This window comes from Erpetoichthys calabaricus, chromosome 14 (genome assembly GCF_900747795.2).
Source record: "Erpetoichthys calabaricus chromosome 14, fErpCal1.3, whole genome shotgun sequence".
NCBI classification, from domain to species: Eukaryota; Metazoa; Chordata; class Cladistia; order Polypteriformes; family Polypteridae; genus Erpetoichthys; species Erpetoichthys calabaricus.
The window spans coordinates 79894453-79962032 of record NC_041407.2 but is presented as its reverse complement, the minus strand read 5'-3'; the positions used below and the strand labels follow the sequence as shown (position 1 = coordinate 79962032).

Below are 67580 nucleotides of genomic sequence, written 5' to 3'. Positions count from 1 at the left end.
TTGGAGTTCGTAATAATAGCTAAAATCCAACCAGAAACTCCCTGTGTACCTCAAATAACAGCTCACATTGTGAAACATAGAAAAACTACAACAAATAGATCTTAATTCATTTTCTTTAATGTCTACATCACAAAGCTTGCATAATCTGCCACTTATTATTTGCACATTTTTACATCAAGAGGTGTTTGAATTGATTGGCTGTTTTGGAGCCTAAAAATCAATGAGTTCCACTCTCATTCACATTCTTGCTAAACGAGTAAGCGACAGAAGGGTGTGTGTGTGTGTGTGAGAATCAATCAATCCATCCATCGAACACGGTATTCAGCAACAGAGACTAGTAGCACAGCACACACTGCCATCAGAAGTGCTGACTCCCCACCATTTTTCTATTACAGGCAAACACGATTTGTTAAGGAAGTGAAAAGAAAAAAATGAAGGAAAATTAGTCACTTACTCCAGTCGGCTGCAAAACTTCCTGAGACTCTATGTGTGCTTGTATAACGTAGTACAGGAGCAAGTGAACTTCAATATGGCCCAGCTCTGTTTCAGCACTCTGGATAGCACCGTCGTGGTGTTTCTGTCAGGAGAGGCTCTCCATCCGCAGCTCCCAGACACTTGTGACGCCTGATGTGTGATGTGACACACGACTTCAACTTGGTTTCAGGTGTCACTTGCTTACACTTACCTGATACTTAATACCCAGTAAGTATTAGATGTTGCACTTTGATTCAGGGAATGAAAAACACATTAGTTACAATAATAAATCAATCTGAGGTGATGAAGGGAGTGAAACTGTACAACAAGGTGGGAACAAAATAAAAAGATATTTAACCTTTATGACTTTGGTGGGTCACTTTGGCATCTTCTCTGTCCAGTATCCAATAACTCTGCATGAGCCTTGGTGAATGGTAAGAAATTACAGTGAGTGTCCATTTTGTCTTGAGCTACATGCCTCTCTAATTTACAGTGAATATCCATATTACTAACCGAGAATGCTAAACCGGATGGACGCAGGGACATCCGGCCATGGGCCGTAGCTGCAAAAAGACGTACTGCGCAGGCGCAAAAAGAGTCCACTGAGGAGCCGAGAAAGGCGGACAAAAGAGGGCGAGAGAGGCGGATGAGGGTCCGCGAGAGGCGCAGGCGCAAAAAGAGTCCGCGAGAGTCGGCTGAGGAGACGAGAAAGGCGGACAAAAGAGGGCGATAAAGGCAGATGAGGGGCTGCGAAAGGCGGACAAGACCACAGAAAAAAGGAGTGAGCACATACAAAAAGGAGTCACAGAAATGAGGCGCAACAAGCACCGAAAAAAGGAAAAGGCACATAAAAAAGTAGTCAAACGCGGGCAAAGCACGAAACACATTGCACACGAAACTAAACACCCCAAAAAAAAAGAACAGACGAGCGCACAACAGCAAGGCACGACCCCCCCCCCCCCACCCTACAGGCACGGGACGGGACACACACCAAGAGGGGGATTCAACAAGCCCATGGAAGACAAAAAAAAAGAACACAAAACCACCCCACAGACCCTACAAGCAAGGGACGGGACACACACAAAGAGGGGGATTCAACAAGACACAGGAACACAAAAAGAAAGAAGACGTTCGCGCAACAACAATCCCCCACCCCCCCACACACACATCCATAAGAAGTGACACCCAAAGCCAAATATTCTAAAGTGAACGTCGACACCTTCACACTAGGCAGCATAGGTGTCAGCATAGGTGGATGTCCTTTCAATAAAGCACTATTAACCGTTCAACTGCAGAAAAGGCTACATATTAACAGTGAGTGCGATCCTCCTTATTACTTATCCTCATTTCGCATGCTGAGAAAGAAACAAGTCATGAATACACGGTCACGGGTACAAAACGATTCGGAAAGGATAACGGGAACAAACACACGCACACGAAAGAAACAAGAAAATAGACGGCGGCGCATAAAACGCGCTTCTGAAACACCGGGAGAAAAAATGTCTCGGATCAAAAAACGCAAAGCACAAGTGACACCGTTACAGAGACGTGCCCAAATGGACAGACACAATGAACGTAGACGCATACGTAGTGCGCGTGTCAAAGTGCTGCATCGAAACAAGAACGATTTCAAACCGAAAGAGCTCGCGTCTCAGACATACAAATAAGGGAGCGAAGAGACAGAATAAATGAACGGAGACGTGTACAACGCGCAAATGAACTGACAGAAAAAAAAAAAGCAAGACGCGAAAAGCAGAAAGCTCAAATGACCGACATACAAAAACGGACAAGGCTCGATACAAACAATGCACGACGTAGACGGAAACGGACTTTGCGCAAAGTGGAGGCGAATAAAATAAAAGAAAAAAATAGCGCGTCACAAATAATGGACATGCAACAAAAAGGCAATCAAACGCAGATTCCTGCATCGACTGTAAAGCCTATGCACTAAACGACATTCGATTAGCACTTATGCTCCTTGGGTATACATTGGATGACTTCCATTTACCAAATGTTCCAGATTCCTTACCGGATATAAATTCCACAACTATTGATCTACAACAAGAAGAACGAATTGCACAAACTATGCTTTCCTCTTTAAATGAATTACAATCTGATGCTTTTCACAAAATTATTCATGCCACGGAAGACAACAGCCCTATACCCAAATGCTTCTTTCTTGACGGCCCTGGAGGAAGCGGAGAAACATACCTTTATGAAACACTTATACATTTCTTTGCTGCAAGACAACAGATGATTATCGCATCTGCTACAACCGGAGTGGCAGCAAATCTGTTAATAAATGGTTGTACATGTCACTCAATATTCAAAATACCGGTCCCAATCACAGAGACATCAGTATCCACTATGAACATTCACAGTAGCAATGCCCGAGACATCCGTCTTGCGAAACTGATAATTATTGATGAATGTACAATGGCATCCAGTCACTTACTCAACACCATTGATAAACTTCTACAAACGTTGATGAATAATAATATTCCCTTTGGAGGAAAAGTACTTTTATTAGGAGGAGATTTTAGACAATGCTTGGCTATTGTTCCAAATGCCATGCGCTCAGCTATTGTTCAGTCCACCTTAAAATACGCAGACAATTGGCATTGCTTTAAAACAATACAGTTGGTACAAAACATGCGATGTCCAGATCCAGAATATAACAGTTGGCTAATACAACTGGGAAATGGTACACTCACCAATACAGATGGACTTCACCCAGATATTATTACAATTCCACAATCCTTTATCTTCGACGACTTAGTAAAAGAGATATTTGGAACAGCAATCACATTAGACCAAATACCCCTTTTAACACAACGCACTATATTATGTCCAAAAAATATTAATGTTAATCACATTAATAACCAGGTCATTTCATTACTTCCTGGAGAGACACAGCTCTTTCTAAGCTCTGACAAAGTTGACTCTGATGACGACAATGAACATCTAAATTTCCCCTTAGAATATTTGAACACTATTAACCCAGCCGGATTACCACAACACAACCTTGCCCTTAAAAACGGAACAATAATCATGCTATTAAGAAACCTTAACACAAAACAGGGTTTATGCAATGGCACACGGTTAGTCGTCAACACCACGATACGCAATGTTATTCAAGCAACAGTTCTTACAGGATCACATGCTAACAATACTGTTCTCATTCCTAGAATTAACCTTACAAGTTCTGACCTAGAATTACCTTTTACATTGAAACGGCGACAGTTCCCCATTACACCTGCATTTGCCATGACCATCAACAAATCACAAGGACAAACCATGGACAAGGTTGGCATCTACCTCTCTGAACCCGTTTTTTGGACATGGACAACTTTATGTTGCCTTCTCACGTGTTCGACGTTCATCTGACGTTAGAGTTAAAATTATAAATGATCCATGCCAAGGAAGACTCATTCAAGGACAAGACACCATCTTTACTACTAATGTTGTATACAAAGAAATATTCCAATAAAACATTAATATATGCCAAACACTCTATTTGTTATTTCTATGCGCATCATCCAAAGCTGCACACTATTCTATATCTAATTCATACATCTCACTCTTTGTCATGCCCCAACGCCAGGGGTTGGCGTGCGAAGCGAGCAGGGGGCGGAGCCCCCTAGTATAATCAGATTTTCAGATGAAACAAAAACCTGCAAAAGTCAGCTTTTGTCAAATTATCTGAAAGTTTTAATGAAAGCTTCCTTGGTGAACTGCTGGTACTCTCTAGGAATTATTTTATTATTTCCTCCTGAACCGCAAAGTCTTGAATGTTTGATTGACTGGGTGTCTTATCTTTATTCTGTCAAGGCATCCAAGCCTGCAGCAACTGGCTTGAACACCTTCTGACCCTGTTCCTGCATCTGTTCGGTTTAATAACATTGGTCAATGAACAATTTGCTTCCTGAACACTTCATGGATATGGACCTGCTGATGAGAAAAAATAACTTTTAAATTTCCTATCACTTATGATTTTATTGTAGTCACCCATTTTTTTTTGATTTCCTCTCATATTATAAGTGTACACTCACTGGCCACTTTATTAGGTACACCTGTTCAACCGCTTGTTAATGCAAATATCTAATCAGCCAATCACATGGCAGCAACTCGATGCATGTAGACATTGTCAAGATGACCTGCTGAAGTTCAAATTGAGCATCAGAATGGGGAAGAAAGGTGATTGAATTGACTTTGAGCGTGGCATGGTTGTTAGTGACAGACGGGCAGGGCTGGTCTCAGCATTTCGGGAACTGCTGATGTACTGGGTTGATCACACACACTACTGCTGATCACACACAACTATTTCTAGGGTTTACAAGGAATGGTTTGAAACAGGGAAAATATCCAGGAGAAAATGCCTTGTTGATTCCAGAGGTCAGATGACAATGGGTAGACTGGTCTGAAAGGCAACAGTAACTGAAATAACTACTTGTTACAACTGAGGTATGGAGAAGAGCATCTCTGAACACAACACGCCAAACTTTGAAGCAGATGGGCCACAGTAGTAGGAGACCACACCAGGTGCCACTCCTGTGAGCTAAGAACAGACAACTGAGCTTACAATTCACAAGAACTCACTAAAACTGGACAACAGAAGATTAGAAAAGTTGCCTGATCTGATGAGTCTCGATTTCTACTGTGACATTCAGATGGTAGGGTCAGAATTTGGAGCCAACAACAGGAAAGCATGGATCCATCCTGCTTTGTATAAATGGTTCAGGCTGGTGGTGTAATGGTGTGGGGGATATTTTCTTGGCACACATTGGGCCCCCTTAGTACCAATTGAGCATCATTTAAATGCCACAGCCCACCTGAATATTGTTGCTGACCACGTCCAACCCTTTATGACCACAATGTACCCATCTTCTGATGGCTCCTTCTGGCAGGATAATGCGCCATGTCACACAGCTCAAATCATCTCAAACTAGTTTCGTGAACGTGACAATGAGTTCATGGTACTCAAATGGCCTCCACAGTCACCAGATCTCAATCCAATAGAGCAACTTTGGGATGTGGTGGAACGGGAGATTTGCATCATGGATGTGCAGTCGGCAAATCTGCAGTGACTGCGTGATGTCATGTCAATATGGACCAAAAACCCTGAGGAATCTTTCCAGCACCTTGATGAATCTGTGCCATGAAGATTTATGGCAGTTCTGAAGGCAAAGGGGGTCCAAACTGGAACTAGCAAGGTGTACCTTATAAAGTGGCCAGTACAGCAACTATACCTTGAACATCTGTGGTGGTCTGTCAGCTCGGAGATATATACGGAGTACTGCAAATGGGCCAACCATGCTAAAGAATCTCATTACATTAAAAAGAACTGGCAGTTCTGAGGGAGGCAGAAAAGTGTGGCATGTAAACCACTCGTCAACCCAACAATGGTGTCTCCTCTTCATATAAAACTTGGGCTGATGGAACTTTTTGTGAAAGTGATGAACAAGGAAGGTAAAGGATTTTGATATTTGATACAGATGTCGAGATTAAGCGAGATATTTTTTTTTTGGTCTACAAATCAGACACGTCATCATTGACAAGTGCTTTGAAGATCTGCTAGTGGGGCAGTAGAGAACATCTCATGGAAGACATTCAAGGATGTTGTTGGCATTTACAGAGCACCAAACTACATTCAGCTGGTGGACAACAAGCTTCAAGTATACAAAACCATAGAGTGCAACATGTCAGTCACTACAGATTAATTTCTGATTCACACTTGAACTTCTTCCCTGCTAATGTGGGTGTAGTCAGTGATGAACATGGTGAAAGGATTCACCAGGAATTTGAAAAGATGGAAAAGCAGCATTTGAGCAAGTGAAATTCACCAGTGCCGGCCAACTGAAATGAGAAGCATCGGGTGCTGAGTATAAAAGAAAGTCTGCAGCAAAACATTTTTAGCTCAACTGAGCAAAGTGCCGGTATCATGAAGCGATTAATAAAACATGCTAAATTCAATAAAAAGTTAATTTCATATTTCTCCAAATTCCTGGGTCAATCTGAAATGATCTGAAATCTGTGCTCAGCCTAAAGTTGTCTATCATAATCAGCAAAAATTTTTCAAGATGCAAAAGTTTGCAAAAAATTTGTTGCCAGTGTTAATGGAAAAATGAATGGAGTCTGATAATGAAAATCATCCATAATGGGAGTGTTTAAAAGAAAATGAAACACAAATCCTCATAATGTAATGCTTAAGTGCAATTAAAAATAATTTGAATGAAATGTACAAAGTCAAAGCTCCTTGTGACTCAATAAAATCTACTGGTATAGAAAATGAAAAGACAGGTGAACTGCAACTTCTTTGAATGAAGAACATTCAGATATAAAAAAATCTGACAAATGATGTGACTCCCTTTGGTCCATGGAGCTCTTTTGCATGGGTAAAGACTAAACTCTCTCAATATCTCATTCACAAAATGAAAAATAGTTAGGTGGGCTGACAAGGTAAAAATCTTGAACAGTTAAAAGCGCCCTCTTGTGGGGAAATGTTATCTATTACAGTTCATTTCTTCAGCTTTATTAGACATTCAAAAACAGCATGATAATTTCTTAAGTGTTTCAATGTATATGTCCATTTTTGCCAAACTTGTAATTAACAGGTTTAAATGTTACAAATTTACAAGTTTTTAAATAAATAGTGGCACTCTTGATGTTTCCCTGAAACCAGAAAAACACTAGAGACAAAATTACTAAAATTTGGTGGTTTATTGTATAAATAATAAAAGTGAGGAGTAAGCAACACAAGGGAGGACTGAAAATAATAAAGTATAGGGACAAAACAATCCTGCAGGCCTTCTGGGGTCAAAGTCTCTAAGTAACTGATGGGAACTTTCCCATCTCAACCTCAACACACACCCTTTTTCTCAACTCCAAAATGTTTCTGACACTTCTTGGCCTATGTAAATGACACCAATTCAACCACCGTCCACCTTTCCTTCCAACTTGAAGTTCAATGGCCTCCTGGATGACGTACCTTTTAAGCCCTAGCCTGTAAGTACTTTCATGGCCTCTAATTCCCTCAGAAATGTTTCTGGATCACAGATTAGCCTGTTCCTTGGTGAGGGTCACACATTAGAATTCCTGCAATTGGAACCTGCTGTTTCAGACTGCCCATAGGAGTCTCACCGCAATATGTAACAGGGTCCCCGGCACCAATGATGCCACCACTTTATATTTTATTGTATATACTGTTATGTTTTAATACACCATGTTTTTATAATCAGTATCATTTTAGACAGACACATTCATGTCTCAGTTCCAGTCACCATACTGGTCTGTGTTGATTGGTATTTGACACTTATATTATACTTTACGGTTTAACATATTTGATGTTCATCAATAATTGATAAGAATTAAGATAATTTACCAAATAAAATTCAAGAGTCAAATTAAAGGTAAGCGCATGAAGACATCATGACTATATATACCTTCAGAAAACATGGATTTTTATCTTGTTAATATGACAGCACTAGAGTCAGTGATGCAACTGCAAACCATCACGCTTATCATTTTCCAAAATGGCTTGTATTAGATGTTTCTGACCAAATGGCATTTTGCCATATGGCCAGAAAGTTTCATTTTCCACTCTCCTCCCCACACCACATTTCTAAAAATGAATTAACTATAAATTTTACATCATACTGGAATATTCTACAAGAAAATTTGATGCCAGCAGTCTAAAAGCTAAAACTTAACTAGAAATGAATCACACAACATCACTGGCACAAAAATACAAAACTCAGGATTTCAAAGGTACAGGTCGATTAAGGAAGTAAATAAACTTCACACATGTGCAATTACAGAAAATGTTACTGGGCATTAAAAAAACTACGTAATATTCTTAGAAACACTTGTTTTGTCAAAAGTTGAATGTGACAGTTGTGATTGTAGTTACTACAGAGATATTCATAAGAAGTAATTTCTTTACCCTAGCTATATATATTTTATTTTATTTACCTGTTGTGATGGATGGCCGGGGACCTTGCCCCACCGGGAGGCCTGGAGAAGCAGGGGACTGGGAGAGGGGCAATTCCCTCTCCAGGTTGTAAGAGGGCGGCCATCCTGGATGATGTGGAAGCTATGAAGCTGGAAGGATCAAGCCTGTGGGGATCCGTGGCCACCACCAGGGGGCACCCGAAGGACTATGGAGCAGTGGACTGCAGCACTTCCGCCACACCAGGAAGTGCTGCAGGAAGGCCATCAGGGAGCACATCTGGGTGCATTATAAAAGGGGCCGCCTCACTCCATTTGGGGAGTTGGGCGGAAGAGGACGGAGCTTGCGAGTGGAGGAGTAGAGGCGGCAGAAGACTTGGGAAAAGAGAAAGGAAGGACTGAGCCATTATTGTGGGTTGGTGCACTGTGTGTATTGTGCTGAAAAAGAAGAATAAAAGCATGTGTTTGGACATCTGGCTGTCTCAGTGTCTGTCTGTGTCCAGGCTTCTTTTACACTGTATAAACTGTTAAGTTATATCACTAATATCTGTATGAATATTTCTGGCTTTGCATGCACATAGGACATTTTTCCTTCCAATTTTGTTGTTGGACAGAATTCTGTCTGTTTTGACCCATACAGTGTTACTATCAAGTTTAGTGAAGCACTAAAATAAAACACGATTAGTAGAAAAACCATCTCAATACATCAATTTAACTCAACTACTTTACAATCTGTTTTATTACAAAATCACCACCTATTAAGAAATTAATTAAAACAGCCGTTTCAACCATTCATAATCTGAAATCGAATAAGTAATGAATAAAATCCCTGTAAGACACTGTGTCTTGGCACAGAATACAGAAAAATAATTAATTTTATGTATTGTTATACCCTTACCAGATCCAAATCTTTGCCACTATCCTTCTTTATATTTTTTCTTTCTCTAGTTGAGATATTTTTTATGATACTTATCTGCATTTTTTCATTTACTAGATGTTTGTCTGGTACTTAACAAGTAAAATACAGCAGGGCAACAGCAGATTATTGTTTCCAAATGAATATTAATTCATTTTCAATCTCTCCAGGAGAGCCTCAAAGTTTCTGCAATAAAAGAGAAAATATGGGACTCTTCCTCGATGACCTTAGCAGTGGGTTTGCCCGCACCATGTCCACTCTTTGTATCAATTCTGATCAGCAGAGGTTTTTTCTGCTCCGGATGATTGCCAACGTAGTGTTGCAAAGTGGCAATGTATTTAAGGGAGTGCAAAGGGACAACACGATCATCATGGTCTGCAGTCAAGAGGAGCATCGCTGGGTATGGGGCATGGGGAGTCTTGGGGATGTTGTGTAATGGAGAGTACCTGCATAAAAACAAATTAAACTGATTATTTATCAGAAAAATGCTGAGTTCAAAGTAGTCCCTGTTAATTAAATACATGGTGGGTGCATCTCTAGCATAGCCTTCAAGCACTTGTCATGATGGAAGAAAAGACAGCCTTGTCTCGGCATACTTTGGCATGTTGACTTGTAAGGCATGACCAGCTTCTTGCATTCAGCATGGAATACGGATTAAGGTGAGCCAACAATGAAACAGGCAAAATGGAGTGTAAAATAGGTGAGCCATGGGAAAAATGCAAGCAAAGGAAAGGTCTAGGTGGGGAGCTCCAGCTGGCTCTTGACAGTCCCTCACTTTACCAAATTAATTTAGCAGAAATATGGCACTGGCTTCAGTGTAAGAACATAAACTGCTAAATACATATTTGGTTTAGTTTGCATTTCAACAAAACAGATATATGAAAACTGTCAGTTTCAGCAGAAAACACACATAGCAATCTGCCTTGCAGTAGGTAAGGCATGGAGGGCACCCAATACAACGTGCCCAGTTGCATGTAATGTAACGTGTTGTTATTGAACGTGCAGCAGTGTGCTGTATAGAACGCACCGAATGTATTAAGTAAAGCATACAGAAATAACTCATCTTCAAGTATAGAAAATTCTTTAACAAGTTTAACAAGAAAAAGTTTAAAGGAGAAACATTTTTTCTTTTTTGCATTTTATTCTGTGTGTGTAACATCTTTTTTTCTCTATTTTTGTGTGAACTGTTTTCTTTGAATTTTCACTAAACCTTTAATAAAACAAACTTTATTGGACTGAGAAGTTTCTTTCATGCTTGATCCTTCTTTGCCAACTTAGCAGATACAGCAATCTTCTACGCATTGAAGAAGCCTTTTTTTGTTAGTTTACAGTTTAATATTGTTCAGTAGAGGATTGTTTTGTGTGCATAAAGTTTTGATTATGTACATTTTAAGTGTTAAGAAGTTTCTCATTTTAGACATGTGCTAATGTCAGTGAGTAACGCCGGCCTTTAAGTGTGACATAGCAGAAAATCACATTTTTAGTAAGTTTAACACTTTTAGTTTCACAAAAAGGGTAAAAAAGGAGAAATGATAGGAAAAAATAGGAAAAGAGAAATATGATAGGTAAAATTACACAAACACAGTGACCTCAGAATTCACTTATGCCTTTAAGTTATAATTCAAGCCTTTCATTTTGTATGTATTAATTTATGTATTTTTATCTAATATCATATAAGAGGAAGACCAAGTACACAGTGTTCTTAATAATAGATCAATTATCAGCTTATATAACTTTGGCTTTGCGAAATTAAACACAGCTTGTGAAATAGGTTATTAGTTCTGCTTAAAAAACCACGTTCATCTGTGTACCTGCTTGATTATAGATTGCACACATGTAGAGAATCTTTCAAGTCAGTTTTCTTGCTTTTTTTTTTTATGGACGATTTTTTTTGTGGCCAGTCAGTCTCTTCACCGCCTCATCTCTGTACAGCTTGGCTCACTGTCACTAATACCTGCCTAATGAGTACACAACTTTGAGGTGATGATCGATGAGCAGCTATCTTCCTCTGACTAAATTTCAACTTTCCCTCATTCACGCAGATTGATTCTGTATAACATCTGCAAAGTCAGACCTTATTTGACCGAGTAAGTAATACAATATCTGGTCCAGGCTTCAGTTTTGTCACATCTGGATCATTGCAACTCACTACAGAAAAAAGCGCATGAGCTATCAAGCCACTGAAGATGGTTAAAAATACAGTGACCTGTCTTGTATTCAGCCACCCAGGATGGGCACATTTAACTCCTCTCTTCAGGTCGCTACATTGGCTCACCGCAGCAGGATGCATTAAGTTCAAATTCTTGATGATTGCCTACAGAGTAGTCAATGCGTCAGTACCTGTGTATATGGAGACGCCGGTGAGCTTCTATGTTGCTTCATGCCCACTCACATCTGCTAGTGTACAGTGTCTGGTGATGCTACATCTGCATGGTATCAGATCTCAATCCAGATTCTTTTCATTTGTAGCTCCTAGGTTAAAAAGTAACTGAAAATCCTACTGTCCTTAGAATTTCTGTCAAATTATTAATGAACGTTTTTGCTATGTGTATATCTGTTATATTGTTTGTTACTTGATATTTTTTTTGTTATGTTAGCTTTATAACTCTTCGCTTGTGTTGAGATATTTCATGTTTTTCAGCCAAAAAATGCCATGCGATTTTTTTAATAATGCCAAATTGCAAGCTAATTCTGTATAATTTTCATATACAAGGTACATTTCTTGTGATGTAAACTAACTAAAAGCCACTAAAGATTAAAGGCCTTCAGTGACAATCACGTTAACTTGAACCACTTAGAAAGCACTCCCTAATAGTTAAGAGCCATTTTGTATTCTATGTTTCCTTACTCTTTGTTAAAAACTTACTTGATTAGCCATTCAAACTGCTCCTCGTCTTCAGAACACCCATAGTCCGTAGTCCAAGCGTGGCCAATAGTGAATTTGTGAAACTTAAGCATGTCCATTACTCCAACTTCTGCTACAGCACAGCCGTAAAGTTCTGGTTTTTGGTTCACACAGGCAGCTTTAATAAAACATGTTAGAATCATTAGTAGTGCATTAGTGTAGTGTAGTTTAATTTTATACACTTCATAATGCAAAGATAGTACAACTACTACTAGACATGTACATACACACAAAGATATATATATATATTATTTTAACAGTAAATTGTTGTCATAGGTTACTCCAAATTTCCTAAAAACAGCAGTCGTTTAAAAGGCACATAATTTATTCTTCCAATGATATCTTTTATTAACTGTCTATTAATGCTAATTTTCTATCAAAAAGTCATTTTTATATTTCACTGGAAGAATATCTTTTAATAACATAAAATGTCAAAATACTGAAATAATAGTGATCATAACAGTAATAGTGAATAATAGTGACAGTAAAATATAGCGTTAGAATTTTAAAGGCTTATACTTCTTACCAACTAGGAGTCCTCCATTTGATGCTCCATTAATGGCAAGCTTACTTGGTGTTGTATAGCCTTGACTGATTAAATACTCGGCAGCACACTGGAAGTCATCAAAACAGTTCTGTTTATTGCCAAGACATCCAGCTATTAAAACAATTTGAAATATTTGTTATGATCAGACACTCAAATACTTCTACTCAAAATGATACATTTGATTCATATGGTTATTAAAGTAGACATGGTTGGATATTCTCTATCTTTTACTTCAACTATTTTTTTAATATAGTTGGAAAATAGAAATTTAGATTTAGGATCCCCTCATTCATCACTGAATCAGCTTAATTTATGTCGGAGATAAGGGAGGGTTTAAAATAACAATTCATTATTAATTTCAAAGAAAGTTAGAAACTATTTATTCACTCATTTACTTCTTTTTTAATATAGTTTATTTTTGAAAAACAGATCATTACAAAGGCATTCTACTCAATAAAACATAATAATTACATAATATATAAAACCATTTACTTCAAAATGAATACAGAGAAAAACAGAAATACAAAGGAAAAAGAAGGAAAGGAAAGAAAGAACAAACATAGAATTCAACCCCCCACCCCACCCAGCATCCATTCAGTTATTTTATAACTTCAGTCAAAAGTTATCCTGGCAACATTCAAGTGTAAAACAAAGGTCAACCCTGACTAGAGAAAAAGAAGCAGAGAAACATAGGGTGTGTGTGTGCGTGAGAGAGAGAGACTTTAGAAAAAACAGCATTTGAACTTCTGTTATATCGAAACAGTAATCACAATCTGACCTGTCAAAAAAGGGAAAATCAAAAACACATTTTTTTAAGCATGGGAAAGGTATAATTCCATTATCTGGCCTGGAATACAAGCAGTAGTTAAAAGATCTAACATTGTTTTATCATCTTGTTTTAATAAAGGTAAAGTACCAGAAACATGGTCAAAAAAAGTACGAGGAGCCATTAGTGGATGCCATGTCCAAAGTGGACTCTCATTACCTAAGGAGACATGCAGAGGGAGTGACTGGATCTCAATAAGGACAGGGTCACTTTTTATGGGGTTGGAATAGAAGCACTTATGTATTAGTATCAATTCAAATCAATTTATTCTTTTTATGTACACTTCATCTTTTAAGTCCAGTGTGATACAGAGTGATTACAAATACAATATACATTTTTAAATTATTAAACAATGGTATTTGGCTGTCTGAAAGTCCCTGGGAATTAGCACACATATACAGTTAGGGCTACTGGGTAACTGCATCATTCATGGCTTTGATTTAAATAATAAAGTTTGCTCTACGAATGCGTTATTGAATCTGGACCCTGTAGAGTAGACAGAAAATGCACACTGGTATAAAGAGATTGGCAAAAGGGTATTTTGAGGCAAGGTATTATATCAAATGGAGTGTTGCAATGGGTTATTAGGGGTTTTATTTTTTTGGAATTATCATGGTTAGGTGATTCCCTCTGCTGCACTCTTCTTGGTTATTTAGACTCATATTTTTGATAGGAAAATAAAATAATAAATGTGGTGACTGTGGCTTTAATTTAAAAATGTGCAGTATACTTGTTACAGTAGATGTCATTAAAAATTATTAAGCATTTAATGTATTTTTTCTGAGACTTCTTTATGCATTTTTGAGGGTTCTGAATATGAAGAAACAATTTGGTATCATTATTTGGTTCATATCAAAACAGCAGAGTTATATATATATTATTACTTTATTATATTTTATTATTTTTGTACTTTCGTTTACTGCAATACCACTTTGTTTTTCTTAAGGGTGATTGCATTTTGAGATTCCATTTGACAAGACAATGAATGCTGGAACTAGCATTATAAGTTGCCAACCTTTACCTGGGATTGCTGATATTAAAACAAGGTTTTACAATTGTATTACTGGGTTTCACACTTTGCAAAACTGGTGATTCCCTTTTTGACTTCAGTTTGGGTTAGTGATTTGGTTTTGGTGACAGATTATTTGGTGCCTGCTTACAGAATTTAATTTGATTTTTTGACAATGCTTCAGTTCCTGGTTCTTCCATACTCCTAACCGCTCATTTTACTGACAGTACACTAGTTCATCAGTTAGGCTGAAACTGTTACACACTAAAGAGCTAAAGATAAGCTGACAAGGTTATTATAGAAAACTTTAAAATAATCTGGGGTAACAGGGTCCTTATAGTAAAATGCAAACTATAATCTTTCTGCAACTCTCATCCAGAGTTCCTCCTATGGGGTTCAAATACATGTTTTATATCTGTTTTTGACTCTTTTATTTATATTAATGGTACTTTTATTGATTATGTGTATGTGCATTCCTTGTTTTTGCTTATGTATGTAAGCTACCCGTGTTAAGTTCCATGTGTTTTTTGGGTGATTCCCCAAGAGGCAGGGCCACCTGTCAATCACCTGCAGGAACTGCCCTCCCTTATAAATTTGAAGGGTATCACACAGTTCCTAGCTGTACATTTTGAATGTGTCTGGTGGTGATGATTTACTTGAGCTTTTCTCTTGTGTTTCAATAATTTATTGGATTTCCTAAATTTCAAAACTGTGCGGTTTTTGACCTTGCTCTAGATTTCTGTATTCTGACCTTGTTTGCCTGGATTGCCTTTTATTTTAGGCAGCTCCATTTTGCCTTTTGTGCTCTATGGAGCACAAAAAGAAGCAGGTATATCTTAATAGAGTGAAGGTTGGGGGGCTGTTAAAGCCCATTACGGCACTACTTGTGTGATTTTGGGCTATACAAAAATAAATTGTATTGTATTGTATTGTATACTCCTCTCTGCGTTAACAACAGCTCCTCACCAGGCACAGTGGAAATGCAACTACAAAGGTGCCAAACAAATGGTTGCATAAAAAATAAGACTTGCTGCATGAATTCCACACAAGCACCAGGGGAACAACCAACAACAAGTACTTCAATACACAATTTTGAGGTAACAGTGCTACACCATGCAACACTTCTTAGAACATAACACATTTTATCTACATTAAAACAGAAAATGCAAAACAGCTGTCTTTCTTTTCTGAGATTTTAATCTCGAGAAAGTGCCTTCAAACAGAAATGTCAGTTATTTTAAATTGTAAATGATTAAGCCATACATTACCTTTGTGCCATGTTTGACCATACTCTCCCCCTCCTCGAATATTAGCTATGGCCAGAATTCCATTGAGATGTCTCACAAACAACAGATTAGCAACACTACAAACCAGAAAAATAAATTAAATTGTCAAAAATTTAACAAAAAAATCTCTTTTTTTCTGTTTGTATCAAAAAACAATGTAATTGTGGTGGATTTTGCAGACACCAGAAAACTTGAACTTCAATATTGTACCATTATTTTGTCTCACACATTTCTCTTTTGTGTAGGAAGATGAATAATAATAGTGTAAATGTACATATTCAGGTCATACTTATGGCTGCTTTGAAGTTTATAATTATTTTAATCAGTACTTGAAGTGTGGCGGGCAAACCATGACATTTCAACAAAAACAGAGAACCTTCCCACAATTATGTTAAGCTCCTATTTAATAGAGATCAGAGCAAAATAATTTCAGCCACTTAATTACAACATCTATCCATCTACTTTCTTACACACTCTGTCAGATTATGATCTGAATGAAAACCCTGTGCTTATTCCAGCAACAGTAGCCACAACCCTACACATTATCCCTGCCCATCTCATGACAAATTCACATACACTGAACCGATACAATTTGAACAATATACTTTTCATGCTCAAACAAGAAAGTACAACTGGTAGTTCTGGGGAAAATTAAGAGAAAGCACTGGAAGAGCTGAAATAAACACATGTAACCATCTAGTGTGTGATGTGGAAAACCTGAATTCAATAAAACGTACACACTCCAAGTATACACACAGACTTAGAACCATGTTGGGTATTATGGCTAAACCAGGGAGTAATGCTTTGTATTTTATACACAAAATATTTAAACCATAAAGCAGGGATATTCGCTCAAGGTCCTGAATGGCCATAGTGGTTGAAATGTTTTGTTCCAACCAGTTTCCAAATTAGAAGACAGTCCTTGCTGATAATGAGACTTAGTATTTAGCTGTATTGCTTTTTAGCGCCTTCAGTCATCCAATACAAATCCTAAATACATTGTAGAGTTTCCTTTTCTGAGAACATTACCTGTATTATCGAGAACTGGAATTCAATAGTTGATCACATATTTCTTGTAGCTTCCAGGTATAAACAGTAATGGTAAAAACTGTTAACATTTGTATGCAATTGGACAATAAAATTGTCAATATCATTTATCCAAATAAAATATAACATTATCATCATAACATCTAAAGTGCTGCTGTAATACTTGCAGTTCAGTGCAGCTTAAGTGTCAAAAGTGCTCATAATTCAGCTAAAACTTGCAGTTGTGTGCTCAATAAAATACATTTAAAACAGGCTATAATAATAAAAAAAGTTACGGAACAGAATTTTGCCAATTAAATTTAATATATAAAGAAGAAAGTATATAAATAAAATGCAAATATTTGTTGTGTAATAATATAAGGGCACTCCAATGATGAGCTCTAAGTACTATCTCTTTATCTATAAGGAATAACTGACAACACAAACTGCATATTACTATTTTTCATGTATATACAGAATTTTATATATCTTCTTTTTCAGATTGTATTAGGTTAACCTGTAATACATTTGTAACTTAAAATTACAACTCACAGATTTTAAAGTGAGGGTGTCTGTAGTGCTTATGTTTTGCAAGCAATTCTTGCCACAAGATGTCAGTGAAGTTACTTCCTACTTTAGAATAAAATGCATGCATTGGACTTATACCATCTCCACCTCGTGGATGAAAAAAATATTACAGAGTTACATCAATAAAAGAAAAAAAAACCTCAGCAACAGAACAAGCACCATGCAGAATGATATTGCTTGCTAAGTCAATTTAAACGCAAATGCATATGAATCCCAGGGCTGATTTTACATGCCTTATCCAATAAAAACCCAGCCACAGGGGATGCACAAACCAGTGTGTTTCTTCGTGCTGGTCCCAAGCCCGGATAAATGGGGATGGTTACGTCAGGAAGGGCATCCAGTGTAAACTTTTACCAAATCAATATGCGGACAACAGTACAAATTTCCATACCGGATCGGTCGAGCCCCGGGTTAACAACGGCCGCCACCAGTACTGTTAGCCAACAGGGTGCTGGCAGAAATTGGGCTACTGTTGGCCGAAGAAGAAGGAGGAGAAGAAGAGGGGGGAGACGTGTCCGGAGGCAGGAGGAGAGGAGGAAAGTAAAGAGAGTGGAACTGAGGGTAGGAACTTTGAAGGTTGGCAGTATGACTGGTAAGGGGAGAGAGTTAGCCGATATGATGGAGAGAAGGAAGGTTGATATATTGTGCATGCACAAGACTAAATGGAAGGGAAGTAAGGCCAGGTGGATTGGAGGGGGATTCAAATTGTTCTATCATGGTGTGGATTGCAGTGGGCATGTTGGTGAAGGGAACAGTGGAGACGAGGAGGTGATGGGTAGGTATGGTGTCAAGGAGAGGAATGAAGAAGGTCAGAGGATACTGGATTTTGCCAAAAGGATGGACATGGCTGTGGTGAATACGTATTTTAAGAAGAGGGAGGAACATAGGGTTACGTACAAGAGTAGAGGAAGATGCACACAGGTAGATTACATCCTATGCAGAGGAGTTGTTCTGAAGGAGATTGAAGACTGCAAAGTGGTGGCAGGGGACAATGTAGTTAAGCAGCAAAGGATGGTGGTCCTGGAGATCAAGAAGAGGAAGAGAGTGAGGACAGTGCCAAGGATCAAATGCTGGAAGTTGAAAAAGGAAGAATGCAAGGTTGAGTTTAGGGAGGAGGTGAGGCACTAGGTAGCAGTGAAGAGTTACCAGACAGCTGGGAAACTACAGCAGATGTAGTAAGGGTGACAGCAAGAAGGGTGAAAGAAAAAGCGTATGACGAGTTGTATGAGAGGTTGGACACTAAGGAGGGAGAAAAGGACCTGTACTGATTGGCTAGACAGAGGGACCGAGCTGGGAAAAATGTGCAGCAGGTTAGGGTGATAAAGGATAAAGATGGAAACGTACTCACAAGTGAGGAGAGTGTGTTCAGCAGATGGAAAGAGTACTTTGAGAAGCTGATGAATGAAGAGAACGAGAGAGAGAGAAGAGGTTGGATGATGTGGAGATAGTGAATCAGGAAGTGCAACGGATTAGCAAGGAGGAAGTAAGGACAGCTATGAAGAGGATGAAAAATAGAAAGGCCGTTGGTCCAAATGACATACCTGTGGAAGCATGGAGGTGTTTAGGAGAGATGGCAGTGGAGTTTTTAACCAGATTGTTTAATGGAATCTTGGAAAGTGAGAGGATGCCTGAGGAGTGGAGAAGAAGTGTACTGGTGCCGATATTTAAGAATAAGGGGGATGTGCAGGGCTGCAGTAACTACAGGGGAAAAAAATTGTGGAGCCACAGCATGAAGTTATGGGAAAGAGTAGTGGAAGCTTGGTTAAGTGAGGTGATGATTAGTGAGCAGCAGTATGGTTTCATGCCAAAAAAGAGCACCACAGATGCAATGTTTGCTCTGAGCATGTTGATGGAGAAGTTTAGAGAAGGCCAGAAGGAGTTGCATTGCGTCTTTGTGGACCTGGAGAAAGCATATGACAGGGTGCCTTGAGAGGAACTGTGGTATTGTATGAGGAAGTCGGGAGTGGCAGAGAAGTACGTAACAGTTGTACAGGATATGTACGAGGGAAGTGTGACAGTGGTGAGGTCTGCGGTAGGAGCAACGGATGCATTCAATGTGGAGGTGGGATTACATCAGGGATCGGCTCTGAGCCCTTTCTTATTTGCAATGGTGATGCACAGGTTGACAGACGAGATTAGACAGGAGTCCCCGTGAACTATGATGTTTGCTGATGACATTGTGATCTGTAGCGATAGTAGGGAGCAGGTTGAGGAGACCCTGGAGAGGTGGAGATATGCTCTAGAGAGGAAAGGAATGAAGGTCAGTAGGAACAAGACAAAATACATGTGCGTAAATAAGAGGGAGGTCAGTGGAATAGTGAAGATGCAGGGAGTAGAGTTGGCGAAGGTGGATGAGTTTAAATACTTGGGATCAACAGTACAGAGTAATGGGGATTGTAGAAGAAAGGTGAAAAAGAGAGTGCAGCAGGGTGGAATGGGTGGAGAAGAGTGTCAGGAGCAATTTGTGACAGACACGTATCAGCAAGAGTGAAAGGGAAGATCTATAGGACGGTATTGAGACCAGCTATGTTATATGGGTTGGAGACGGTGGCACTGACCAGAAAGCAGGAGACAGAGCTGGAGGTAGCAGAGTTAAAGATGCTAAGATTTGCACTGGGTGTGATGAGGATGGATAGGATTAGAAATTAGTAAATTAGGGGGTCAGCTCAAGTTGGACGGTTGGGAGACAAAGTCAGAGAGGTGAGATTGAGTTGTTTTGGACATGTGCAGAGGAGAGATGCTGAGTATATTGAGAGAAGGATGCTAAGGATGGAGCTGCCAGGGAAGAGGAAAACAGGAAGACCTAAGTGAAGGTTTATGGATGTGGTGAGAGAGGACATGCAGGTGATGGGTGTAACAGAACAAGATGCAGAGGACAGAAAGATATGGAAGAAGATGATCCGCTGTGGCTAATGGGAGCAGCCGAAAGAAGTAGATCTTATCCAATGAATGTATGTCCTTTACTCATACATAGGAGAAGAATAGCAAGTCCTAATCTGTATTAACTATGTTAGTGAAGTACTTATGTAGCACTCTCTCCCCTTTCAATATCTTGTTTATGTTCAGAGTTCACAAATCAACAAAACAAGAAGTGCAGCTTCTTCACCTATGCATGTCATTTTTAGTCAGTATAAACGGGTTATATTCAAAACACAGCACTAAGCTCAGAAATGAGCATAGCTAGAAAATGATTCACTAGTGAATGGTTGTTGGAGTGTGAAGTAACTAACATTAGTGTATAAGCTGCTTGACATTAACAGAAAGAGGTTCTCTTTTCAGAGGTAGTTAATCTCCAAAGCACATCATTCATCAAATGCATAAAAATAAACATTTCATTCAACATTTCAATAAACACTTCAATTCAACACCTTATCCCAAATTCTGATGTGCTGTTTATGGAGGTCTTACAAACAATTGACACCATGTCCATGGCTATTTCCTGTCATGCATCTTATGCTTCCAGAATAGACTCCTGCCCTATACAATTCTGAATTAGATTAAGTGGGCTAAAAATGTTATGTTATACTTTGTAAGGATTATTTACTGTTTGTTAATAGTGACACCTTCAGTTTTTGCCTGACATACCATTCATAACAGAAATTGTACTTTTACAATTAAGTCACATTTAGAAGAATTATAGCAGAATATTTTACGAAATACTGACTTGTATGAAGGTTGAATGGAATGGTTAAAGCCTCCATAGCCATACAGAAATACTGGGTGAGATCCATCCATCTTGATTCCTTTGGCATGTACTAAGAACATAGGAATTTTTGTTCCATCTTTGCTTGGATAAAACACCTGGAAAACAAGAATATCAAGAGAGTTACATTAATTCCATGCTGGCCAATTTAGATGGAAACGTACACACTGATAAATATTTCTTGCTGATAACTGCCTATGATTTTTTTTTCTTTAGAGAGTTGTGGCAATATTTTGAGAAACTCTTGGTAAGCAAGTGTTTCAAATACTTGGTTGTTTCTTTCTACTTACACAAAACATAATAGGAACCATGTGACTCATCTGCTCAAAGACAGGGAAGGGTGGTATATTTTCTTTTCAAAGAAAAGGCAGTGCCAAAGTCTTATTTGTATAGTGTATTTATAAAGTAACACTATTATATGGGGATATTTATTAACTCTGATCATTCGCATCTGAGTGAGTTCCACTTTTGTTCACAATGGCATTTTCCAGAATTGTTTTTTTTAACAATAATCCAGTAACAAATACATGTATTTGGGAAATTGTGAACATACAATTGGATTATTTTTCATGCGGCACAATTTATGTGAGATTTTTTATGAATGTTTTGATATTGTTTTATGTTGTTTAACATTGGTCACCATACACTGCATAAAAACATGAAATCACAAAGTTTACTTAGCCACCACTACAAACTACAAGGGGTAAGTAACAAATTAAAATATATTATTTCAGGCTGGTTTATTCCTTTAAGTGTCTTAATTCTATGCTCGTCATTGTACAGAGACAACTTTTCATCTCACTGTGAAATGTCCAACCTCTGTGAATGTTAGTTCGTGCTCAGCACTGCTTTTCCTTAACTTTATTTCGAACTTCAAGTTTGTTAACCACAATACATCAGCACACCTCAAATGCAAGACAAACTAAGCTGTATTTGCTGGAACATGCTACAACTAAATTTCTTGAGTAGTAAATCCAGCAGTCTGTAATGTTTGTTCTATGAGGTGCACTAAAAGTTCAGTGATTGGAATTTTTTCCCCTCAAATGGTACCATTAGCATACTCAGGGATTAAAGGACGGAAAATTTCTGAACTTGAAAATCTATGTAGGAGGTTATTAAAAATACAATACATTAATTACAATAACCAAAAGAAAACAATTTTGTGCAAAGTCTTATCACACATTTCAGGTGGTGAACACATTCAATGACCATACTTCAAATGCTTCCTTTTGCAATGACAGATTTTAGCTGATTATGTACTATAGATTTAAAAAAGATGCCACTTGAACAGTACTGTTGATGAAATCTTAAGAATACTGCTATATATTAGGGTGGCATCCTGGGTGTGAATCATACACCCAGGTACATTTTACATTTAGTTATCACTTCGTCTGTATTGATTTTCCTCTGGGTATTTTGGTTCTCCTCTCACCCATAGCTCTAATTTGTCTGTGTGTGAATGTGCATATGTAGATGAGTGTGACCAGCAATAGACTAGTGCCCTGTCCAAGATTTCTTAATTGTGGCTGAAGCTATTATGACAGGCTCCAGATTTCAGGACCCTGAACTAAATTAAGAGGATTTAAATTAGGTGGCACAATTTTATATTAGTTTATCTCTAGGTATCCTGGCTCTCCTCCGCCACTCCAAAGAAAAACTAGTTAAGCTAAATAGTGACTTTGATCACCTCCAGTGCAAGTGTGTTTGTGTGTGCCCTTTCTAGGTCTAAGTTTTGTCTTTTGTCTGCCATTTCTGGGCTAGGCTCTGGAACTTCACAACCCTGAACTAAACTAAGAGAATTTGAAAAGTGACGGATGGGTGAATTGATTCTATGTATTAAAACTTAATTTTTTATTGATGCTTTGTTTTTTTATTTCCTTGCATTTTTGACTGATATTGTATATTATTGTACTTTGTTTTTTGTATTATTATTGTACTTTTTTTATTAATACTGTATGTACTTTGTAAAGTCTCTGGTGCCCTGTAAAAGGCCCTTAATAAAATACATTTGGTCTGAAATTTTAAAGACATAATCTCTGCTGATGGTAGGCAAAACTACTAAAAGAACTAACTACTGCTTGAACAGATTGAGAAAATCAAAAATTACACCTTTTCTAGTTAAAGCTCAATTTTCTGCCTGGTACTCACCTGCTATAACTTTAAAATGCAAGTTCATTATTATTTGCGCAGAGTGGACAAGCATGTAGCTCAGAAAAGTAAACAAAACAATAAATAGATTATACCTGCAGTCTGATACTATTCTGAAACAGAATGATTTTACTTGAGACAAAACTATTGATAATGTAAAGTTTTCCTTTGTTCCTACACAGAATGAATGTACCTGAATGGTCTGGTAGTCAGCAGGGTTGATTCCCTTAATTGGTACCTCTTTAAACACTGTAGGCTCCAGAATGTCAGATGTCAGATCACAGTGAAAGATAATTCCTAAAAGAAAGAAAAAAGCACAATTACAGGTATCAGTAATAACATACAAATAATTACAAAGCTTTTGGCAAAGGAGGATCGAGTCAGACACTAGTTAAACATTTCAAAATGTTTCTACTTCACTGCTCTGCTCTTGGATTAACAGTTGTACTAAAAATTGCTTTTTAAAGACTTCTCTGGCACCCTAAAAATATTATTGTGTTCATAATCATGTAGGTATTCACTATTGAAGCCAAAATTACTGACTTATTGATGTTTTATAGTAAAACTATTAAGAATTCATTTAGTAAGTAACACCTGGTTTCCTTTCTAATTTAAGATAACTGACACATTTCTGATTTTCATTCTACTATTTGTAGTGACTTTAAAAATCATAACTTTAAGAATCTTTTCAAACTTGGCAAAGCTTTTTTTTGCTAGTTTAGCTAACACTCAATTTCACATGCAGTGCGTGTCTTAGTTAGCTGTTGAGACAAGGCATAATAAAAAATTAATTCAGGTCACCTGTATTACTTTATTGTTGTAACTTTAAAGGGTCCAGCAGGGAAACAGACACATTTAGCTTAGTCTGCTACATTCTTTGACTGCCTTCCCCCACTTTCAGCATGGCATCCACATTGAAATGTGTCAAGACTATCTATCCTCCACCAGCTGTGTAGCTTGTTTTTTGTGTTCTGAGTTGTTTCTAAAATTAGTAATTTCCTAAAAAATCATTCACACTAGATAGATATTAAACATGAGGAGAAGATGCTTAAAGTTCTTTACAATGCAACATTAAGCATATTCAAAAGTTTCACTTGTACAACACAAAAGACTCAAATAACCTCAAGTTATATTCTTTGTAAGAGAGGTTGGTAGGGACATTTTGTTTTATTGCCTCTAGTTGTGAAAGAAATCATAATTGGGGAAAAAGAAAATATATTACTGACTTAATTTAATATGTTCAACCATTAATAAATGATTTTATATGGGTTTCTTGTGTGCATTACAGATGAGACAAGGCAGTGTGAAATGGCCTACTGCAGTTTCTCTTTGATGAACCTGAGGGGACAGGCAATCCCATTTTTGTGAATTTTTTTTTTTTTTTGCATTTCGCAGGCTGATCTGTTCACTTTCAGCTTTACCATTACTACTGTGTAAATTACCTTTGTAAAAGGTCTATTGCTTTTAAAGCTGCCTAACAGATTTTAAGTGTCACATATAATACATATAATCCTACATCCTATGGGATTTCCACATGTTTGAAGCTATGCAGCACAAGGAAGACATGCAAGTAAAGTAATAAGGGTTGTGAAATTTATCTTTAGGGTTGCATAGTCATTGAAAAAAAGCTTACAATTTTGAATACAGAAGCTTAAAAATGAAGACTCCTAGATTTACTATATGATGATCTGGTTTCTGACCAAAGCTTTTACAGGAAACATTACTATTCTGTAATGATATGTTGGGAACTACTAATTTATTGTGTTGTAAATTAATAGCTCATATAGTATTCAGTTAATGAAGATGTGCATTAGAGGTATGCCGTGGCACTTGGATGGATGGATGAATGAATCTATTATCTAACCTGCTATATCCTAACACAGGGTCATGGGGGTCTGCTGGAGCCAACCCCAGCCAACACAGGGCACAAGGCAGGAACAAATCCCGGGCAGGGCGCCAGCCCACCGCAGGACACACACACACTCACACACCAAGCACACACTAGGGACAATTTAGGATCGCCAATGCACCTAACCTGCATGTCTTTAGACTATGGGAGGAAATTGGAGCACCCGATTTAGCAAAATGCAATGCAATAATGTTGTGGATATAGGACCTTTTCACTCTTATGGGAGAAATAGTTGATATTCAGCAATAATAAATGTGGGAAGACAAGCTGCCTATAATGTGCAGTAAAATTCAAATAAACATGATATTAATATGGATATAGGTAGAAATTGTTACATCATAAAATATCTAGTTAAAATATAAAAAAAAATATGAATTATGAGCACAGTTTCTTACAGATAATGTGTGCTGAATTTCTACAAAAAATTATACAATTAAAGTTACATGTTATTTTATGCCCCAAATTACACCATTGATAATAATAAAAAGGGATTTGCAGGATCTCTTTCAGAACTACACTAGATTAGCGTGAGGAGTTTTAGCTTTCTCTTAGAATCTAATTAGGTGGCCACTGGTTTTATTTTTAACATCAGATGTAATACAGATGAATTATTTTTGGTCTCACAGCTGTTTGCTCAAGTAGCTCATATGACTTTGTTGACATATTACTTGTTTAATATTAATAGTTTTACTCCCAGTCTTAACTTTATTAACATAAATTGTTAAGACTTACTCAAATTGCTGGGCTTTAACACAATGTTCCTTGCAACATTCTATGATTTTTTTTTTCTTTTACTATTTAACACTCTCATGTGTTGATTGTTTTAAGTTTACCAAATATACAGGATCTTCTATTTCTTTACTCATATACAAGTTTAGTTAAATTACCTGGAGTGGTAAATGATGTAAATTTGTAGAAGAAATCTGTGTGCTTCTTTTTGCAGCTGATTCCAGAGATAGTACCCACATCCAAAGGCAAGTTCTTCAGAAACTTTCCAGTTTTAAGGTCATATAAATGGAGAACATCCTTAACATCATGCATGTAGTCCACAAGAAGGAAATTGTTATTAACACAAGCTGCAAAATCTGTTAAAATTAAAAAATGACATTTTGGGTCTACAGATTTTTATATGGTCTGCTTCATGCACGTTTTCTCTGAAAAAAATGTCTGTTGTGTTTGTTCAAAAACATGACTCAATATGGGAAAAACACTTTGCCAGGTTTACTGTATATAGTTTATACTTTTAGCAATCCATTCAAGTCCCACAATGTTGCAAATATGAAATAGTTTTGGTATTTTTTAATTTCTAAGTAATTTTTTCATATTTGTGGCATATTGTCCCTTGCACTGGCAACTTGTATTGTTAAGCAAAACATTATTTATAAGCTATAAAGAAAGAAAAGGTGTAAACATCACCAAATACGTAAAACTCAGAAGCAGAAAAGGTTTACATTAAAAAAGAAACGTGGAAGTGTCTCATTTTTATCATAAATTCTTGGCACTATCTTTCCAGAGTTAAGGATACACTTGTGTTCATTTCTCTATTTACATTGACTGTTGTCAGTATCACTCTTACGTAAACAACAGCTAGCATGACAACAACATGGTGCAAAACAGTGATCTAAGTTGAAATGAAAGTGCATAAATGTGGCATGTGCAAAAAAATAAACAAATTAGTATCTATTTTTTCCATCAACCCTTTACAATGATTTTTGAAGCTATGACTTATGGCATTTAGGTTATATATAAACTATACATTGTTTGGGTGTGAGAGACAAATTGGAGAATTTATGAAAATCCCGACACAAATACTGGAGAATATGCCAGTTTTGAGGGATCAGTGGTTAGTAATGTAGTGCTACAGCTAACCTGACCTGATTAATAAAAAAACTTACTCTAAAAAAACAGTCAGATTTCTCCTTCTGGCTTCAATTGCTTCTTCCAGTTTTCCACTTGTGTGTGAAAAAGTGAGCTTAACCCCAAGCATGGGTAAATTTTCCAGTACCAGTAGCAGTAAGTCCTACACTACGCAATAATTTTTTTTGTCCTTGGTAGACATTGTTTCACATTGGTCACAAGTGTAACACCAATCACCAGTTTTTCTGAGACTCTAAGTAGCTACAGGATGTAAATTCCCTTCGCTCTGTTGCTCTAATTCTCTCTGTTCTTTTTTCTCTCACTGATTCCTGCTGGCCCTCACCAGTATATTCTGACTCATACAGATAAGGTTAAACATTTCATCATCTTCCTGAGTTGTATGAGAGCTTATTTGTCTAAATTTTTGTAAAATGAAAACTGACAACTTAAAACAGTACAGCCTGAGTGCTTATATTTTTAATGACAACTGCAACTGCACTATTCACAAAATGAGCTATAAGAAACCACACCCCTCACAGTGAAAGGTTGTTTGAGAGAGAATGAAGTAAAGAGGACAGACAGACTTTAATTTTTTTTATAAATCGTGGAGTTTCACAAAAGTAAATATTTTTTAAATGGGTATAAATATGTATGAATATGTACTTAATATATTAAAATCTCAAGACATGAATCGATAATCAGGAACTTTTTTGGGTTCTTCCCTCAACAACACATGGAACATCTGCACTGATAGACATGTGGAATACTAACTAGATGTATTCAATATGATTAAAAATAAGACCTTCTGACACTCAAATCCCACAAAAAATGTCTCACCCAAAAACATATATAATGAACCACAGGTTACTATAATCCTGCATAAAGTTATTATTTTGTTAGTTGAACACTTTTGATAATCATTTAGCTAGAAACACAAATAAATACATATATGTATACAGTGGACCCTTGACATACGAACTCAATTCGTTTGTGAAGGCTGGTTGTAACTCAAGTTGGTTGTAAGTCAAGACTATTTTTCCCATAAGAAATAATGGAAATACCCATAATGCGTTCCGAACCTCCAACAGCAACACTTAGTTAACCTTTTCATAATAAAAAAGGGTTGTATAATGTGCATAATTTACCAAAACACCAATAATTTTTCTAATGTACTAACCAAAAAGTTATAAAAAGTGCCTAGCCTACCAGAAACAACAATTTCATACTGTACTTACCATTTAATTTGATATCTTTGGGTTGCAGGAAGGGAGGAGAAGGAGAATGAAATGGAAGGTGGTTATTGTTTGGAAGGAGCCTCCTTATACAAATCTTTTCTTTGTAAAATTGTCGAGATGGTGGATTTTGACATGCTGTACATATTAGCGAGATCGGTCACACAAACACCACTCTCATATTTCCGCACAATTTCCTTCTTCACAATTTATATAATAAATTATATAAATCACTGCACTGACTGAAATTACGTCCACAAACACATGTATCTGGGCTCCGACTGACGCTTATGAACGCTCTCGGCTGTTTGTTTACAATCGCACAAGTAGATACATGTGACCGCATTTGGGTCATAACGGAAGACGTTGGTCGTAATTCAAAACAAAAATTTTGGTCATAAAACAAGTTGTTCGCATGTCAGGCCGGTCATATATCAAGGATCGACTGTATATATGTTTGTGACTTTATTGGAATCCCCAAGCAATGCTGGGGCAATCAGAAAACCTTTCGCACTCCCATCTTGTGAAGTACTGTCAGAATAAGCCTTAGATGTTTTCCTCTATGCATTATATATTTGAACAGTGAAGTCAAAATTACCTATTTTGCAAACTCTAGCAGTCAGAGTCAAAGGAAAAATAAAGAATCTCCATTTATTTCTGAGAATTTTGTTATATCTATGTTTTAATATTTTAGAACACCTCTTTTTTGTGGTCCAAAGGAATTAAAGTAATTCAAGGTCTTAATTGACTGTGATATTTTTTCCTCCTCCTGAACCAACTTTGATAAGGACATATTACTTTCCTAAATTTCATTTCAGAGTACAGTATATACAGTAATGAAAACTTTGTTGTGGAGCAGCTCCAGTCCACTTTTTTCCTATTCAAATTGGAAAAAATGCCTTACCCAGCACATCCTTCTCATGTTCTGGTATCAGAGTAATCCAATTTGATGGCTCTGGTTTGTGCACATTAATATTGATGAGTCGATAACGAGGAGACAACAGATTAGTACGGAAAGTAAAAATGTTGTCCTCGTTAGTGATGTAAGAGTACTGAGCATCAAAATTGTCAATCAACTTCACCCATGGAAGAATACCTTCAAAAAAAAAGAGAAAATACTTAAAAGCTAGAAAATGGTTATTTGAGATTTTTTGTAATTTTCTCTTTAGAGGTATCTTATGATTAAAGCAAGTGCAAAAAAAAAAAACATTGACCCTGATAGAACTCTGCAATATTTGGTTTTTAGCAAACAAGAATTGCATGTTACAATATTATACTATACTGAATTTGTTTCAGGGGGTCTTAGAAAAACATTAGCCTCGATTTTAAATATTTTAGCCTATGTGATAAAATTTTACTTTGTTGTGCATTAAGATTATTCTATAAATACTATTCAAAGTGACTTACAAATCATATGTGCATGATGAAAAATTCTGAAGCAACCACATCTTACTGTATACCAATTTGTCTGCATGTTTCACAACTTATTTTAAGTCAGTTTGCATGTTGTACCTTTGTCCACAAAGGTTTTCTGTGGGCACGCTGCTCTTGTTCTATATCAAAAAGATATGCTACCTTAAACTGGCCTAGTATGACTGAATGTGAGTGTATGCATGAATGTGCCAACCAGCACTAGTTCCTGCATTGAAACCGATGCTGTCAAGAATAAGCTATGGCTTCTTATAATCCTGTAGTGGACAATGTGGATTCATAAAACATATGGCAGTGGGATGGACAACAGGAAAGGGACAAGTTTGAAATATGACTCATTCTTATAAGGAGAACCATTCCAGATATATTAGCATTTTTCAAAGACACAGATTCAAACTGTGCTGTGACTTTCCAAATAATTTTCCAAAGACCTCTGCACATACCAGTAATGCCATTTGGCAGCTGCTGCAGATCACAATACCAAAGACGATTGACTGGCTCACAACCCTCTCGAATAGACAAGACAACATACCTTCCATCATCAGATACCTACCAAAAAAATGAACAGGGTCTTTAATATTGAAAATACAAAAAAAATTATTTGAAAAAAGCATAGGTAGGGATGGACAAGGTGATAATGAAACCTCACCTATTATCATTTTGATATTGTTCTGAAAGATAATTGTGATAAGATGATTTTATCATCATTTTACATCTTTAACTCTAAAGTACAAACCTCTATACAATGGTAAATTATTGACAAATAAGAAAGACCATTTAAAGCCAATGTCACTTTATGAGAGTTGTAGTTGTTGAGTACATAAGACATGCCAACTGTAGTTGCTGATCTTGTCATCGGACTATGTCAATTTACATGACTGAAAATCGCCAGCAATGTCACATTTACTAACTGCATGCTGACCTTCCAGCATGGTTGTGCAGTCCCTTTTTGTGATAGCTAATAATGAGCTGCCCGATGGATCCATAATGTCTCCAACAGGCAGACATTACAGCTCCTGATTTTTTTCCCTTATTCTATTCAATTGTGATACGTGAATACACAACATCAGACACACAAGATTATCTTCTGTTTGTGAAATGCAAAACACCCATGCTCCTAATTTTTGTTGTATTATATGAATTATACTATTGAAATGAGCATTCACTGGTTGTCAGCTCTCATGTGCAACAAGCTCCACCCCTACGACTAATGTCAAAATCAAGCCTAGAAATATACTGTGCAGAATTCATCTACTTTTCCACCTGCTTAACCAAGTTCAGGGGTGCAAGGGGACAAAACTCTCAATTGTAAGCTCTTTAAACTACCTTTGCTGAGAGCGAGAGGTAGGTTAACATTGTTGGATGCTGCTTCTCCTTTATTTGTTTTAATTAGACTTTATGTTTATCTATATTTTATAGATTGTATTCTATTCACTCTGTTGGTTTTAGACCTGTTCTACTAGTGATATTCTAAGTGCCACAGAAAGAACCCTAATTTTCAAAGAAGATGTCTAATTTATTAAAGCTACATGCTGATAAAACAAAATGTTTCTTATTGGCACTCCAAGCATTCTTAGGAAAAATCAAAGTGAGGAATATGGAGCTAGACTACACTTTTATTTGAATCCCATATTAAGAATATTAATAAGGCAGCTTTCTTTCATTTAAGTAACTTTTCCAACCGTTGGAAATTTCTAACTGTTACAGTGTGGTTGAAACTCTTATTCATGCTTTTATCATATACCATCTGGACTACTGCAGTGCTGTTCAGCATGGTGCTTCTTCATATAGAATTAAGACACTGCCAGAATTATCTACTAGAGTACTAGACATTGGGAACATTTTGCACCCAACCTCAACAACTCCATTGGCTCCCAATTAAATTTCAGATACAATATAAGATTCTTCTGTTTATTTTTAAGTCTCTCCATTTTCCAGCCCCTGTATATCTCAGTAGTTTCCTTCAGTTACAGTATATAAGCTTTCACATTATCTCTGTTGCTCTGAGTCCCTTCCTCCAAGCTTTGCACAACGAGTGACCAAGCATTTAGTGTAAGTGGTCCAAAAATTCAGCAATGATTTACCTTTTAACTTGCAGTCATCTACAGCTATAACTTCTTTTAAGGTATTGCTAGAAACATATCTTTTCAAGGAAGCTTTTTCATTGCTTTAACTGTTATTTTTATGCTGTTTTCCTGTCTTGTTATATACATATGTTTACTTTTATGGTTTTGTATATTTATGTTTGTAACTATTTATACATATACTGTACATATATATATATATATATATATATATATATATACATACATACATACATACAGTCGACCCTTGATATACGACCAGCCTGACATGCAAACAACTTGATTTACGACCAAAATTTTTGTTTTGATTTACGACCAACATCTTGCATTACGACTTGAATGCGGTCACGTGTATCCGCTTGCGCGATTGTAAACAAACAGCCAAGAGCGTTCTTAATCGTCAGTTGGAGCCCAGATACATGTGTTTGTGGACGTAATTTCGATCAGTGCAGTGATTTATATAATTTTTTTCGATAATTGCTAAGGAACGAAGAGAAGGTAATGAAGGTAAAGAAAGCGATCACAATCAAAACGAAGAAGGAGATTGTGTGGAAATATGAGAGCGGTGTTCGTGTGACCGATCTTGCTAATATGTACAGCATGTCGAAATCCACCATCTCGACAATTTTACAAAGAAAATATTTGTATAAGGAGGCTCCTTCCAAACAATAACCACCTTCCATTTCATTCTCCTCCTCCTCCCTTCCTGCAGCCCAAAAGATGCCAAATTAAATGGTGAGTACACTATGAAATTGTTGTTTCTGGTAGGCTAGGCACTTTTTATAACTTTTTGGTTAGTACATTAGAAAAATTATTGGTGTTTTGGTAAATTATGCACATTATACAACCCTTTTTTATTATGAAAAGGTTAAGTAAGTGTTGCAGTGGGAGGTTCAGAATGCATTATGGGTATTTCCATTATTTCTTATGGGAAAAATAGTCTTGACTTACAACCAACTTGAGTTACAACCAGCCCTCGCGGACAAATTGAGTTTGTAAGTCAAGGGTCCACTGTATGTATGTATATATATATATATATATATATATATATATATATATATATATATATATATATATATATATATATATATATATATATATTGTGGCAAGCGGCTGGAGGTGGCACCCAGCCGGGATGTCCGGAAGGACCGGAGGAGGGATTACGCATCCTCCACACTACGAGGGGGTGACTGCCCTGGTGGCTTTGGGGACCATGGGAACTGAGCTTGGAAGCTCAACCCTATACGGGCCCGTGGTCACCGCCAGGGGACACCCCAATGCCTGGAGAGCCCTGGTTCTCAGCACTTCTGCCACACCCGGAAGTGCTGGGGGGAAGACGACCAGGGACACCCGGAGTGCTTCTGGGTGCGCAGCCGGTACTTCCGCCACACTGGGGAGTGCCGGTGGAAGATTATCGGGAGGCACTTGGGGCACATTTGGGTGATTATAAAAGGGGCCACCTCCCTCCATTCGATGGCTTGAGTCGGGAGTGGAGAAGGACGGAGCTCGGGAGGAGAGGAAAGGAGGCGGCCTGAAGTGAGGAAGAGGCATTGTGAGGCCTGAACTTTGGGGGAGTTTTGGGGTTGTGTGTTCACTTTACTGTTGTAAATATGAATAAACGCGTGTTGGGTGTTGAACCACTGCTGTCCACCTGTCTGTGTATATAGTGTACTAGCAAAATACCCGCGCTTCGCAGCGGAGAAGTAGTGTGTTAAAGAGATTATGAAAAAAAAAGGAAACATTTTAAAAATAACGTAACATGATTGTCAATGTAATTGTGTTGTCATTGTTATGAGTGTTGCTGTGTTTTATATATATAAAATACACACACACACATATAAACATATATATACATATACATATATATATACATATCTACATATATATATATATATATATATATATATATATATATATATATACATATACACATCCACATATCAACATATATATATACACATATATACACACATACACGCTTTATGGGTGATTATTGTTTTACTCTTTTTATTTTTATTTTATTTTATTGTAGAATCAACTCCTATCTGCGAACAGCAGGGCAGCCGTGGGCGGATGCGTATGGTGTATTCACTCCATGTTATCGTGCATTGCGCTGTCAGTGGTATTTTGATAAAAGAATTGGAACAACATATAAGAAGCGTATAAATTATTAAACAGTACAACATTAACATTTAAGAAGTAAAGTTACATTAAGTACTACTGCAGTGCCTTCGGGTATACCTCATTTTTTGTTTGCCCATTACATGCTTAAATGTATACATTTTTTGGTGCACCTACCCGAGAACACGCGACATATAACCGAGCGTGGGAGAAGCATGGATTTTAAACACGCGTTGAGTTCATCTGCTGGTCTCCCTCGTGGAATAACTGGTAATGTTTGACTAAAATCTACAGCGAGTAAAACGACATTACCTCCTATTTTTTTTTTACGATCTCTGAGATCTTGCTTTTTTCGGTTCAAGGCTTCATAAGCTCTTTTATGTTGTATGGTGTACTTATCCCAAACCATCATCTTTGAATGTTGCAAGACTTTCGCCTTGTATGTAGATCGGGGTAATTACATTCATTGCATTCCTAGTTTGAATCGCAATCTGATTGTATGGGTGGTTACCTGGCACTGTAGGGTTGCCACCCGTCCTTTAAAATACGGAATCGTGCCGCGTTTGAGAATGAAATTGCGCGTCCCGTTTTGAATCAATACTGGACGGGATTTATCCCGTATTTTTTTTATCATTTTTTTTTTAAAGCAGCGTCTCATGCAAATCATCCCACACGCATTTTATGAAGATGCCTCCTTTCCTACTTTTGATTGGGTAATACTTGATGTCATCGTTAGTTTGATTGGTGTTTTTAACTGTCCAGTGAGGAGGGCGTGCGTATGGTGTATTCACTCCATGTTATCGTGCATTGCGCTGCCAGTGGTATTTTGATAAAAGAATTTGAACAACATATAAGAAGCGTATAAATGATTAAACAGTAAAACATTAACATTTAAGAAGTAAAGTTACATTAAGTACTACTGCAGTGCCTTCGGGTATACCTCATTTTTTGTTTGCCCATTACATGCTTAAATGTATACATTTTTTGGTGCACCTACCCAAGAACACGCGACATATAACCGAGCGTGGGAGAAGCATGGATTTTAAACACGCGTTGAGTTCATCTGCTGGTCTCCCTCGTGGAATAACTGGTAATGTTTGACTAAAATCTACAGCGAGTAAAACGACATTACCTCCTATTTTTTTTTTACGATCTGTGAGATCTTGCTTTTTTCGGTTCAAGGCTTCATAAGCTCTTTTATGTTGTATGGTGTACTTATCCCAAACCATCATCTTTGAATGTTGCAAGACTTTCGCCTTGTATGTAGATCGGGGTAATTACATTCATTGCATTCCTAGTCTGAATCACAATCTGATTGTATGGGTGGTTACCTGGCACTGTAGGGTTGCCACCCGTCCTTTAAAATACGGAATCGTGCCGCGTTTGAGAATGAAATTGCGCGTCCCGTTTTGAATCAATACTGGACGGGATTTAGCCCGTATTTTTTTTATCATTTTTTTTTTAAAGCAGCGTCTCATGCAAATCATCCCACACGCATTTTATGAAGATGCCTCCTTTCCTACTTTTGATTGGGTAATACTTGATGTCATCGTTAGTTTGATTGGTGTTTTTAACTGTCCAGTGAGGAGGGCGTGTGTTTTAAGTACAGTCTGCAAAGTGTTGGCACTGAGATGTGGCGTCAGCGCCATAGTTGAAGCCCCTAACGTTGCGGTCAGCAAGTCGGCTAACATCCGCCATGTGCCGTCTTTCAGTTGCGAGAAGCAGATCATAGAATGGTTGAAACTGTTGCCCCTAACGTTGCGCCACGGCGTGTGGTTCGTTTATACCTCGTGTCTTCTCATTAAACTTTTATGTCGCGAATATGTTATTGCAATCCGCAGCGGGAGCGTTTCTATAAACTTAATTTAAACTTACGTTTTACACCGTGCTTTGTTTCCCTTATGAACATGCTTGTATGCTTAACTCGCTCCGTTCTCAATTGTTTAATTAATTTTTTGCTCTTCGCTGTTTGCTGCTCTTCCTCCATTTCCCCCTACTTCGTTCTTTTATCTCGCGAATATGTTATTGCAATCCTTAACGGGAGCGTTTCAATAAACTGATTGAAAATAGTTTTGCATTTACCTTTTTAGTAAAAGGCGAGCTTTTAAGGCTGAGAAATGACCCCGTAAATGCACACGTTTAATTGGACATGTGTTAATATGTATGGTTACACAGTATTAAAAGACAGTGAACAACGTCAGTTACCTTTGTTCCCGCGTTTGATAAAAGGTGAGCTTTTAAGCCTGAGAAATCACCCCGTAAATGCACATGTTTAATTGCACATGTGTTAATATGTATGCTTACACAGTATTAAAAGACAGTCAAAAATTAACGTCATTTACCTTCGGTGACTCGTGCTGTAAATGTCTTCCTTGTTTTTAGTTCACGTGATTACGTAGGAGGCGTGATGACGCGATACGTGACTCCGCCTCCTCCATTACAGTGTATGGACAAAAAATATGTTCCAGTTATGACCATTACGCTTTGAATTTCGAAATGAAACCTGCCTAACTTTTGTAAGTAAGCTGTAAGGAATGAGCCTGCCAAATTTCAGCCTTCCACCTACACGGGAAGTTGGGTAATTAGTGATGAGTGAGTCAGTCGGTCAGTGAGTCAGTCAGTCAGTCAGTGAGGGCTTTGCCTTTTATTATTATTATTATATATATATATATATATATATATATATATACACACACACTAGGGGGCTTCGCCCCCTGATCGTTTTGCTTGCCAACCCCCGTGTATGGTTTTCCAGATACACACTTTTAAGTTTTTTTTTTTCTTTGAATTGTTGCTGTTCCAGTAGTTTCACTTTTATTTCAAAACTTTGTTAAAAACAATATTTGGAATCTTTCGAGTCCCAACATACAGAATCTTTTAAATGAGGTCCATGAGACATGTGTTTAATGACTTTGTACCATAAATCAGGATATGTTTCTCTGTTTGGAATTTCAGCACAGACAAAACGATCTACATTATCAGCAGTTAATAATTTTTGTTTAACCAATAAATACATGTGAGGTAAACTCCGTTTTTGAAATTTTCTAACTTAAACTTCAAACCCTTACAATATTTACATACTTCAGACATATCACCTATGTCCATATATTTGATCTCTATTCGCCTTTTCGTTATTTCTCCGAATAATAATTTCTCTTTGTTTGTGCTAATGCGATGTTTACTTTCTTTGTTTTGACACTTTCGTTTTTTTCTGTTTTCATATTCTGTATCTTGCTCTGCATGTGTTTTGGGCCTACGTTTTTTTTTAAGTCCTTCGAATTCCACTGTTTTCATTATCTCTATCCTGCTCTGCATGTGTTTGGCCCCTTTGTTTTTTAACCTCTTTATGATGTTTTACTTTGTTTTCTACTCTTTGTCTTTTATTTCTGACCTCACTTTATCCTGCTTTTTTTTTCAATGACACCTGGTCCGTTGTGATTATTTTCCCTTTTTTCGAGTAATAATTTCCGTTTGTTTGCGCTACTGCGATCTTTACTTTCTTTTTTTTTATACTTTCTAATTTTCCAGCTTTCATATTTTTTAACTTTCTCTGCATTTGTATTGTATCAACTTTTTTTTGAGCCTTTCGAATTCCACTGCTATCATAATCTCTAACCTACTCTGCATGTGTATAGAGCCAATGTTTTTGAACAACTTTATGAAGTTCTACTTTGTCTTTTACTCTTTGTCTTTTAATTCTGAGCCCGATTGGATGTGGTTTTTTTTCCAATTCCACTTGTTCCGGGCTGTTTATTACTTTCCTTATTTTCTGAATTTGCACCTAGATTATTCTTTTTCTTTTTTGCATTTTTTCCTCTCCAACGCTTTTGAACCTCTTTTCTTCGTGCTGCTCTTTCTTCTTCACTTAGTTGTCGACGTTTCATCTATAACGTATTGTCCTTATATGCTTTATATGGGCTGACAGCCCTGGATCTGTGTGTGCTCAAAGCCTTTTCACGACTAAGTGTTTTGCTGCCTGTGGTCTTATTTGATATTGATTGTAAGTAGGGTGTGTCTTGCAAGAATCTCATGTTCTACGTCCCCGTGAGACGGTCCTGGGTCAATCTCTTAGCACAAAGTCTCATGTTTAAGGTCTCTGCGAAACACTCCGTGGCCAATCTCTTTCGTCTCGAGGGTCTTTAAAGTGTTTTTTGTGATCTTCACGTGAAGATCATATCTCGTCTCCCTAGTCTTTCTCTCCCAAGATTTTTTTTTAATATATACAGTATATATATATACTAGCTGATTACCCAGTGGCTTCACTCACTGAGTGTAAGGGAAAAAAACTAAAATGCAGTATTTATAAAATAAGTTTGTTAACTACCAATGTTATTTTTGAACAAATAAAGAGCATTCACAATAACATAGAAATTATATAAATATTAATTAAGTAGTAAAACATTTTGATAAAAGAATTTGAAGAAGATATAAGAAGTGTATAAATTATTAAACAGTCAAACATTAACATTTAAGAAGTAAAGATACATTGAGTACTACTGTAGTGGTTTCGGGCAAAGTACCTGCTTGACAACCTTGCACTATGTGCCTGTGATTTAAGAGAAAAATTATTCTGAGAAATGTGGACGCTGCCTTTCCGTGCTTAACGGGCAGAAGGTCCAAACAATTCCCAAGTTCAATACTTAACATGAAGAGGTCGGTACATCTTTTTTGACGTAAACCCTCCATCTTATTAAAAGAATTCATCACAAAAGCAGCCTTGAATGTTGCGGGGTGTTAGTGACCCGAATTCATCTTAAGGGACAGTTTACCAAGACAGTCCCACTTCGATAGCGCTGATTACACTTAATCGCAAAGATTTCCACTATCCCAGGAGCCGACGGCGCATTTGAAGTGTGACAAACAGTGCGAGAAGAGAGGACGCTGCCCGAAACTGCGAAGCTGTTGACACGGAGGAAAAGCCCGACATTCCGCGCCTCCCAGCGTCCACTTTGTTCTTACGACCCCTCGCCGCTGAAGGCGGTCTCGTCGTCACATTGTTTACAGCTCAGCACAGTTAAAAAGTAGAAAGACGCAAAGCTGTTTTGTTCATCTATTCTACTATCAAGTACTGCAAATTAGAAAAAAGTTACAATGTGGCAGTTTTCTCTGTGAGAACGCGCCTGGCGGCAGACGGGTCAGCGCTGGTGTCCAGAGAGGAGGGCTGGGAGAGGGCGACGTGGGGCGCACTTGTATGGGATAGATTGGCGTGTTTGTGTTTACCACTTTTACGTAATTTTCATATCGCGTGGTCATATGTAATATGTAATGTTCCATATTGCGTGGTCATACGTCATTTCAATTTCAAACGCGAAAAGAATTCTATATATATACAGATATATACGACTTTAGTATTCACAATCTTGTCTATACTTTAGTGTTTTGTTTTATTCTATTCCATTACATGGTGTCCTTGAGTACCTTGGAAGGTGCTTTTGAACAAAATCTATTATTATGTCAATAATAATATGGTCATGAGCTATGGGTAGTGACCGAAAGAACGAGATCGTGAATACAAGCGGCTGAAATGAGCTTCCTCCGCAGGGTGTCTGGGCTTTCCCTTAAAGATAGGGTGAGAAGCACAGTCATCCGTGAGGGGCTCAGAGTAGAGTCACTGCTCCTCCGCATTGAGAGGAGTCAGATGAGGTGGCTCAGGCATCTGATTAGGATGCCTCCTGGACGCCTCCCTGGTGAGGTGTTCCGGGCACGTCTAACTGGGAGGAGGCCCCGGGGAAGACCCAGGATACGCTGGAGGGACTATATCTCTCGGCTGGCCTGGGAATGCCTCGGGATTCCCCCGAAGAGCTAAAAGAAGTGGCCGGGGAGAGGGAAGTCTGGGTATCTCTGCTCAAGCTGCTGCCCCCGTGACACGATCTCAGATAAGTGGAAGAGGATGGAAGGATGGATGGATTATTATAAACTTTATACTTTTAAGATAAAACTAACTAAGATGATTTTTATTTACCTATTATTCAGTAAACACCATAAAAAATTCAGAAATGAAGCATTTAAAGGCCATGCTATATTAGATGGCTTTTTCAGGGATTTTCAGCTGTAGACTTCATTTACATACAGGTAATGCTAGCGATTCGGAGGCACTTGGCACTGTGGCTCAATCCAAGCGGTTCAAACTTGTAAACATTAATTAGCCGGAGAAAAGGGTGAGCACAACTGTGCTGAAAGTCGGCATGCGATCTCTAAATGTGACATGCTCAGGGATTTTAAGGCATTTCAACAGACATGGTCCAGAAATGTAATCAGCAACTGCAGTCAGCAAATCTGACTAGACTATGACTAGAAGTCGCGTAATGTGACATCAGCTTAACCACTGCACCGACTTTGTGTTGCAACAGGGCAGAATACAATGATAAGCCTATTACAATGGTAAAATACAGAACAAAACAGAACATATCGTTTACCTGTGCACTACTACACCATTTGGGATGATCAGGAAATTCTGCAACAAGAATGTCCTCTGACTGGCTGGTACCAATTACATGATAGTAAAGCTTCTGATTAATGTTAGTGGTAGTTTCTGTGCCTGTTCAGAAAAGAAATTGGAAGAGCAAAAATATATAAAAAAAAAGGTACATTAAATAAAATATCTTATTGGTCACATAATCTGGAGACTCTTCTATAAGATATTATTACATCTTTTGTTTACTTTCTTTTCTTTGCATTCCTATAAGCTTCTGGTCTGCTTGGAAATAAATGTATTCTCACAAATACTTCTATTTTCAGATGTTTTGCATTTTGCTGAGTTGCTGGTCATTTGGGCTTATACGTGGCAGTGAGTGTGATAATGATATGAATTCAATAAAGTCTATTTAATTGAAATTAAACAGATTTCAATCATTAAGATAATTTTACCAAAGGAGACAGTGGTTAGCACAGCTCACAAAGGGAAGGGTCAGTTCATACTTTTATTAAAATAAATTTATGAATAAATCTCAAAATTTTCAAGGAACACTAACTAGGACTACTGTATACAGCATAAAAAATGGTATTTGTTTATCAATATTGTGCAACTAATCAACTAAATGTTACAAAATCTAAATCATAAAAGCATCCATAGCATGTTCAGCCTTGCAACAAGGACTTGAACTTAAACTTTATTGCCAAGCAATATAATTCCTAGGAATTGCTCTTGGTGTTATATCCATACAACTAACAAGGTACATAGAATTAAACAACGTAGTATACAGTACATGACACCATGACAACATTACATACACTAAACATAGATATGTAAAATAATATAGGAAAAATAGACTTGCACTCCCACCCACAAATATACAGTACTAGGTAAGTCCTATACAAAATAAACATAGAACAATCATAATTAATATTGAATGGAGGAGAATAGAAATCAGGAAAAGACAGAGACGAATCAGAGATGATGCTTCCACCTTTGTAATTCTAAGCCATACACTTTTTAATTTATTAATGATATAAGATAATGTATAGTAACACAGTGAGCATTGAATAGAACAAAATGTTTCACTGGCTTGATTTGACATATTATGAGAAACATATGTTATTTCTTATTATTTATGAAAGAGCTTTACAGAAATTCTTACTTTCTTACTCTAATCATCTAACCCATATACACTTGTCGTAATTTCTAGGGGATTTGAATCACCTGAATATTACGACATTCGTACTTGAGTATTTCAAATCAGTCTTACCTTAATGCATTAAGATAGTAAAGCCACATGACTCTTCCCTTTGTTCATTCTTTACCTGTTCACATTTTCTTGGGGAAAAGCCAGTATTTAAGCTGAATCTTTATTTAGCCGAGTCTGATGCATGGATTTTGGTTGTGCCTACTGTCTCAAAAGAATGTTAATAATTTTGTAACATGCTTGACAATCGCGTTTTTATTGTACATTTATTTTTAAATGTCCTGAAAGTTCTAATTTTTTATACTGTCCTCCGGATGATAACAGTGTATGTATCTACATTTTGTAGCATCTTCTCTTTGTTGTAACCAATTAACAATAACAACAAGTCACGACTTTAAAGACAAATAAAAATGAATGATTTTTCATTAATACAATCTGTTTCATATAAAATCAATTTATCAGTTTAAATTTGATTGTTAGTCTTCAACATTACACTGGCATTTATAAGAAATAAAACTAAAACTAAGAAAAGAAATAATTTATTTTCATGTAGGAAAATATGGTATGGTAATTTTGTTTGGATATTTCGAAATTATGGTCTTGTTAAGTCTATTCTTGAGGCTTTGCCACCATTCATGTTCAGCTTACACTTTAAAAGAACCTTTTTTGCTTTTACATTTTACTGGCAATTTTTAAGCTGCACTTTTTCAGATCTATATATTTTCCATATTGAACTGTTATCTACTATATGTTATCTTATTACACTGAATTCTATACTTCGTTACTCTGTAAAGTACCTTAGGATCTTGTACTCTAGGAAAGGCGCTATGTAAAGTAATGTTTGATGGATATTAACAGTATCTTTCCAGGTGATATACTGTAAATCAGTGTAATCCTTCTTCCTTATTTGACCACATTATGGGTTAACACTCTTATAATTGCTTATATACATAAAAATACTGTTCCATAACTATTAGTCATGAGTAGTATTCTACATGTGGTGTTAGTACAGCAGTTTCTATTCATTTTGTTCTTATCAAGTCATCAGATCAAGAGTAACATTTCACTTTACCACAAAATTAATGATATATTAGCAAATTTTAAATGTAAGCATTACTAAAACAAAATTAACATTAAAACAAGTTTGAAACTATTCTTTATATTGTCTTTTAACCTACCATCAGCTTTGCTTTCATTCTTGGGGTAACAGTTGTAGAAAATTCCTTTGCTGTCATGGGTCCAGGCCAGACAGCTAAATTTAACCCGTTCTAGTGTCTCTGGGAAATCCTTTTGTTCTTCAACCGTCTTAAAATTGATTGTAACCCAGTCTGAACCACTTTCACTTAGCCCATAGGCAAAGTATGTGCAGTCTTCAGAAACACGTGCCACTGCAAAAGGGTACAAATGACTGCTACTTAAGATCAGGTCATTGAAGAATAGTATATGTACATTTTAAGATAAAAGACATCCCTTTTGTATTAATGCTGTACACAAGATACATAGAGCATCCATAAATATATCATTCTGTTGGGTACTTTAAAATTAAAATGGCATTCTATACAGTAGTAACTATTCCTCAAAAGGCATTACTTTATTCAGTGCTGGCTTAAATATCATCTAAACCTCTGAACCAATACAATACCCACTGAAGGACTGATGATTTGTCACTGAGGGGGTTATTGAAGACATCTATGTGAATTAGGGCTGCCACAATCAATTATTTTGGAAACGTTTAATCAGTCGACTATTTCATCGATTCATTTAATGACTAATTTTGTCCAAATAATTCAAGTAGGCATATGAATGCTGTATGTGAATATTTATTGCATAATTTTATATATGGAATTTTAAAACATCAGGAAATGAAAAAACACAAAATAACTCCAACAAAAAGACAAAGAAAACATTGTTAACAATAAAATATTAAAGTCAAAAAATATATTTGATTAATAATGGACTTAACATAACTTCATATCAGCAGTCCAACTTGAAACAAGACCAAAAAAGTAGGCTTTTAGGTCCTTTTAGACCTCAGTATTACAATGGAGAAATGTTAACAGTTTGCAAAATTTTTAGCAGTATGTCATTCTTCAAGAGGTACAGCCATCAAACTATAGCTGCAAAGTTCCCAATTGTAATTAATGAAATGGCTGGTAATGCCTAGATATTCCTCTGAAGTAATACTTGTCCATGCAACACTGCTGTTGGAAGATGTGAGTGCGATTTTGACTTTCTGGAATGTTCTCATATTTCTTTTCCATCATGCTAGTGAAGCAGGTGCTTTTGGGGAGAACATACTCACGTTGGAAATTTTTAATCATAGTCCAGAATCCCTCATCCTCCACCACTGCCCAGAGCTCTCATGACATTGATTAGCATGTTGAGCACACTGTTTATCACAGCTGCTTCAACCTGTGGTGTGCAAGTATTGTTCTATAGGAGGAAGTCATCTAAGAATCACTGTTTTCTACTAAGAGAGGGGAGATACATTTGTGAAAGCTATATTTAGAACTGTACATGATTTTTCAAGAATAAATGTGTTTTCTTTCCTAGCTTGAATATAATTTAAGTAAATGATCACAAATATTTGTGTATGTAAATCTACTCTAAGACTCATTACACATGTATTTTTAAAAAATCCATCTTAAATTGTGATAGATGTTATTCATAGACATTTTAAATGTAGCTGCTGAGAATATTTGGCATAAAGTAACTTAATAAAGTTTGTAAAAGTATAAATGATACCAGCTGAAATGATATTGCAGGAGATGGGCAACTCTTATCTCTTGAAGAGAAGACTGGGGTAAAATCGATATTTGATACTTTTGTAGCCACAGAGAATTACATAATTACAAGTCAAACTTTTCAATAACAAGTTTTGGACTGACGATTTTGGTATAGTGTTGTGCTGTGTTGCGAATATGCAATGACTACACAACTGGATTTTTTTTATTATTCCCCTGGCTTGTTATTGCCATTATCACATTTAAACATTTGGTTATTACTTTGGCCAATCGTTTACAAGCAAAGTGTTTTTATTGTTTCTTTGCAGAGCTGTTCGGGACTTCTGCTTTTTCTTTTTGCCAATTTGTATCATATGAATTATAAAAACGTTTGTTCATTTTAAATTCTTGGTGTTTGTCAGCAATTTTTCCCTTTTTCAAAAGCAACTTATTAAATCAGTAGGTTACCTTGTAAGTTTAATATGCGCATTAACAATCCATCAAAAATCCTGTGCAAGAGGTTGATGAAATCATTCAGAGTATTTTGTAGCATAAGAACTGTTCCATGTTTCACACATAGGAAGGGAAGTGAAGAAGTGGAAGACAACCTTAACACTGCAGAACACTTCATAAGTGGCTTTCAGTATAAATGTTGCCCTTTCATCAGCCTGTCTGCATCAATATATGAGAGAATGTGGAAAGAGAACAGAACCATTTCACTTTAGACATGCTTATTTTCATACCTTTTTATGTTAAAAACAGGATTTTGCGGAGTTGTACGGTCTGCGCATTTAGCAATCTAAACTGGAGCAAGAACTTTGTTACTTTTCCAAACAGCCAGCTTCCTAGCAGCAACTCCATTGTGGGAGGGACGCCATATGCCACAAACTCTCTTTCAGTTTGGAACAACTGTGTCAACTGCAGTAGATTAAAAAAAAAAAACAACATCTTCCTGAGTCAGCCTAAGCCATGACCGAAGAAAATATAAAAAAAAAAAAACCTTAATAACACTTTTCTTGTTTGTATTGGATGTTTTTGCTCAATTTTTTACTGCCAATAGGTAGTTTACTTTCGGATCCATGAGATAATAGTTAAACAGTAGCCTAGCAAGTGCATTATTGTACTGTAACATTGCTTTACTTCAGTACACTCGTGAGTGATAATTGTGGCAAATGCGTTTAACAGACCATTTATCTGTTCTATCCATAGAAATACTGTGGCTGTAACTTTCCTCCCAACGCTAATCATTACTACTGTAGTATGAATTTCTCAAGTTAATCAGCCTCATAACACTAAAAGAACTATTGTCGAATGGCTAAGCAAGTGTAAGTGGGTTACTTATGGTATTGCTGTCTTGTCCTGTGCTATACTTCCAACATTCTTCCTTTTCAAGTGTTCATGGCGTGAAACATCATCTGTTTTTTGCATAATAAACAATCAACCATTTTCTCAGATTTTCGGGTGAAATACTCCCACACAGAGGAGGATTTTGGCTTTGACCAATGTTTGCAGGAACCTTCTTCTGCTGAATGAGATGCAGGTGCCGCCATTCAACATGGAGGATGTGAGGGTTTGTTTCGGGAAGTACAATTAGTCGATTAAGAAAATATGATTCAATTACTTTTTTTTTCAGTCGATTGCATCAATTAATCATGGCAGCCCTAATGTGAATTATTTTGTTCTTCTAAACAAGCTAAAATCACATACACTGTGGGCTAAAGCACTGTTGTCCTAAAAGAACACCTCTATTAGCAAAGAACAGGTACAGCATCAAAGTATACAATTTAATTACTAAGAAAGGTATAGAAAGGCGACATCCATAAGACATAAAAAACCTTGCAATTAATCAGACTTTGCTGATCATATTCTTTAAAAACACACATGAATTTTATGAAACATATAAATTTAAACAGCACCTTTTCAACAGACTTTTAGACAAATGAAGATAAAGTACAAATATATTCAGAAAGCAGCTTAGGACTGTGGCATGTTACATTTTGGCAAAGTAACAACCTTTTTCTTACATGAGATCTCATACAGTCAGTTTCAGATATGAATTACATCAGTTACTAATACATGTGCTGTTCATACATGGCATAAAAATTATTACTGCCTTGTTATGTAATTTTTCTAGACTGCTGTCAACGTCCGATTGACTGTTGTTTTTACTTTTGTCCTACACAATTTGTTTCTGTTGTAAAATGACATTAAAAAATGAGCTCTGCCTTTTGAAGTAATAAAAAGCAAATTTAACACAATATTTACTGATGTACATTTTAGAGTTAATGTTGGACTCCTTTTTTTTCTTAGTAATGTTTTATTATTTTACACAATACAACTAATGTTATAAGACGATCAATCAGTATGACATGAATGTGGCTCATCCAAATACTAATCAGTATGTTTGGCAATTGCCTATATTATCCTATGCTTAAAAATATAGATGATTAGCAAGATCATGAACATTACTACACTCTAGACAAGAACAGGCCATTCAGCCCAAAAAAGCTTGCCAGTCCTATCCACTTATTTCTTCCAAAAAAACTTCAAGTCGAGTTTTGAAAGTCCCCAACGTCTTACTGTCTACAACACTACTTGGTAGCTTATTCCAAGTGTCTATCGTTCTTTGTGTAAAGAAAAACTTCCTAATGTTTGTGCAAAATTTACCCTTAACAAGTTTCCAACTGTGTCCCCATGTTCTTGATGAACCCATTTTTAAATAACAGTCTCGATCCACTGTACTAATTCCCTTCATAATTTTAAACACTTCAATCATGTCACCTCTTAATCTTCTTTTGCTTAAACTGTAAAGGCTCAGCTCTTTTGATCTTTCCTTATAATTCAACCCCTGTAGCCCTGGAATCAGCCTAGTCGTTCTTCTCTGGACATTTTCTAGTGCTGCTATGTCCTTTTTGTAGCCTGGAGACCAAAACTGCACACAGTACTCAAGATGAGGCATCACCAGTGCATTATAAAGGTTGAGCAGAACCTCCTTGGACTTGTACTCCACACATTGTGCTATATAACCTAACATTCTGTTAGCCTTCTTAATGGCTTCTGAACACTGTCAGGAAGTAGATAGCTTAGAGTCCACTATGACTCCTAAATCCTTCTCATAAGGTGTACTCTCGATTTTCCCACCGCACATTGTGTATTCAAACCTAACGTTTTTACTTCCTATGTGTAATACTTTACATTTACTGACATTAAATTTCTTCTGCCACAAATCTGCCCAAGCCTGCATGCTATCCAAGTCCTTCTGTAATGATATAATGGATTCCAAATTATCTGCTAATCCTCCTATCTTGGTATCATCTGCAAACTTAACCAGCTTGTTACTTATATTCCTATCTAAATCATTTATATATATATACACGGTATATTAAAAATAGCAGCGGCCCTAGCACTGACCCCTGTGGATCACCACTGTTAACATCGGCCAGTTCTGATGAGGTTCTTCGCACCATCACCCTCTGCTTCCTGTGTCTGAGCCAATTCTGCACCCATCTAAAAACATCACCCTGAACTCTCACTTCTTTTAATTTGATTCCCAACCTCTCATGTGGCACCTTATCAAATGCTTTCTGAAAGTCCAGATAAATAATATCATATGCTCCACTTTGATTATATCCTTTTGTTGCCTCTTCATAGAATTCCAGCATATTAGTAAAACACGACCTCCCTCTTCTGAACCCATGCTGACTGTTTAGAATAACTCCTGTCCTTGCCAGGTGTTGCTCAATCATATCTTTAATAATTCCTTCCATTAATTTTCCTGTGATGCATATTAAGCTTACTGGCCTATAGTTGCTTGGATCTGCCCTGTCACCCTTTTTATATAATGGGATGATATTTGCCATTTTCCAGTCCTTTGGAATCTCTCCAGTGCGCAGTGACTTCCTAAAAATATGTGTCAAGGGTTTATATATGTACTCGGTAGCCTCCTTAAGAACTCGAGGGTAAATATTATCTGGTCCTGGTGATTTGTTTGATTTCATCTTATTTAATCTGAGTACCACTTCTCCCTCTACAATTTCCAAATCCCTAAATACCTCCTTAGTAGTCTCGTTTACCTCTGGGAGGTTATCCACTTGCTCACTTGTAAACACCTCAGAAAAATGTAAGTTTAGGGCATCCGCTATTTCACTGTCTGTATCTTTTAATTCCCCTTTACTATTTCTGATGCACTTGATCTCCTCCTTGATTATTCTTTTACTACTAAAATACTGAAAGAATCTCTTAGGGTCGGTCTTTCACCTTATCTGCTATATTCCTCTCCAACTGTCTTTTAGCCTCCCTGATATCCTTTTTAATGGTTGCCCCCATGTTCTCATATGCTCTACGATTCACTTTGCAGTCATTAGTCTTATATGCCTTATAAAGCAGTTTTTTTCCTTTGCAACATCTTTTTTTAAATCTTTATTAATGCACCGTGGAGTTTTTTTTGTTTCCTATTAATTCCAAATTTAGGTATGTATCTGTCCTGCATTACATGTAAAACATTTTTAAACCTGTTCCACTGCTCCTCGACTGTCACCACACTTAAAAGCTTATTCCAGTGTATCCTACTTAGACATTGTCGCATCTGCTCAAAATCAGCCCTACCAAAGTTCAACTCAACAATTTTAGTCTTTGCATCTGTACTCTTACAAAATACTGAGAATTGTATTACATCATGGTCACTTGACCCTAGTGGTTCAATCACCTCTACACCCTCAATTTTATCCTGATTATTATAAAATACTAAATTCAGACAGGATTCACCCCTTGTCGGTGCTTTGACATGCTGTGTTAAAAAACAGTCACTAATTACTTCTAAAAACTCCTGCTCTTGTGCTCCTCCATCTGCATGGTTATCCCAGTTAATATTTGGATAATTAAAGTCCCCCATGACTATAATATCTCCCTGTAAACTTGCCTTTTTGATATTACTGAAAAGATTTGTGTTGAAATTACTGTCTGAATTGGGTGGTCTATAACACACTCCTAAAATAAGACCTCTTTCCCTAATATTTTCCAGGCGAAGCCACATGTCCTCACTAAGATGGGGCTCATCATCCAACCGAAGAGGACTTACATTTAAATCCTCTTTGGCATAAACAGCAACCCCACCTCCTTTTCTGTTCTGTCGATCCTTCCTACAAAATGTGTATCCCTCTACGTTACACTCATCCCCATCTATATATATAATTCACTAAGCCGCCGACAAGTAGCCAGCCACCCATGGAAAGCACGCACCGCCGACAAGTAGCCATCCATGGAAAGCACGCAAGACAGCCACGCTCACCAACTCTAAGACCATTGGATACGACAACTCGCAGAGCCACGCCCATCAATTCGGACGCAGCAACTCACAGAGCAGAGCGTCATTCGCGTTCGTCTCTGCTACACTCCACATGCACCTCTGAAGAAGTATGTTTGTCGCGGATGTGAATCGCTGTATGCGGCGTGTAGAACAGTTTGCGAGGGGTATCCCATGGTCTTACAGTTGGTGGGCGGGTCTCTGTTAGTTTCTCTTGCGAGGTTCAGTCTCTCCCTGTGCATTTCCTGTGCGACACACACACACACACAGAGGTAGCGCCAGAGAGAGGCAGAGGTACACACACAGGCAGCGTGACAGAGAGACAGACGCACACACACAGGCAGCGCCAGAGAGAGAGAGCGGCGCACACACACAGAGGCAGCGCCAGAGAGAGACAAACGCACACACAGAGAGGCAGGGAGAGAGAGAGACATGCATGCACACAGGCAGCGCCAGAAAGAGAGCTGCGCACACACATAGGCAGCGCCAGAGAGAGAGCCGCACACACACACAGGCAGCACGAGAGAGAGACAGAGGCACACACACAGGCAGTGAGAGAGAGAGAGCCGCGCACACACACAGGCAGCGCCAGAGAGAGAGCCGCACACACACAGGCAGCACGAGAGAGACAGAGGCACAGCCACACACACAGGCAGTGAGAGAGAGAGAGCCGCGCACACACACAGGCAGCGCAAGCGAGAGAGAGGGCTGGGCTCATAAAGTAGGAAGGCAGTTAAAGAATGCACTGGGCTTGATTTTGTTTTCACTTCTGTTTACAGCGATCGGTTCGTAGTGTGCATTTTTGAAATGTTACTTTTCTTGGTGGTTTATTAAATTACAGATTTTTTTCAAATGTTAATTTTTTGTTGCTATAGCGCAAACTATTGCAGTGTTAGTTTTCTCTGTTGTTCAAGGTTTTCTCAGTGTTATTCAATGTTTTTACATTTAGTTTACTATTACGCTGTGCATTCTATGGTTTAATTAACTATATTTGTGCTTCAAAACTTACAAAAATATATATTTACATACAGTTCGTATGGTCTGGAACGGATTAATTGTATTTACACACAATCCTATGGGAGAAATTGCTTCGGTTCATGACCAAATCGGTTTACAACCAGAGTTTGGGAACGAATTATGGTCGTGAACCGAGGTTCCACTGCATTCTTTTCGGTTATGACGCATGACCGCGTCCACCATCGCAAACTGTTTTACATGCCATGGTCTTAGAGTTGGTGGGCGGGACTCCGTGAGTTGCTCTTGCGAGCGGGCACATGACCAGGCGGTGTGTATGCTTCGAGAACGAGGGTGGACGCAGCAGGACCATCTAAGAAAAGGCATGTTTGTCGCGGATGTGAATCGCTGTATGCGGCGTGTAAAAGTTTGTTTGTCGCGGATGTGAATCGCTGTATGCAGCGTGTAAAACAGTTTGCGAGGGGTATCCCATGGTCTTAGAGTTGGTGGGCGGGTCTCTGTTAGTTGCGCTTGCGAGCGGGCACATGACCAAGCAGTGTGTATGCTTCGAGAGCAAGGGTGGATGCGACAGCACCATCTAAGAAGAATCATATTTGTCGCGGATGTGAATCGCTGTATGCAGCATGTAAAACAGTTTGCGAGGGGTATCCCATGGTCTTAGCAGTGTCTATGCTTCGATGTGAATCGCTGTATGCAGCGTGTAAAACGCTGTATTGTATGTTGACCTCTCCAGAGTAACATCTTTTCATTCACCTACAGTCGTATCCTCAAAACCAACCCCATTTGGACAACTGTGTCTTTCAGGAAGTGTTCACCCATCAATACATAATTATGCGGCGTATGCTACGCCGCGGGTTGGCTAGTCTTTGTTATTTAGCCAGATGATTGTAAACTACTAATGTGGAAAGCAGAAATCTGGCTCAGTGAAGGAATTTGTTGGTCAATTGCATGAGACAAGACTATTATCAGTATTTTGATGCAACTGAATCCTACCTCTTCTATTTTATGGGGGTATACTGTTATTCTTTTTCACTTTTCAGTCACCACTTATATTTTTGAATTACAATCCTACAGTATATGCCACCTCCTGTTACTTTCTAAATGTATTTATTTTTACTAGAGCTGACACAGCAAAATAAAATAAACATTATTCTAAAGCTTTATTCTCAAATAAACTTACTGCATAAAGCAATAGTTCCATCTTCAGACAGTAAGTTTGGGTCAAAGAAAATTCTGGATTCGCCTTCTAAAGAGTCTTGAATGTACAGCACACTCTGATTCTGCAATCCCTTGTTATGAAAGTAAAAGAACCTGCAAAGATGCAAAGAAAAAAAAAACATATATACATATAAAGATATATACATATACAGTACATATATATATTGTGACAGATAGAGGCTTTGTCCACCTCTTGAACCCTCAGGTACCACTCTGAACACGAGGTAGAAGTACAACAATATTTTATTTTGTTGTCACGTGCACAAAGCACTCTCCACACCACACTCATATAAATAACCAACTCTCTCTCTAAACCAACCAATCCTCCTCGCCCAGACACTTTGCCACCCTACCTCCCAGCTCAGCTCAGTGTACTGGGCTTCCCAGAGTCCTTTTATACACCCTGACCCGGAGGTGTTCCCGTTCAACAGTCCACAGTTCCTTTTCCCTTCCGGGTCAGGGTAAACAGTCCTTTTCTTCAACCCGGGAGCACGTCGTTTCTTCCTGTCACGTGACCGTGACGTACTCCCGGGTTATAGGGCACATGCGAGCCTACGAGCCCCCCTACAGCGACGCCTGGTGGCCCCCAAGGTATCCAGCAGGGCTGTGTATAAAAACTACATAGTCCATGAGGCCCTGCTGGAACTCGGGGCATGTCCACGCTTCTGGGAAGGCTCCTCCTGGCGGCCTGGGGGTGAGGGCCGGAGAAAGAAGCCGGCAATCCACCACAATATATATACACACACACATACATATAATATATATATATATATATATATATATATATATATATATATATATATATATATATATATAGATAGATAGATAGATAGATAGATAGATAGATAGATAGATAGATAGATAGATAGATAGATAGATAGATAGATAGATAGATAGATAGATAGATAGATAGACAGACAGACAGACAGACAGACAGACAGACAGACAGACAGATAGATAGATAGATAGATAGATAGACGTCGACCCAACACAGACTGACAATGGACGCACGCGCAGAAATAAATGAAAAGGTTTTTAATTTTTCTTCACCTGTGGGGCACGTCTACCCCATGATCCCCACAAGCACAACACAGTCCCAAAACAACACACAAAGTAAATCACCCCAAACCACACTCTTCTTCCTCCACTACTCCTCCCAGGCAGCTTCGTTATCCTCCTCCTGACTCTGGCACCCTGAGTAGTGGCCGCAGGCTCTCTTTATAGTTCACCCAGAAGTGCTCCAGGTGGCAATTAACCTAGATTAGGCTGCACTTCCAGGTGTGGCTGCGTTGCCACCCACTCGGGCTCAGGAAGCCTTGCAGCTGCCCCTGGCGGTGGCGAAGGAGCCCAACAGGGATGAGCTCCGGTGTTCCAAGGTATTGGCCCCAATGCAACCCAAGGGGGCTGCCACCAAATGTTCCGGGGGATGTAGTATGCATCCCATGGCTGCTCCCCTGGATCCAGTATCAAAAGGGTGTCCCAGCCGTCCGCCACAATATATATATATATATATATATATATATATATATATATATATATATATATATATAGAAAGAGAGAGAGAGAGAGAGAGAGAGATGCGTGGATAGAACACTGGGCATCAGCAACCTGAGGCAAAGTCTCAGATGTCACACCACGGCGGCTGGTTTGCTTACTTGACAGGGTATAGATCAGAGTATCATATCTATAGGTCTGAATTGCAATCTAATATTTTGGGTGGTCACTGATTGGCTGACCAACCATGAGTGTTACCTGGTAGCTGACTACCCAAATAATCAGAGTACGATTCAGACCTTTGGAGATATATATACGTATGTGTGTGTGTGTGTGTGTATAATCTATTAAATGACTAAAGAAAAGGGATACTTGTTAGCACCACTTACTTGTTTTCTTTCTTGTATGGACAGCTGAATTTAGGATAGTCATACACCTCTGTTAACTTTTGGTGAAATTTCTTGCCAACTGCACATTTTTCCAAGAAGGGCATAGTCAATAGGTTTTGAGCTTCCACAAATGCCTAGATTAAAAATAATTACATCAACAAATGCAATAAATTGAATACTTGTATTTAATAATAGTTTGAACAGATCTTATCAACACATACGATTTATGTAAATAATAATAACACAGGGCTATGCACACTAAGTTTAAAAAACAACATATTCAACAACACAATCAATGCATTCTATTTGTCACTTTTAAAACAACTTATAGTATGTGGGATGCTAATAATAGCACTACCAAGTCATAAAATACTGTATTGTATATAAATGAATACATTTTTATTTGATGCACAAAAATGTTATTGTTGCAAGAGGTCAGTGCAACATATTTTAATTTATACTTTAAAGTCTGTCTGGCTACTATGATGAAAAGGTGCCATTTACACCTATTATAATGTATGTTATATGATTATCTTGTAAGCACACACATTGTGTAATGGTATTTTATAATTTTAGGAACACCAATATTGGTTAAACTATGGAAGAAGCAAAATTCATCAACACCCTATCATCTCCTTCCTGCCTGCTTATTCATGAATGGCAACTGTCAACATCATAATGCAGCACAAGATAATGCTTTCAGCATTTTGAAATACATTTCTATCTAGCAAATATAATTAATTACTGCCTCATCTGTAGATATTTACACTCGATGTGCATTTTTTGGATATACATTAAACATAATCATGTTTTGGAATTTAGGTGGCTACCATACACTTATGCAAACTGTAAAATCTTTAGCCAGGTAAGGTTTATAGTATCCATTAAGCAAAATTCACAATCTCAGTTAATAAAATTATTTGCAAAGAACTGCTATTTATCATTATTTCACACATATATTATTTTGGAGGGCAATCAGCACATATTAAATATTTACTGTATGATGAAACACTATAAGAAAAATGAATATGTGGAAGAATATTAATAATATCTGAGCACAGTACTGTTCAAATATTTTTATATGTGTTTCCCAGCACAAATACATAGTTAAACTATCGATAAAAGTTGTCTCAATCAAGAACAAGTTACCACTTATCTTCTTAGGTAGTGAAGGAGATTAGTACATAATGGAATCTGTAAGTAAAGTTCCTTACCTTTGTCTCTTCACTGTCAGGATCTTCCAGCCATGTATAAGGATCTGAGAGTTTAGTTCCATGATAGTCATCAATCTGTAAATCCAAGGTGAGACAGCACCACCTTTAAAAACAACACTGACCATAACAAAGAACCTACAATGTATTTGCAATGCTGCTGCATCTGCATGATGTTAGAATGCAAGATAGTCAAATACTGCAGTTTAACTACGTTTACAATTAACCATGCATTTCCTAATTATGAAAATGAAAAATACTATATACAATTTGTTTAAAATTAGTAACAACTTACACATGAAATAACATTTTAGGCTACATATTTTATAATTCATAGCCCATTCTTATTGTTTTATGAGTATTCTAACATAAATGTTATGGTCTTGTTTTTATATATTCACCATTAAACCTAGTCACTCAAGTTTACAGTAGTTGGGGGGCAGAATCTATCCAGGCACAATTGTGTACAAGGCAGGAACCAGTACCAGACAAGGCCTTCCGTCAAATACTGACTCTGTGTTTAGCTGCTTCAATTTAATGGGCTGTCTGCTTGAAGGATTGATTCAGCCTATATCACAGGCAGTAATGTGGCATACTGTTTATGGCTATATAAATAAGATTTATTATTAAGGCTTTGGACCTCAAATCCAGAGATTGTGGGTTCAAACCCTACTACTGACACTATGTGACCCAGTCACTTTACCCGCCTGTACTCCAACTGGGAAACCAAAAAGAAATGTAACCGATTGCTTCTCAAATGTTATAAGTTGCCCTGGACAAATGTGACATAATAATAAGGAGATGGCCCATTAATCATTGCCTGTTTTGCACTGCACATTTGTATTATCATATCTGATACTAAATGTATCTAACAAAATTGTTATGTATAACTGAAAACGTCTAAAACTCTTGTTTATGTCTGGCCATTTTTGAGACAACAAAAACATCTTTTCTTGGAATATGTTTATGTAGAACAACACAGGACAATAAAATAACAAGTGTACATGTAAGAAAATTCATGATAAATAAAGTTCCAACACAGGCTCAAAATGGATGTGGAATATGTGTTGTCAAACTGAGTAAGCAGTCTCTGCATTATGTTAACTATTTAAACTTGCCTTAAATATCACTTACTCTTCTGGCATGCTCATTCATTCTCTTTGTTAAGCAAGTTGTGACACCAAAGAGTGGAGAGCAGAAAACCATCTGGTACACAGAGTAAGCCCATTAAAGTGTGTATCTTTTACCTCTACAAAATACTGCAACCTGTTGACAGCTTATGTTTGGACTTTTCTGAGATTTCACATCACTAGAGGATGCCATACAACATCACAAGAACAACTGGCAGACCTCAAATAGCTTGTGAACTTTGGCATATGTAAGACAAGAAATTAGAATGGTAAATATATTCTAGAAATTTGCATTGACAAGTTCTGACATCTGTCCCTAACTCAACAGTGTAAATCTTTGCCTTTATACTTTAATCAAGTTACATATTTCCATCTATTTTTAGCATAAACTCAGACAGTTCCTTACCGAAATGTAAATTCTACACATCGCTCTAACATTTCTTAAAAAAATTAAATCGGAGTAAACAAGCTACGTTTTCTTTTTTATCAAATGACCGTGACATTTGCTAAATGACGTCCCATGCACAGAACGCTTTGTCTTTTCATTTGTCATTCGTCTTTTCAAATGGCTTTCAGATTTCCCCCAGTGTGCCCTATATCAGCGGCCTTCGCAATTCTTTCCTTCGCATCATTGAATTCAGCTTGATTTTTCAGATACGATAAAGAAGGTAGTATCGCAATCCCATTAACTTACTCTGCTCTCGTCTCTCCGGGCATCGGGGTATTTGAAATGCATATTTTCACGATCTAAAAAAAACAGTGGAATCACAGAAGAGAGGACCAAACCTTCACAGACGCACAAACTAAAAACTCAAACCGAAAGTGAAATTTTGCAGCACCGTGGCACACCCTCAGTTTCGATGTCCCAGGACCGGCTCGAATGAGCGAGCAAGGAAGTCACTTGCGCACGCGCACAAGGAGGTACACCACGCGGCACACCCTCCAGAAGCTCTTTTGGCGATGTTGCCAGAGAAGAGCGCCACGCGGCTGCAAATGGACTCCGTATTGATGCACTTTACAGTTTACTTTTGCGTTTTAGGTGTTCCGTTTCCTTAACGTGACATTTCTGCGCTGTGAGCGATAAGAATTCTCCACTGCCCCATTATTTTGCTTGTATGATTCACAAATTGGTCCAAACTGTAAACTTTGCAGAAAAACAAGAGAACCAGCCAAAACTAGTAAGTAAAGGAAAGCCCTGCATCTCAAGGGATTTCTTTGTAGATGGCTGCATTTTTTAATTCAGTTTTAGTATTTAGTAAAGTACTTTAAATTCAATGGCATTTACATTTCTTGAACGATGTAATTTTCATTCCTTGCATTTAGAGCAATTGCATATTTTCTGACATTATACAGTATTACAATAAAGCAGTGACCTTTAGTACTTTTAGCACCTTTCTGTAGTGAGTACCATTTCAAGGTGCTAAATAATTACAGAGGTATAATGCTTATTTCTATTTTTCTACAGTGGGACCACAGGCAGATTAAGTTACATACCTACGGTGATACACATGTTCATTGACTTAAGGATTTAACCTAAAACCTTAGCACTTCAAGCAACGCTTTCCGACTAGACTACAAGCCTGAAAAAAGTAGGCGTGTTTATTTCCATGTTAATATTTAACTCGTGGAAAGTGTTGCAAGAGAGCATGTGCAAATCGGACCTCTTCTTTGTTTTCTGAGTATTAAATAGTAACCTCTGCATTTTCATTTATTTTTAATGATAGTTACTGCTAACTTTAAGTATGTGTGAGATAGCATTTTTTTCCAACTTTCTAAAAATAAGAATATAAAAAGTTCACAAACAAGTAGAGTCATTTTTGTATATCAGACCCTTTTGGTTTATGGAATATCTCACCTAGGAGGTGTAAAGAGAAGTACTTACCTGTTTGATGCTGTTTTAAATTCAGCTTGCCTATGTTAAAAAATCTTCAAACTCCAAATGTTTTGTATTCATTGTCTTTTGTCAAATAATAATTATAATATAGATATATTTAATCATAGAAACAAAAGTTTCTTGTCTATTTTCAGTACTACGGTTTTTTTTTTGGTTTTTTTTTAGTTGCAATTTTGTAATCCTTATTTATACATCCATTGTTTGGAGAGTCACAGCATCTTTAGGCGTAAAGCAAGAATCATTAAAGGCATCAGTGCCTTTGCAAACTGCAGAGTACTAGTGTCAAGTTTAAAAAAAGTAAAAAAAATATTTTAAGTCATAACTTGAGCATTCTTCATAGTAACGTTAGGGGAGATCCTTTAGAGGCTTATGGCCCTAATCCATTGCATCTAGCTCCTGATCTTCATGTCCATTATGTATATTTTCTAATGTGCCTAGCCCCAGATCAATTTTATACCACTCTTCAATTTTATGTACATGTATGAATGTGCGCAAAAGTTTGTAAAAGTGCATGTAAGATCCTGTCTTATCCTAGAAACACCCCAGATTCAACAGTGAGTTTCATGTAGCACAAAAGCATAACAGTCAATAGCCCAAGTGTTAATGATATGAAGTTTGCATCTACTGTATGTGTGTATTGCTTAATGCCAAATTAATTTCAGTGTATTTATATGTAGCGGCCTTCAATGAAGAGAGACTCAAAGTGCTGTATATTTTCACATACACCGCAACATCAAAATACATTGCCATACACATAGGCATATATTGTTAAATAAACAGTAATTCATAAACTTTGTATAGAATATACACATATACACATCACTATAACAAAAAGACAAGTTCTCAACGGCTATGACCATTTGACACCCAAGGAGAGTGTTTCTGGAGAAAATTAACCTCAAATGGTTTCACGGCCCTTTAGAATAAATCTATTCAAAGTTCCCAACCTGAGCCAACTAGCTAAACTACTTATTGTACTTTATGACTCACCACATGTTGAAGTTCATAATTCTGGTAAAATATAATGGAATGGTGCTTTGTACCTAACTTTTAATTTGTTAGTTTTCATTCCTGGCCAGCAGTTGTATCTTGGTCATAGTAGCAGTGACACCATGTGTCATAGTAAAATGCTAAGCAGAAAAATAGATTGTCAGGGAGTTAATAATAGCTGATAAATGTTGACATATTTATTAAAAAATATCCGCTGTGGCAACCCCTAACGGGAGCAGCCGAAAAAAGAAGAAACAATTACAAATGTAACAGGCTGTTTAGTAGCATGAAAGAGGAGTGAGTCATTAGCCTGAAACAAAATGCCGAAAACTATTGTTATCCTTTATACACTCAAAGACAAATCATTCAGGACTTTGATGGCCTTGTACAGTAGGTTAAGGCTGTACTTCCTACAGTAGTTGCATTTATCCTTAGAATTTTAAGTAATCCTGTTTCTTGTTATTTCAGTGTACTGATTGTGCAGGGTGGCAAGAATTTAAAGTAAGATGGAATCAGACGATGGATGGTACATATACAGTAAAAACTACCCAAGGTTGTAACTAGGAGCAAAGGAATTAAATACACATAGGCCACAATGTGAGATAAAAAATAAAGATGGAGAAATTTAGAGGATGAATCAGAAACTAGAGTAATTATGGCAGCTAAAACTAAAATGCATGACACAAATATAAGTCGAACAGAAATAAATTTGGAACCAGAGAGAGTGTTAGAAAATATTAAGTGTTTTTATGTGGTTTTCATTTATCCACAAATTTTAAAAAATCAGAAAGTGTGTAATGTGGACCTTTGTACGGCAACAGATTATCACGTTTCTTACATTCCTGGTAGTCCTGTTTAGCAACTCTACATCATTGTGTTAAAAAAATGCTTTAGCTGCCTCACATTTTTATGCAATCGTTTTGTTCACCCCACTGAATTAAAGCTGAAAGTCTGCACTTCAACTGCATCTGAGTTGTTTCATTTAAAATTCATTGTGGTAATGTACAGAACCAAAATTAGAAAAAAGTTGTCTCTGTCCAAATATTTATGGACCTAACTGTATTTACATCAATAATACACTACTAGTAAATTATTTCATACAACATCTATATACTTGAAGACCATAATCACATAAATTATGTTAAGCATGCCGTAAAAGAGAATGGATCTCAAATATTTACTTAAACAGATCAAAATATAAAGTTCTGTTAGCATTATTATTGAGATATGACCAGTTAACAATGGAGGAGGAGAAAATGAAAAACTTTGTTTATCAGCATTTTTGGAAAAATTAAACATTGGGCTCCACAGTTAGTTATAAGAACAGCAGCAGTATTTATTTATATAGCACCTACAAAAAGTGTATGAATGCAGAATTAGAAAATTAACTGGACTGATGTTGCCTTTATTCGATTAATCTTAAACATTGGAATTTATGACAAGTACTTTTACTACTGTATGTTCTTCGCATTTTAGGGATTATATTCATGCAATTTGTAATTTGCAAAAAACAAATGAATGTCACAAATTTAGTATTTCCATATACAGTATATATTCAGCAGTGAAGTATGCTGTTTTGCCCGTCCTGCTAACGCCATGTCTTGACGATTATGTGTTTCTGTTATCACATTACATGTTGTATTAATAGGGAGGGGGATGTGCCTAGTGCTTCTAAGCACTGAAACACAAAGTTAATTTTACTAACTTTGTTTGAAACTTGCCTTGATTTTTACGTGCTACACGTGTTGTTAGCTTTGCCAGTGTGCAATTACTTTCCACATTTCACAGTCCTATTTGCATAGTTGTGGATGTGTGTATGGTTTCCCCCACAACCTTGAACTCCATATGCCTGTTAGAAAATGAATGGATGTTTGAATGGACATCTGCACATATGCTCATTACAATCAGAGAATGAATACAAAGTCTCCGTTCCTTTATCAGTACTATATGTGGAGTGATTAATGTCTTATCATTTACAATTACAAATGATTGATAACATGACAGTACTGCGGCTAGGATTGTGGAAGTCACAAAACTAAATCCAAAAATGTTCCTTTTAACCATTTTCAGCATTAACCATTTAATCCTTTAACTGTTTTGCACATTTCAGATGCATTAATTTTTTATGGTCTTTATAGATCAAAACAAGGATCTTAGTTCCTTTGAACCAATGTCTCTATTCCTCTAAAGCTAATTTAATTACCAGAGGTTCATGATTACCCTTATCACATTTCTGTTCAGGAGTGAGCTTCTGATAATAAAATGCACAAGGATGAATTAATCTTTTGCCTGTAAATATTCAGGACAACATATCTTTTACACCTACACTAGAGATGTCAAAAACAGGCACACTAGTAAACAACTATTTTAAATTGTCAAAAGCTTATTGAGCTTCTGGTGTCCACTGGAATTTTCTACAATCCTTCTTCGTGAGAGATGTGATTGGAGAGATTACATAACTAAATTATTTTATAAAAGGATGATAGTAATAAGTGAATCCCATGATATGTTAGACATATTTGACACTTTCTGGAAATTTCCAATTTAAAATTTGCTGTCACCTTATTATGATTTATAACTAACCCCTTCTGGATTATTTCATACCAGTAATGGCTCACTGCACGATAACGTGCAGTGAATACACTTGACTTGAGCATTCATAGTTTTCATACTCTTTCTCTGTACGCTTCGCATTCATTTGCTCAGCGTTTGATGCACTTGCTGCTTCCTGAGCAGCTCTTCTTTTCTTCACCCTAACGGCCCGCTTCTTCTCTTCTTTCGTTGGCATCTTTTCGCGTTAAAACTGATTAAGTCAGTGTTTGTGCTGCAATTATTTGGTATGTTTTCCTTCATTTCTCACTTAAGCTGGCACTTAAGTCTTCAATCTGCCTCAAGAATGATTTGAGGTATAAAGAGGTAGGGGAAGTGACGGTGAAGGTGGTAGGGAATGAGAATGGTGCCCGTGCGCATGTGCTGCACGGCCGCCCTGCTGGCTGCTGCCGAGAGTTGATTCTACAATAAAATAAATAAAAATAAAAAGAGGAATAACCTTGGAGGTCAATCATCACCCTGAAAGCGGCTGATAAATGTCACGTAGTATATGTATACCACATTTCAGGTCAATAGTTCAAACGGTTTGCGAGCTACAGGTGATTAAATATCATGGACAGACAAACAGACAGCCAAGATCCCAAGAACAAAACTGTGTCTTGGTACAATTCACATTTCTCCAACTTTATGAAAAGGTGATTAGTCTCATTCATTTCAATTCTTCTTTGACATGTAGTTTTTGGGTATCAAAATCTTTTGAAATGATAATAATATTATCAATATAAGCTAAGATGAATATACCCAGAACATTAGAAAATATTTCATTTACATAAGACAAATACCATGGATGCATTGGCCAATCTACATGGCATGACTCAGTATTCATAGTGTCTGTTAGCTGTGCAGAGTGTTGTCTTCCATTTATCTCCCTTTCTTATTCTAATTAAGTTGTAAGCATTACTGAGATCCAGTTTTGTAAAAACAGTGGATCCAGTGGCCTAATTAAGCAAAGAGGAGATAAGTAGAAGGGGATGATTGATTTTGACAGTGCGAAATGATAAACCTTGACACAACAAAAATGTTTGGGGCAGCCACCCTGTACATGAATGTTTAGCTGGGATAAAGGCAAAATTGAATACAGTACAATCCCTCTTAACTGGCCTTGCATTAACCGGCCGACGGATTAACTGGCCTGTTAAAATAAAATAAAATAAAAATGTTATAATCCTGAGTTCTTCTTTATATTATATGTACACACTTCCTTCTTTCCTGGAAGGTGAGAGGGCTCCTGGGCTCCATCCGGACCGAGATTTGGGTTCTTTCCCCAGCAGCCAGGGTGCTCACGCTGGGGATAAACCAGCACAAAGCCTCCACAACTGCCACTGCCTTTCAACGACCATTCGTCTTCAATATCGGTCACTCCAGCTCCGTGATCACTCAGCTGGAGTGACTGCTTTCTTCAGCCCCACTGAGTGTCGGCCAAACACTCATCTGCAGGGGTTCACCTCCCAGCTGCCTGCCTTTGCTCCATCGAATCTGCTCTGGCTCGCTCATTCGCTCTCCTGCACCGGCTTTCCTCTATCTGCTTCCTTCTCCATTAACCGCCCGTTCTTTTCTGTTCTCCCCCTGGACGTGGATCAGATGTGGCAATTAGCAGCTCCTGGGAACAATTACGGATGCAGACGACTCCTCACCTGTGCACTTAAGCTAGGATCACCCGCATCACAAATTCCCCGGGAACCGATCAGCCACACATACACGCTAAGCCGCGAGTGCGGCCATTATTTATTTAAAAATTGGCCTTTTTGACTTGATCTGTGGACCCGCTACACCACACTGTCCAGTCGTTGTACGAGAAAAAAACCAGCGTGCGAAATCATGGATGAAGCCTTGTGGATATAGTCTCTTCAGGAACGTCGAAAAGGTATAGTACATACCTTAGAAATATTTTTCTACATAAAAATAGGTATGCGTTGGATTAACCAGCCAAAACAGCAACCGGCCATGGGTCCAGTTCCAAGGTGGCCGATTAAGAGGGATTGTACTATAATAGGTCTTTACTGACATGAGTCCAAAACAGAACTGAGGTAACAGGAGGAATATGGTGATTTTAAAGTTGGACAGGGGAAATAACGTCATCTGGAGAGGAAGTGAAAGTGATGTCATTGAGCCCGAAACCAGACGTGATGTAAACATGCCTGGAACTGGAAGTGATGTCATTGGACCCAGATGGAACTTCCTGTGGCTGGTTTGCAGAGAAAAAAACAGATAGGATCACTCTATCACCCCCTAGTCCAGCATGGAATTTATCTTCTTTTGAGCCCATGTGCTTGTGTGTTGACAACAGTTATTCTACTCAGTTCATGATAATCAATACCCCCATCGGTCTTTCCCATAATAAAGAACCATGAACCAAGTGAACTATATGAAGGGATAATAAAATGTTTCTTTAAATTTTTTAAAATATAATCTTACACAGCTTCATGTTCAGGTTTACTCTAAGCTTAATTCTTCTTTACATAATGGAGCATCAGGGAGTATTTTAATAGAGCAATGATGATCTCTTCCTGCGGTGGGTTGGCACCCTGCCCAGGATTGTTTCCTGCCTTGTGCCCTGTGTTGGCTGGGATTGGCTCCAGCAGACCCCCGTGACCCTGTGTTCGGATTCAGCGGGTTGGACAATGGATGGATGGATGGATGATCTCTATGTGCGGGTAATTCTTTATATACAGTAGATCTTTGCTAAAACCATTTTGATATTCAATATGATTATCAGATAACATAAGGACAATAACTCATAGCAGTGTTTTTAATTTGGGGAATTTGTATACAAGTTTGAAAACAATCAAGGATCCAATGTATAATATCTTTGTCTACCACAACTAATTTCTGGGTTATGTTTGCAAATACCTAAAATAAGTTGTGCAACTAATGTCTGAATAACAAAGAATGCAATTGATGTGTGTCAATAATCTATAAATTCTAATAATTGTAATAATATATAAATTTTCATGGGAGGATTAAATACTCTGATACACCATTACCAATAGGCTACCCATCAACCATAAAGAACTTTGGTTTGAGTTTTAATGTGAGTTTTCCCAGCATCTGCAGCATGTGTCCACATGTAAAATTTTCTGATGTCCCACTGTTGATCATCACAATGATTTATATTTTATTTATTAATCTCGATACCACTACCAAATTCTTAAAGAGAGTTTGACAGCCCAAACCCTTCTCAATGCTCCATAATGACAACTACACTGTATTTTCATTCTGCATTTGAAATCAACATAAATCACTCTTAAAATGTCTCCCTATAAGCCTAACATTAAAATGTCTCTCTATAAGCCTAACACCAGTTTGTTAACTATTGGAAGCCTCCCCTCATGCTTAAGTTTCTGTATTTCAGTTGCCATATGCACTTATTCATCACTTTCTCAATTTGTGTGTGTTGCTTAAACTCCAATTAGTCAGTCTTATTAAGTATACATTCTAACTTAGGGTCCAGCAATTTAATGATCTGAGATTCTATAGTGGCTTGATTTGAGAGAGTGTATTTTTTGAATGAAAAGTACCAGGAGGTGAATTTACTTTGGAACAAGGCAAAGTCAAAATCAAACGTCAAAGCGATATGTTGTCAAAAATCAAATCACTAGCCAGAACTTGGGAATTCCTTCATAGCCAGAGAAATAGAAAGAAATCAAAAATTAAGTAAAAATGGTGGTTATTAATCAAAACCATCCACAACATGGCAAGTGTCATAAAGGCAAAATAAGTAAAAAAACAAACCTCCAACTTCTTTGAGTCTACCAAAATGGCCTTGGTCTGTCCATGGAGATTGCTTGCCCACATGCAAACTACAATACCTCCCCAAAACACTCCCATTTTCACTTCCTATTCAAAGACTCTGAAATATTTTTGTGCCACTGATGGCACTTTATTTTTCTGTTTTTTTATTCTGGTACTTGTGTACTTGTTAGTGGGGTTAACTTTAAAGTCACTATGTAAAATGTTAATTGACTTTACTTTATTGTATTTTTAGTATAACTTGTCCTTTCAGTATATGAAAAAGTTGTATGTTTTTGAAATTTTCTTTTGATGCATTGTACGTTTTGGATTTGTGCACATGCTCTATGACTGTGCTTAGGGAAAAGTTAATTGAAATTGAATTAATGTATTGAAAATATTTTATTGCTGCTTTACCTTTTTCACAGTCATTAAATTGTGGTATAAGCAGGACAGTACTAGGCAAGCTAATATTATTTAACAGCAAAAGGTAAAAAGACTGTAGACTCCAGAAATCTACATGCTAGTTTTAGAGAGACTCCTTCAATCTCTGTGCTTAATTCATATCCGATTTATACTATTTCATACACTGTGATTCCTTGCAAAGTGTAGAGTTCTGAACTGAAAAAAAAAACTTCTGATACTTTAAGAAACTTTTTTTAGTAGTTAAAAATGAATAAGCTATATATGCTCTGTGGATATGATACACTGTAGCTACTGCTGCTACTATTACTATTTATTTTATATACGGTATATATACATATACTGTATATGTTAGTATTTTTTATTGGTGTTTCGATATTATGGTTTTGTGTTAGTTACACAATATTTGTCTTATTTTAACTATACTGTACTTGTGATTAATGTATAGCTTGCTGGAATTAAAAGTGAAAGTGTGCTTTGTTTATTTAAAAAAAATTTTGGTCACAAGAGGGCGCACTGTATCTATTTTTCTCCACTAGCTGAACTGAGCAACATGTAGGAGTAATTCTTTTGTGAAGTTTGTAGAATATTAATTTGGTACTTATGGTCTCAAAAAGATATGATGAAATTCAACATAAACTGTGAGCAATACCTATAAAATATTTTGGAGTTATACAGCTTATGCTTTATTGTTGGTTCACTTTAAGAAGTGGATAATTCAGGGTCACCTAGATCCAAAGCCTTCTGTTGTAAACTCACACATCCACAATCTTTCTTTCAGGCCACAAATATAGACTTGCAATCAACTGAACCTTCATATATTTGGCACATGCTGGTGGAAATAAATCAAATTACACCACAAGTACAATACATAATTTAAGGTTTATGAATTAATTAATTTAATGCAATGGGAAAATAATGTACTATCTACTGTATGTCTATTTTAATTTATAAAAGTTCCATCTTTTAAGCTTTTAGTGGGTGAGGTCCAGGCAGTACTTTATCACATGTTCTAAAAACTCAACAGTTAAAAGGTTGTGTATTTAACATTATTTTTCAGGGTTGATTTGTACCTTATGCTCAATGCTGCCAGGGTAGCCACTTGCCTCTACAACTCTTATTTGAATTAAGCAGATTTAATAATGTGTAGATGGAATTAATTTAAACCAAATTTTTCCTGTTAAAGATGCAAATTAAGGCAGCCCTTATGTACTGTAAATGTATTGTTCATTATGGTGAAAATTAATAAATAGAAAGTCTGGGTATCACAATATAATCAGAGATCATTATGTTTTTATTAAATTTATTTTTTACCATTTTGTGGTTGTATGGTGATGACCTTATTAGTGTTGTGATGGTACTCGTGGCTTGTGTGTAAGTGAATGTGCGTGCTTGTGATGTCATAGTGGTGAGGTTATGTCAGAGTGAGCTTACATGATTAGTCAATATCCATATTTTATTTTGGATGAAAAATCTTTTGTCTGTTCAATGTAGTTTTTTGAATTTTGGTTTTGACTCATTTTTGCGTATCACTTTGAGATTCTCTAGCTCATTACTAATTTCTTAGACCTTTTTGTAGCAAACCCTGCTTTGTCCAGACTACTCTTCTAGATTTGCTTGTTAAAATCTTTATCCTACTTGTAAATACTATGCTTTTCCATCTACTTTTATGGGGTGCTAAAATTGGTTACAACACTAAGGAAATCTTTATTGTTTACATTAAAGGAATATTTTTTTCAAACAAATTACATTTTCTGCATCATGAAGTAACATCCAACACACACAAAATATACATAAATGCACAACTATTACATAAATAAAGCAAATATACAGCATGCTAAAATATCAATGGTAACAGAGA

General features: G+C 37.2%; 1 protein-coding gene across 1 annotated transcript; it reads right to left on the bottom strand.

The window, feature by feature from the left end:
• Positions 1-7175: 7175 nt before the first annotated feature.
• On the bottom strand, positions 7176-56953 carry LOC114664526 (prolyl endopeptidase-like). Its single transcript, XM_028818673.2, has 15 exons — positions 56768-56953; positions 54947-55021; positions 53733-53866; positions 51812-51942; positions 42810-43019; positions 40426-40547; positions 30248-30353; positions 29278-29469; positions 26172-26369; positions 23569-23672; positions 21189-21325; positions 15893-15987; positions 12769-12900; positions 12204-12360; positions 7176-9783 (listed from the first exon to the last, which is right to left on the bottom strand). Exons 1-15 carry the CDS (start codon positions 56807-56809, stop codon positions 9495-9497), a joined length of 2124 nt encoding a protein of 707 aa, XP_028674506.2. The 5' UTR covers positions 56810-56953; the 3' UTR covers positions 7176-9494.
• Positions 56954-67580: the final 10627 nt, after the last annotated feature.

Bases quoted from the DNA above. Each gene is read 5' to 3' on its own strand.
- LOC114664526 (XM_028818673.2), bottom strand. From the start codon at position 56,809: ATGCATTTCAAATACCCCGATGCCCGGAGAGACGAGAGCAGA. The intron at 53,867-54,946 runs GTAAGGAACTTT...TTTTTAATCTAG, and splicing joins CTGACAGTGAAGAGACAAAG to GCATTTGTGGAAGCTCAAAA. The intron at 40,548-42,809 runs GTAGGTTAAAAG...TTTTCTGAACAG, and splicing joins GAATGAAAGCAAAGCTGATG to GCACAGAAACTACCACTAAC.